Raw genomic sequence first — 72089 nt, forward strand, 5'->3', positions numbered from 1 at the left:
AGAGAGATATTGTCTCTAGAAACATCGTTGAAACCAGGAGATGTCATTGCATGTGTGGGTGGTGGAACTAATAGGTTGGATAAGGTATAGTGAGCAGGACTAGAGGCTCTACAGTGAAATAAGCCAATAAACACTAACCAGAACAGCAATGGACAAGACATATTGACATTAAGGAGAGGCATGGTTAGTCGAGTGATCAAAAGGGTCCGGTGAGTGGAGAGGTTGGTTGGTGATTTAGACAGCTAGCCAGGGCATCGGTAGCAAGCTAGCATAGGATGGAGGTCTGTTGTTAGCCACCTCTTGCGTTCCGTCAGTAGATTAGTGGGGTTCCGTGTGGTAGAGGGGATTAATCCAAATCACACAACAACAACAAAAATAAAAACAATAGATATAGTTATAGAGGCCCAAGAAGAAAACATAATAATAAAAAATAAAAAAATTGTCCGATTGTCTATTCAGATAGCAGCCGGTAAGACAGCTAACGGTTAGCAGGCCGCAGATGGGCGTTCAGGTAACGTCGCGACGGAGGAGCCAGCCGAATAACTCCTTCGGGTAGATAACGTCGGCAGTCCAGTTGTGAAGGCCCGGTGGGGCTCCGCGAAGGCAGTAAAACGGGTCCGGATAGGTGACTGCAGCCCAGGTGTGATTGATGGAACTCAGGAGTGATTGACGGAGCTTGCTAGCTCCGGAATAATTGATGTTTGCTCCGGAATCGACGAAGGCCGATAGTCACACGGATAGCAGCTAGCTACATGTCAATGCATACACACAAACTATCTTGGTCCAATAGGGGAGAGGCGTTGTGCTGTGGGTCCAATAGGGGAGAGGCGTTGTGCTGGGGGTCCAATAGGGGAGAGGCGTTGTGCTGTGGGTCCAATAGGGGAGAGGCGTTGTGCTGTGGGTCCAATAGGGGAGAGGCGTTGTGCTGGGGGTCCAATAGGGGAGAGGCGTTGTGCTGTGGGTCCAATAGGGGAGAGGCGTTGTGCTGTGGGTCCAATAGGGGAGAGGCGTTGTGCTGTGGGTCCAATAGGGGAGAGGCGTTGTGCTGTGGGTCCAATAGGGGAGAGGCGTTGTGCCGTGGGTCCAATAGGGGAGAGGCGTTGTGCTGTGGGTCCAATAGGGGAGAGGCGTTGTGCTGTGGGTCCAATAGGGGAGAGGCGTTGTGCTGTGGGTCCAATAGGGGAGAGGCGTTGTGCTGTGGGTCCAATAGGGGAGAGGCGTTGTGCTGTGGGTCCAATAGGGGAGAGGCGTTGTGCTGGGGGTCCAATAGGGGAGAGGCGTTGTGCTGGGGGTCCAATAGGGGAGAGGCGTTGTGCTGTGGGTCCAATAGGGGAGAGGCGTTGTGCTGGGGGTCCAATAGGGGAGAGGCGTTGTGCTGGGGGTCCAATAGGGGAGAGGCGTTGTGCTGGGGGTCCAATAGGGGAGAGGCGTTGTGCCACGAGGTGTTGCTTTATCTGACTGTACGTTTTCTTTAGGATGTTTTGGAATATTTTTTATTCTTCCTTCTTTTCACTCTGTCATTTAGGTTAGTATTGTTGAGTAACTACAATGCTATTGATCAGTCCTCAGTTTTCTCCTTTAACAGCGATTCAACTCTGTTTTTTTTCTGGCTGGATTGGGGACGGTGTCAGCTGGGATGCTACCTGAAGGAGTTCAGGTGAGGTACTGATAAATTGCATGGTGTGTTTATTTGTTGATCTGTTATTGCATTGTGTATGGGCGTGTACTGTATTGTGTTATAGTGTAGTGCATGGTATGTTTATGTATTGTATTGTGTGTCTGAATATTGATCTATTGCATTGTCTACTGGTCTATCTAGTAGTGTATTGTGTGTTGGTGTGTACACTGCATTGTGTGTCAGTTTATTACAGGGCTCTCCAACCCTGCTCCTTGAGAGCTACCATTCTGTAGGTTTTCATTCCAACCCTAATCCCTAACCCTAATCTAGTGCATCTATTTCTAATAATTTGTTGGTTTAAAATATGAATCAGGTTAGTTACATCTGGAGTTGGAGTGACAGGAGGGTAGCTCTCCAGGAACAGGATTGAAGAACCCTGGTCTAATGCATGTTATGTTGGTGTGTTCAACTGTGGGTGTGTTGTTGTGGCAGCATTGGGAGGTGTTCCAGAGTCACAGAGATCTTCATCCTGGTGCCAGTTGCTGTGGAATAACAGCCTCCACTCTTCTGGGAAGGCTTTCCACTAGACATTGGAACATTGCTGAAGGGACTTGCTTCCATTCAGCCACAAAAGCATTAGTGATGTCGGGCACTGATGTTGGGTGATTAGGCCTGGCTCGCAGTCAGCATTCCAATTCATCCCAAAGGTGTTTGTTTGGGTTGAGGCTGGGGCTCTGTGCAGGCCAGTCAAGTTCTTCCACACCGATCTCGACAAACCATTTCTGTATGGACCTCGCTTTGTGCACAGGGGCATTGTCATGCTGAAACAGAAACATCACCTCATTGTCTGACATAGGTTCATGCATGCCAATTCCTCCCTGCAATAAGGCCCTCTTCACTAGTATCTTAGTGTGAGACTGCAGTTGCTATAGGGAAGGTGCGTCTTTCTACATACCACGTCCTCTCTATCACGGGGGCACGTGTGTATCCATGAATCATTATTACTAATGACTATTTACCATAGTCAAAAGCTTGCATGCTCTTTCTGTCTATGGGACACAGAATATTCAGCAAAGAGACCACAGGATACAACTAAAACTGTAGGTTTCTTCCATATTAGAGACCTTTTGGTTGCTAAATAATTTGATGACTGAAATAAAACCAATGCTTAAAATCTGAGAGACCGACCAGACTCTGTAGAGCTTGTGATCAAGGACAGTCAAATCAATTATTCATGTGGTTTTATATTTTGAATGCTGGTTAGGGAAAGTTGTACAACTGATTGCCTTCAACCGAGATGTGTTTTCCACATATAACCCAAACCCTCTGAATCAGAGGGGTGGGTTAACTGCCTTGCTCAGCAGCAGAACAACAGATTTTTACCTTGTCAGCTCAGGGATTCGATCCAGCAACCTTTCAGTTACTGGCCAAATTCTCTAACCACTAGGCTACCTGCCGCCCCTAGGTTACTTCCTGATTGGTCCAGATACCAGACACATATAAACTCTATTTCAACAATTTCAACGTCACCATCTGTGTTTACAGGTTCTTAATTTTAATTTACCACTGGATATAAGGGGAAGTGAATAATGCCACTATTTCGTGCCCCAGTCTGCTGCTTCTCCCAGCTGGAACCACATTGGTCCAGATACCAGACACATATAAACTCTATTTCAACAATTTCAACGTCACCATCTGTGTTTACAGGTTCTTAATTTTAATTTACCACTGGATATAAGGGGAAGTGAATAATGCCACTGAAGGCTATTTCGTGCCTTCCCCCAGTCTGCTGCTTCTCCCAGCTGGAACCACATTGGTCCAGATACCAGACACATACAGTGCCTTGCGAAAGTATTCTGCCCCCTTGAACTTTGCGACCTTTTGCCACATTTCAGGCTTCAAACGTAAAGATATAAAACTGTATTTTTTTTGTGAAGAATCAACAACAAGTGGGACACAATCATGAAGTGGAACGACATTTATTGGATATTTCAAACTTTTTTAACAAATCAAAAACTGAAAAATTGGGCGTGCAAAATTATTCAGCCCCTTTACTTTCAGTGCAGCAAACTCTCTCCAGAAGTTCAGTGAGGATCTCTGAATGATCCAATGTTGACCTAAATGACTAATGATGATAAATACAATCCACCTGTGTGTAATCAAGTCTCCGTATAAATGCACCTGCACTGTGATAGTCTCAGAGGTCCGTTAAAAGCGCAGAGAGCATCATGAAGAACAAGGAACACACCAGGCAGGTCCGAGATACTGTTGTGAAGAAGTTTAAAGCCGGATTTGGATACAAAAAGATTTCCCAAGCTTTAAACATCCCAAGGAGCACTGCGCAAGCGATAATATTGAAATGGAAGGAGTATCAGACCACTGCAAATCTACCAAGACCTGGCCGTCCCTCTAAACTTTCAGCTCATACAAGGAGAAGACTGATCAGAGATGCAGCCAAGAGGCCCATGATCACTCTGGATGAACTGCAGAGATCTACAGCTGAGGTGGGAGACTCTGTCCATAGGACAACAATCAGTCGTATATTGCACAAATCTGGCCTTTATGGAAGAGTGGCAAGAAGAAAGCCATTTCTTAAAGATATCCATAAAAAGTGTCGTTTAAAGTTTGCCACAAGCCACCTGGGAGACACACCAAACATGTGGAAGAAGGTGCTCTGGTCAGATGAAACCAAAATTGAACTTTTTGGCAACAATGCAAAACGTTATGTTTGGCGTAAAAGCAACACAGCTCATCACCCTGAACACACCATCCCCACTGTCAAACATGGTGGTGGCAGCATCATGGTTTGGGCCTGCTTTTCTTCAGCAGGGACAGGGAAGATGGTTAAAATTGATGGGAAGATGGATGGAGCCAAATACAGGACCATTCTGGAAGAAAACCTGATGGAGTCTGCAAAAGACCTGAGACTGGGACGGAGATTTGTCTTCCAACAAGACAATGATCCAAAACATAAAGCAAAATCTACAATGGAATGGTTCAAAAATAAACATATCCAGGTGTTAGAATGGCCAAGTCAAAGTCCAGACCTGAATCCAATCGAGAATCTGTGGAAAGAACTGAAAACTGCTGTTCACAAATGCTCTCCATCCAACCTCACTGAGCTCGAGCTGTTTTGCAAGGAGGAATGGGAAAAAATGTCAGTCTCTCGATGTGCAAAACTGATAGAGACATACCCCAAGCGACTTACAGCTGTAATCGCAGCAAAAGGTGGCGCTACAAAGTATTAACTTAAGGGGGCTGAATAATTTTGCACGCCCAATTTTTCAGTTTTTGATTTGTTAAAAAAGTTTGAAATATCCAATAAATGTCGTTCCACTTCATGATTGTGTCCCACTTGTTGTTGATTCATCACAAAAAAATACAGTTTTATATCTTTATGTTTGAAGCCTGAAATGTGGCAAAAGTTCGCAAAGTTCAAGGGTGCCGAATACTTTCGCAAGGCACTGTATAAACTCTATTTCAACAATTTCAACGTCACCATCTGTGTTTACAGGTTCTTAATTTTAATTTACCACTGGATATAAGGGGAAGTGAATAATGCCACTATTTCGTCCCCCAGTCTGCTGCTTCTCCCAGCTGGAACCACATTGCTTTCATTTGTGCACCTCTTTGCTCCTCAATTCATGCACCTTGGTTGGAGAGCCATGCAACTCTGAATAGTTGACTGAACCACACTCGACTGTGTCCTCCCAGGGATGATCGTCGTGGGAGTGATCATCGGCTCCAAGAGGATAGGCATCAACCCAGACAATGTGGCCACTCCCACCGCTGCCAGCTTCGGTGACCTCATCACCCTGGCCTGCCTCCCCTTGAGAGGGGCAGTGAGAAAGAGAGAGAGTTTTAGGTCACTAGGGGGCAGTCTGGCCCATTTACTGGAGAGTCATAGCTACATTTATGGCTCTGACACTAGTCTGTCTGGCTATCAACTGTGTTTGTTTAGCAAGTATATCTGCTCCTCTCTGTCTCCACAGAGTATTATCCCTATGTGGCGTACCTGGTGTGTCTGATCTGCCTCTGCCTGACCCATCTGTGGGTGGTCGTCTCCTTCAGAAACCCAGACAGTTGCATCCTACTCTACACAGGCTGGGAACCAATCATCACTGCCATGGTCATCAGCAGGTCTGCTACCCTGTTCCGTGCCCCTGAAGTCCAGTCACAGCATTCGAATCTTGTGAACTTCATGGAAATACCATGCTTCAATATTTTTCCTATCTAATATCGGAGGATACTAGATCGGAACATCGGAGCATCCTGAACACAACTGTATAAGACCCGAGCATGGCGGGAATGATAGTCTACACGCCAGTTATGAATAGTAAGACGGGGAGCTGGGTTTTTAGGAGCACACATTCAGGATCCTTCAAGAAAATGGTACGTCATAATGCATATGATCATTGTGTCTCTCCTCCTCATCTCAATCTAGGTTGTTGGGGGGAACTTGGTTGCCAACTGGTCCAGTCGTATCACCACTGATCTGCAGGCAGGTGCCTGAGGATCGAAGGAGCTGCTACAACCCCTGCAGGACCTTTTGTGGCTCAGGTAATGACACACACATGACCAATCCCTTTAACATGCATGTGAACACAAAATGAATTAAATCTTCTGTTGTCAGTGTATTTTACCTGTCAGTTTAACTATCTATACCTCTCTGACAAGAGCCAATCATCGCTCTGCCCAGGTGCTGCTCCTGTCTAGCACCTTCTTAGCTGCAGCTTTTCTACAGGTAAACCATGAAGCAAGAGAGATCACTTAGGCCAATTCATGTGTCTCAGTAGTCATAAGTGGGTTATTTCCCCTCTGCTCCTTTATTAACACTGATACGGAGTATACCAAACATTAAGAACACCTGCTCTTTCCATGACATAGACTGACCAGGTGAAAGCTACTGTATGAGCCCTTATGGATGTCACTTGTTAAATCCACTCCAAATCAGTGTAGTTGAAGGGGCAAATTATTTTTAAGCCTTTTGAGACATGGAATGTGTATGTGTGCCGTTCAGAGGGTGAATGGGGAAGACAAAAGATTTAAGTGCCTTTGAACAGGGTATGGTAGTAGGTGCCAGGCACACCGGTTTGAGTGTGTCAAGAACTGCAAGGATGCTTGGTTTTTCACGCTCAACGGTTTCCCGTGTGTTTCAAGAATGGTCCACCAGCCAATGGACATCCAGCCAACTTGACACAACTGTGGGAATCATTGGAGTTAATATGCACCTGCATCCCTGTGGAACGCTTTTGACACCTTGTAGAGTCCATACCCCAGCGAACTGAGGCTGTTCTGAGGGCAAAAGGGGGGTGATCTTAATGTTTGGTACAGTCAGTGTATACTATAATAAAGGGCTGACTCACTCTTTTTCCCCCTTCCGTATATCTTCCTGTGTTCTCTTCTCTCAGGTCTTCACTCTGCTGTGTCTTGCTGACCGGATGGTCCATTGCCTGTGGTGGACGGGCAAGGACCCAGACAGTTACTCCATCCCCTATCTCACCGCTTTGGGGATCTATTGGGCACGTCCCCCCTCGCTCTGGCCTTCTTCCTGCTCTGGCTCATAGGGGAGCAGGTTCCCACTGGAGACTGACACCCTGGGTGCTTCATCTTATACTATTCTCCTTTGATTCTGCCTGAGTAAAAGTAGGCACGAAACGTAGAAATGCCTTCAAATTATGTAGGCAACTCCACACACAGTTGAGAAATTCTAAACATTCCCTTTACAAGTCAAATGTTTAATACATTTATTTGAATTTATTCAGACGATTGCTTTGTGGTGTTGGTCCTTCTGTTGGTTGAAATTTGAGACAATATCCACAGGAGAGTGTTATTAATCCGACTTCATAATGCGGTTCTCTGCCATTAACAATCAAGATTTGTTTGCTCGTGCACATGACAAAAGTAACCGAAGTCTGCAGGTGTTTACATGGTTTTTCGCATGTGCCAGGTTATATACATTTAAACGGCAGTACAGGCGCTCTAAAAAGTCAGATAAACAATACTTTTTTGTGGAGATTTTGTCTCTTTGTTTCGACTGGCTGAAGGACCAACTGCACAGACAACTGGTAAAGTTCAAATACTGAACAAAAATATAAACGCAACATACAATGCAAATGTAAAAGATTTTACTGAGTTAGTTCATATAAGGAAATAAGTCAATTTAAATAAATTCATTAGGTCCTAATCTATGGATTTCACGACTGGGAATACAGATGTGCTTCTGGTCACAGGTATCTGTATCTGGAGTGATCACCATTTGCCTCATGCAGTGTGACATCTCCTTTGTATAGAGTTGATCAGGCTGTTGATTGGCTCCGGCGTGGCTTCTTGCCTTCCAGGACCTCTATACCAGACGGTGTCAGAGGAAGGCCCTATAAATTGTCTAAGACTCCTGCTACCCTAGTCATAGACTGTTCTCTCTGCTACCGCACGGCAAGCAGTACTGGAGCACCAAGTCTAGATCCAAGAGGCTTCTAAACAGTTTCTACCCCCAAGCCATAAGACTCTGGAACATCTAATCAAATGGCTACCCAGGCTATTTGCATTGCCCCCCGTTCTACGCTGCTGCTACTCTCTGTTATTATCTATACATAGTCACTTTAATAACTCTACCTACATGTACATATTACATCAAATACATCAACTAACCAGTTATCCCTGTATATAGCCTCACTATTGTTATCTTAAGGAATCATTGCTTTCACCTGGTCAGTCTACTTCATGGAAAAAACAGGCATTCCTAATGTTTTGTTCAAGTGTATATTTGTATTATTTTATAAAATGGCATCTAGTGGTCTTTTTGGGTACTGCAGATTATCACAGGTCTGTAATTATTTCTGGCCCTGTGGCCTTCTCACATGTAAAATATATAAAATAATGAAAGAAGATGATTTTAAAATAAAACATTTATCCTAAATAAAAACCATCAGGGTAGCCTAGTGGTTAGAGCGTTGGACTAGTAACCGAAAGGTTGCAAGTTCATATCCCCGAGCTGACAAGGTACAAATCTGTCGTTCTGCCCCTGAACAGGCAGTTAACCCACTGTTCCTAGGCTGTCATTAATAATAAGAATTTGTTCTTAACTGACTTGCCTAGTTCAAAAAAAAACATTGGTGTTTAATATGAGGCCTCAAGTTTCAGCATGAAATATCCATCTTTTTTTCTTTTTTTACACACTTATTTATTTTACTATGTCTAAATGTCTTTGTTGTAAATGTTTTGGCACCAAACTGGTGGCAGTTGTGAAAAAAAGTGAATAGTTGGAAGAGTTGCAGATATATATATATATATATATATATGACAAAATATATATATATATAAAAAATACCATGTATGTATACATTTCTTAAAAGTGAATAAAGTCTAAATTACAGTACCCTAGTTCTGACAATGTGAGACAATACTATTGCAGTTACTTCCTTCCCTTATGAAAACAGATTGCAGTCAGAGTACAACATACAATGCGGCATAACTGTGGTTATAGTGAAGTATAACTGCTGTCATTCTACATGTACTGTGTCCAAAATATTACAGTCAATCTTTTTTTGTTAAGGGTTATATGTGTGACTTGTTTTGCATTGTTTTGTGAGTTGAGAATGAGTCCAACAAACCGTCTAGTGAATACAAATAAAATATTAAAAAACTTGTTCTGCCTCTGCATCTATATGACGAGTAGCCTAATTTCCAGGTACCAGTAGTAGAAGACAGGTCTGGCCTTAACTTCATGTTGTTTTGCAATTATAATATTGACAAAGTTCCAGTGAAACTTTCTGCTTTTCATCGGCAGGTTTTCTTGTCATGGTCCTTCATTTATAAACACAATTTTTCTCCACACAGATATTATATATGGAATAATCAGGATATATTGTATAAAAATACCTCTCTGTTATTAGAATATTGGTTCAGAAATAATATCCTATTGGTGCCAACTGGTAAATGCAGAGGGTCTTTTACTCAGTTATAAAGAATTCTTATCACTTTACAAGGTCCCTGTAACACCTAAAGATGTTGCAATTGTTTTACATGCCATTCCCTCAGGTGTTGCTTTATCCTTCAGGAACATGTCAAGACCCTCAGAGCCTACCTTCTGTTGACCCTGTGGACTCATCAGTAGGAAAGATTTGTTTCTCTTTTGGTCCATTCAACAACAGAGCGATACGATCCTTGTTTCAGCAGGATGTTGTATCTATACCTCATGCCTTATTGGAATGGATTTATTGATAATATCTGTTGGAAAAAAGTTTGGATGTTGCCACACACATACCTACTTGTTAACAAAATTAAGGACGTTTCCTTTAAAATTATTCATAAATATTATCCTGCCAAACACTATATGAAGAAGTTTAAGGAAAACATCAACTCAAATTGCTCCTTTTGTAATGACCACCCAGAAACAGTTGTGCATCTTTTTTGGCATTGTATGCATGTAAGAAAACTGTGGCAAGACATCAGTAGGTTTATAATTTAACACATTTATGAAGATTTACACTATTGTGGAGAGATGTACTGTTTGGATTCTTTACATACAATAGAAATAAGCGGAATCATTTTTATGTAATTAATTTCATTATTCTTTTGGCCAAATTTCATATACACAAATGTAAATGTATAAACAGAAAACCACATTTTCTTACCCTACAAAAAGAAATTGAACTGTATTTTAAGACGGTTAAATGCTCTACTAACAAAAAAGCTGTTAGAATTGTCAGTATATGCATGTCCCTTAAGGTCCTTGTGTAATTGCAATGTGATATTGTACCCCCTAGCCCCGCCCCCAGCTCGATTGTCTATTGTTTGTAATCTATGTATGCTTGTGGTCCCTCATGTGCTTTATGTATTGATTTGTTTTGTTTTTTTAAAGCAAAAAAGGTAGAAGACAGGTCTATTGGACAGTGAAAACATTGCTCCCCTAGCGGCAGAGTGAGATAGAGATTTTGGGACGCAGAGCTTCGCGCTGGGACTGGTTCTCTCGCAGCCATTTTCTGTCCAACCACACGGCCGTTTAGAGAAGCTAACCAACCAGGGCTGTATCGGAGGTTTGTGGCTGGCTCCGGCCAATGATTGCTATCCGATTTCGCTTTACCTCGAATCGAAATCTCCGCATTTGACTGTTTCTTTTTATTTGATGGTAGTGTGAATGGGAATTAGCAGCGGGAAAGTAGAAATTAAGACTGCGAGTTGTTAAATTACAGGACTCGCTAGTAAATGGTTTCTCACGCACAGGCCCTCCAAACAAAGACTAGCTCAGACAATTCCTAAAATCATCTGTCAAATGTAGCTATGGTAATTGGCTATGTTAGGCATGGTGGTCGAACAGGTGAAGTCGACGGGACATCTTGAATATTGTTTAAACATGAAGAATTTTTCCAAATCGTGAGTTACTAATCGATTTACCAATGGCCATTAAATGGTGCGCTTTTTGATTTAGTATGAATGTGAGTTGGCTAGTACGAGCTAACATTAACGTTAGCTCTCTTTCCCATCTAGCTAGCGCATCTTGTTATCATAGCTAGCTAACGTTAGCTAGGTATCTAATGTTATCTTAGGTCGAAATGCTAACTGTTCTGTATCCGCGTATTTACCTCGACCTCAATGCCGTCTCTGGGTTTTTGGCAAGTTCGCTTCGTCGACATAAGCCAGTTAACGTTATACTCGCTACTACTAGCCAACCAGTTAGCCATTGTATTTCCCCTCTGGCTAGTTGTCAGTCAACGCGGGAACAAAGAGAATGTTGCAGAGCTCTGGAAAAACTAGCTGGGTAGTAAAAGCGGCTTATAGATTCATGACCATCCATGCCTGAACTAGTAACAAATCGTAGTTTTATGCAACTGTATGTTAGATTCTCCATTCCATGCTAATGTGAATGTACTCTGTTTTAGCCGCGACTAGACAGCGGTGCTCACAGATGGAATGAGACCGGATATTTCACCGGATGTATAAATGTGAAGCATCTGCTTGGTGTTTCCACTCCAATAACGGGGGATATGGCCGGTGTTGTGCCGAAAATCACCACCCTACCAGAACCCCCCCCCCCTTCTAATTTTCTTAATTTTGTGGCTAGAGTCAAATACTTTATATATAGAACAAACTTCACGTTAGGAAAGGCAACCGAAATTAATAATGAATGTACGTGTGTTATATTAAACAGGGAGTGAAATGTTGGCAAGCAATAAATGGCTGAATTATTATCCTAGTCGAGTAAGGCATGGGAGAGATGACACATTTGGGCAAAGAGATTTAATGATAGACCAATCAGTAGCCGATTTAGGTTGGAGCGACATGGGCAGCTGCCGAGGGTGGCAATTTACCGGGCCCCACCCGCACATGGGCGCCCCCGGGTGTGGGTGCGCGCTGAAGGGGGTGGGGTTCGCCCAGGGCGCCATACAAGCTAGAACCACCACATAAACTTTAAACAAATAGCCAAACTAAAAACTGCATGCAAAAAATGCTTTCTGCTACTAAGATCAGTGAAATGTGGGATAAACTGACAACGGAGTGAAGAGCAGAAATCTCAACTAGCAATCAAGTCGCAGCATTGAAGAACGTGAAAGGGGAGAATTCTGGCAAGGGGGAGATTTTCGGCACAACACCGGCAGATTCTGCTAATGTTCTAATCGATTAAACATTCGATCTCAATACAGTTTCCTTAACGCAACTAAAATATGTTACTTACAGAGTGAACTACGTTTTGTAGACTTTACCCCTTTTCAAAGATTTAAAAAGTTGCGTTGTTTGAATTGCAAAGGCAAATTGAGTTATTTCACATGCATTCCCGAAGGGAAATATGCAAATGTTCGCTAGAATGCGCCAATAGGATCTCGCTAGTTCGTGCTTGACTCTGCCCACCTTGCTTGTTCTGTCCACTGACTGTCCATTTCAAACGACAGGCTGTGGTCTATCTTGGTATAATTATACCAATCTTTGGCTACAACAACCTATGCTTTCTTTGGTATCATTGCGTTCGCACATTTTGTTTGTGCATGCAGCCACCTACTGTGCTGTAGTGTATGTTCAATCACGTTACATTTGTGATATAAAAAGGAAGGGGGATTAAAAATCCAATACCCCATTCCAGCGCTATGCAAACAGCCTGGGAGGAGGAGACACCACCACTCAACGCACCCTGTAACTCTTCTGAAGTCAAATCTCATAAACAGTACCAGTCAAAAGTTTGGACACACCTACTCATTCTCAGGGTTTTTCTTTATTAAAAAAATATATTTTCAACATTGTAGAATAATAAAGACATCAAAGCTATGAAATAACACATGGAATCATGTGGTAACCAAAAAAGTGTTAAACAAATCAAAATATATTTTATATTTGAGATTCTTCAAAGTAGCCACCATTTGCCTTGATGACAGCTTTGCACACTCTTAGCATTCTCTCAACCAGCTTCATGAGGAATGCTTTTCCAACCACCTTGAAGGAGTTCCCACATATGCTGAGCACTTGTTGACTGCTTTTCCTTCACTTTGTGGTCTAACACATCCCAAACCATCTCAATTGGGTTGAGGTTGAGGGATTATGGAGGCCAAGTCATCTGATGCAGCGCTCCATCATTCCTTGGTCAAATAGCCTTTACACAGCTGGAAGGTTTGTTGGGTCATTGTCCTGTTGAAAAACAAATTATAGTCCCAGTAAGCGCAAACCAGCTGGGATGGTGTATCACTGGAGAATGCTGTGATATTCATGCTGGTTAAGTGTGCCTTGAATTCTAAATAAATGACTGAACGTGTCACCAGCAAAGCACCATCACACCACCTCCTCCATGCTTCACGGTGGGAACCACACATCTGTTCAGAGATCATCTGTTCATCTATTCTACTTCTCACAAAGACATGGCAGTTGGAACCAAAAATCTCAAATCTGGACTCATCAGACCAAAGGACAGATTTCCACCGGTCTAAGGTCCATTCATCGTGTTCCTTGGCCCAAGCAAGTGGTGTCCTTTTTAATAGTGGTATCTTTGCACCAATTTGACCATGAAGGCCTGATTCACGCAGTCTCTTCTGAACAGTTGATGTTGAGATGTGACTGTTACTTGAACACTGAAGCATTTATTTGGGCTGTGATTTCTGAGGCTGGTAACTCGAATGAACTTATCCTCTGCAGCAGAGGTAACTCTGGGTCTTCCTTTCCTGTGGCAGTACTCATGAGCCAGTTTCATCATAGCACTTGATGTTTTTTGCAACTGCACTTGAAGAAACGTTCTTGACATTTTCCGTATTGACTGAACTTCGTTTTAATGTAATGATGGACTGTCATTTTTCTTTTCTTATTTGAGCTGTTCTTGCCATAATATGTACTTGGTCTTTTACCAAATAGGGCTATGTTCTGTATACCACCCCTATCTTGTTACAACAGAACTGATTGGCTCAAACACATTAAGAAGGAAAGAAATTCCACTAACTTTTAACAAGGCACACCTGGTAATTGAAATGCATTCCAGGTGACTACCTCATGAAGCTGGTTGAGAGAATGCCACGAGGGTGCAAAGCTTTCAAGGCAAAGGGTGGCTACTTTGAAGAATCTCAAATATAAAATAATTTTTTTATTTAACACTTTTGGTTACTACATGATGTACTACTATATGTGTTATTTCATAGTTTTGATGTCTTCACTATTATTCTACAATGTAGAAAATAGTAAAAAATAAAGAACAACCCATGATGTGGTGTTTAGTTGGTGTTTCCTAACTTTTGACTGGTACTGTACCTAATACTTATCTGCAGCTGCCACCACCTCTATTTTCTGTGATATAAGTTCCATTGCTGCGGTACAATTGATAAACCATTGCTATGAACGATAAGAAGCCAATCTTACTGAAGAATAAATCACTCGTTGGCCTATCCCTTTGTGCTGGCACAAATCTACTTGCACCCTTGACCCATCCTTTAATTTCTTCACTGCCTCAGCATACGACACCTTCTACACTACTCTGACCACCTCAACCTATCTGTCTCGCACCGGACACATCCGATCCCCAGCCTCATGGGCACCCCCTACAGTTGACACACAACTTCATCCACCGAAAAGACACAATCCTCTATCCCATGCCTTCCTGCACACTCCCCACATTTTGGAAACTCCCTCCCACAAACTGCTGCTACATGACCATAAACGTTGCACCTGAAACAGCTCAGTAGATTCGGCACAAAAGCTCTAACAGGATAACAGATATCCTAACATGACTTTGTCAGGTAGAGACTCTGACACCTCATAAGGACTGCCAGTGGCTCCTCTGTTTCACCACCCTCCCCACCGGGTTTGCGTGGCACCAAACAGCGCGGGCATCGCACCAAACAGTGGGCAAATTCCAAGGATCTTGTACTTCAATTGCTCCACCTTCACACTTAACACTACCCCAGATTCAAATCCAACCTCTGCTTTCTTCATCTTTTTTATGCCTCCATTCCTCCTCAGAAATTCATGTTTCTGTTTCCATGCCCCAATATTCCTGATCTTGTTCCATGATTCCCATGTAGCACCATTTTGCTCAAGACCACTTGTTTCATGCCAGCTAGCAACCGCAAGATGTCCTCTTCGTCTGAAAAAAAATGCTTCCCAGGCGACTAACGTGCTTTCAGTTTTTGATTGGCTATTTGGATAGTTCATCCAGCCAGTGATTGGTTAATGTAGCTAAAACAGAAACCGTTTAGAATACACAGTCAACCCATATTGTTGTAGTCCCTAATCCATTCATGGGAAATATCTGCAGACTGCGTTTTCTACATGCTGCGCCCACTACGTGTCACTTACTACATGTCACGCCCACTGCTATTGAGGCTGTTATCTAGCTAGGACACTTGCACACACTGTCCTTTGCCGCAGTTATTTTAACATTACGACGAGGGTAATCACAACCCGGTAGTGCCACGCGGGAGTTGAGTTGTCAACATTAGCTAGTTACTTCCCCCATCGTAACGTTAACAGAACTGCGGGAAAGCAGTGCTTAGCAGGTGGGGGCGAAAGACACTGTACCGGTGTCCCCTAGCCTCGCTAGCTAGAAGCTTCCTTTGGTGTTAATTTTTTGGGGTGGTTGGCATTGGTGCATTACTGCAAGCTACTGTGCTGGAGTGTGGCCCAGAGACAGAGCTAGCAGCCTCAATGGCAGTGGACACGGCATGTGTCGTGGAAATATTCAGTCAATAATATTTCTCAAATACCAGAGCCAGTGAGTTCAAATGGACTTTATTACAAAGTAACACAAGCCGAGCTGGTTCATGAAGCAACTGCCTTTCCAGCCTTGGCACACACTTTTTATACAGTTTTCATCCTTACGTCACACACATAGTAACTCCTCTTCATGTTAATGATTCATCCGCTCTGGCATTTAGCCACCATTATCTTCTTGCCTTGCATTAATTTTAGCTTGGTTTCACATTAGGTCATAGATTCCATTGGTGGCGTAACCACAGCGACGGTAAACATTAGGCCATAGCAATGGTTTTAAAATAAACAGACATGCAGACTCCCAAGACAGGTGCATGTCTAATGGTGCCTAATGACCTAGACACACACACACACAGAGTGCACTTATTCTTACTACTCTAAGATGTCACACGTGTACTGAAAAGTTCCCAATACTTGTAGTTAGTGATATATATATATATATATATATATATATATATATATAGTGGGCACTACAAATAACTGAGTTATAACTTCTGTCTGTTTACAGATGGACGGCGACAGTTCAACCACCGACGCCTCTCAGTTGGGAATGTCAGGGGAGTACATGGCAGGAAGCCACTACGTTCTTCAATCACAGGACGGTAGGTGGTGGAACTCACCTCACAGACTAAGCACCCCTAATCAGCAACACCCTCTTTTCTGACATCCACAATCCCTTGGTCATAATAACTTGGGTGCCCAATGATGCTGGACACAATCAGAGCACCCCTATATAAACATAAAGATGCTGACATGGCACTACCATCTTTCACAATCCCAAAGATGCTTTACAAATAACCAGGCTTACATACTGTATTAATCATAAATTATCAGGCTTGACATGAACCAAGTCGCATGTATATTTTTATCTAGATACAAGTAGAGAAGATTTGTATAGGCACAATGTGGTGTTGAATAGGGATCTAACATGCCCCTCTCCCTGACAGATGATGGGGATGAGAGCCTGCATGACCATGAGGAAGGCAACGGCAGCAAGGAAAACTTCCGTGAGCAGGACATCTACCTCCCCATCGCTAACGTGGCTCGCATCATGAAGAACGCTGTCCCACAGACAGGAAAGGTATGGATTCAAATCAAATGTTGTTTATCACGTGGCGAATACAGCTGGTGTAGACTTTACAGTGAAATGCTTGCTTACGAACCTTTGCCAACGATGCAGAGGTTACAAAATAAAATAGTAACTAACACAAGGAATAAAATACAGAGGAATGAGGGAAGTACCAGATCAATGTGCAGAGGTACTTGAGGTAGATATGCACATGAAGGCAAGGTAGTGACTAGGTATTCAGATAGATAATAAGAGTCAAATGGAAACAGAGTAGCAGCAGCAAATTATGAGTGTAAAAGTGTGTGTGTGTGTATTTGTATGTTTGTGTTGTGTCTTAGGGTTGGGTGGTATACCGTATTTTACGATATAATGGTATTGATGCACGTCCCGGTGTGGTGGAATATTCTAATCAAGTTTGAGAGACTTTGTCATTTCTTCAAACAATCATCTTTGTCAACCTCTAGTGACTCCCCATCCCGGGTCCGGGAGCATAATAGTTAGATGGCCAATGTTCCTTTTCCCCAAAAATATAATTTTTGTAGGCGAAATAGCTCCGGTTGTTCTTCACGTTTGGCTGAGAAATCGCCCGGAAATTGCAGTCACGAAAACACCAAAAAATATTCCAAATTAGCTCCATAATATCGACAGAAACATGGCAAACATTGTTTATAATCAATCCTTAAGGTGTTTTTCAAATATCTATTCGATAATATATCCACCGGGACAATTGTTTTTTCAGTAGGACCGATTGGAATAATGGCTACCTCTGTATTTTACGCGAGAATCACTCTGGGAGCCATCAGGTGACCAGTTGCGCAATGTAGCCGCTTACGGGTATTCTTCAACATAAATGCGTAAAACTCACAATGCTGTAGACACCTTGGGAAATACGGAGAAAAAGTAATCTGGTTGATAGCCCATTCACTGCTCAATAGGGACGCATTGGAACGCAGAGCTTTCAAAAGATGAGTCACTTCCGGATTGGATTTTTCTCAGGCTTTCGCCTGCAACATCAGTTCTGTTATACTCACAGACAATATTTTTACACTTTTGTAAACTTTAGAGTGTTTTCTATCCTAAGCTGTCAATTATATGCAATTCTAGCATCTTGTCCTGACAAAATATCCCATTTACTACGGGAACGTTATTTTTCCAAAAATGAAAATACTGCCCCCTAGTCACAAGGTTAAATATCGATTAATTATTGCAATAATGAAGCTGTTTACCCCACACTAAAATGTGTTGCAGAGGCTTAACCTTTACAGAAATGCCTTTGTTCTTTATATAGTAGACCTAAAAATGCTTAGTCAAGGCTGGTTCCACACCTCCCATGCAGACCAAGGGGCATCATAAGACACTCTGAGTTCATCCTATCATTATCTGCACTGGGGGCTATTGTCTCAACCCCACCTTGGCTTAGTTTTCCAGATGCCAGGATGATTTTGAGACAAAGAAGGATTATGCTCTACTCCCTCAGGCTCAGTCAGACCCCAGGCTCAGTCAGACCCCAGGCTCAGTCAGACCCCAGGCTCAGTCAGACCCCAGGCTCAGTCAGACCCCAGGCTCAGTCAGACCCCAGGCTCAGTCAGACCCCAGGCTCAGTCAGACCCCAGGCTCAGTCAGACCCCAGGCTCAGTCAGACCCCAGGCTCAGTCAGACCCCAGGCTCAGTCAGACCCCAGGCTCAGTCAGACCCCAGGCTCAGTCAGACCCCAGGCTCAGTCAGACCCCAGGCTCAGTCAGACCCCAGGCTCAGTCAGACCCCAGGCTCAGTCAGACCCCAGGCTCAGTCAGACCCCAGGCTCAGTCAGACCCCAGGCTCAGTCAGACCCCAGGCTCAGTCAGACCCCAGGCTCAGTCAGACCCCAGGCTCAGTCAGACCCCAGGCTCAGGCAGACCCCAGGCTCAGGCAGACCCCAGGCTCAGGCAGACCCCAGGCTCAGGCAGACCCCAGGCTCAGTCAGACCCCAGGCTCAGTCAGACCCCAGGCTCAGTCAGACCCCAGGCTCAGTCAGACCCCAGGCTCAGTCAGACCCCAGGCTCAGTCAGACCCCAGGCTCAGTCAGACCCCAGGCTCAGTCAGACCCCAGGCTCAGTCAGACCCCAGGCTCAGTCAGACCCCAGGCTCAGTCAGACCCCAGGCTCAGTCAGACCCCAGGCTCAGTCAGACCCCAGGCTCAGTCAGACCCCAGGCTCAGTCAGACCCCAGGCTCAGTCAGACCCCAGGCTCAGTCAGACCCCAGGCTCAGTCAGACCCCAGGCTCAGTCAGACCCCAGGCTCAGTCAGACCCCAGGCTCAGTCAGACCCCAGGCTCAGTCAGACCCCAGGCTCAGTCAGACCCCAGGCTCAGTCAGACCCCAGGCTCAGTCAGACCCCAGGCTCAGTCAGACCCCAGGCTCAGTCAGACCCCAGGCTCAGTCAGACCCCAGGCTCAGTCAGACCCCAGGCTCAGTCAGACCCCAGGCTCAGGCTCAGTCAGACCCCAGGCTCAGGCTCAGTCAGACCACAGGCTCAGGCTCAGTCAGACCACAGGCTCAGGCTCAGTCAGACCACAGGCTCAGGCTCAGTCAGACCACAGGCTCAGGCTCAGTCAGACCACAGGCTCAGGCTCAGACAGACCACAGGCTCAGTCAGGCTCAGTCTCAGTCAGACCACACAGACACTGATGAGAAAGTTCTAAAAACCCTAAAATATTGCATAAAACAACATTGCATAAACAGTATTACTGCATAAACAGTATTATAACATTATCTTGTAATTTTTCTCACACTAGTTTGGGTTTTTACCTTCCCTTCTATAACGGTATTTGATAGCTGAACATAGGCAGAACAGATGAAACTGGAGCAGCAGCATGACCAGGTGGACTGGGGACAGCAAGGAGTGATCAGGCCAGGTAGTCCTGAGGTATGGTCCTAGGGCTCAGGTCCTCCGAGAGAAGAGAGAGAGAGAATTAGAGGGAGCATACTTAATTTCACACAGGTCACCGGATAAGACCGAAATACTCCAGATATCACAGACTGACTCTAGCTCACAGACACATAAAATTATTGCAGCATAAATACTGGAGGCTGAGACAGGAGGGGTCGGGAGACACTGTGGCCCTGTCCGACGATACCCCCGGACAGGGCCAAACAGGCAGGATTTAACCCCATCCACTTTGCCAAGAACAGCCCCCACACCATGAGAGGGATATCTTCAACCTACTACCCTGAGACAAGGCAGAGTGTAGCCCACAAAGATCTCCCCCATAGCACGAACCCGAGGGGGGCGCCAACCCAGACAGGAAAATCACATCAGTGACTCAACCCACTCAAGTGACGCACCCCTCCTAGGGACGGCATGGAAGAGCACCAGTAAGCCAGTGACCCAGCCCCCATAATAGGGTTAGAGGCAGAGCATCCCAGTGGAGAGAGGGGAACCGGCCAGGCAGAGACGGCAAGGGCGGTTCGTCGCTCCAGTGCCTTTCCGTAAACCTTCACACCCCTGGGCCAGACTATACTCAATCATCGGACCTACTGAAGAGATGAGTCTTCAATAAAGACTTAAAGGTTGAGACCGAGTCTGCATCTCTCACATGGATAGGCAGACCATTCCATAAAAATGGAGCTCTATAGGAGAAAGACCCTGCCTCCAGCTGTTTGCTTAGAAATTCTAAGGACTGTAAGGAGGCCTGCGTCTTGTGACCGTAGCGTACGTGTAGGTATGTACGGCAGGACCAAATCAGAAGAAGGGTAGGAGCAAGCCCATGTAGCCTTAACAGGAAGCCAGTGTAGAGCGGCTAGCACTGGAGTAATATGATCACATTTTTGGGTTATAATCAAGATTCTAGCTGCCGTGTTTAGCACTAACTGAAGTTTTAGTGCTTTATCCAGGTAGCAGGAAAGTAGAGCATTTGCAGTAGTCTAATCTAGAAGTGACAAAAGCATGGTAAAGTTTTTCTGCATCATTTTTGGACATAAAGTTTCTGATTTTTGCAATGTTACGAAGATGTAAACGCTGTCCTTGAAACATTCTTGATATGTTTGTCAAAAGAGAGATCAGGGTCCAGAGTAACGCTGAGGTCCTTCACAGTTCTATTTGAGATGACTGTACAACCATCAATTAATTGTCAGATCCAACAGAAGATCGCTTTGTTTCTTGGGACCAAGAACTAGCATTTCTGTTTTGTTTAAAAGTAAAACATTTGCCGCCATCCACTCCCTTATGTCTGAAACAGTCTTCCAGGGAGGGCAATTTTGGGGCTTCACCATGTTTCATTGAAATGTAAAGCTGTGTATCATGCGCATAACAGTGAATGTTGACATTATGTTTCCGAATGACATCACCAAGAGGTAAAATATATAGTGAAAACAATAGTGGTCCTAAAACGGAGCCTTGAGGAAAACCAACATTTACAGTTGATTTGTCAGAGGACAAACCATTCACAGAGACAAACTGATATCTTTCCGACAGATAAGATCTAAACCAGGCCAGAACTTGTCCGTGTGGATCAATATGTGTTTCCAATCCCTCCAAAAGAATGCTGATCGATGGCATCAAAAGCAGCACTAAAGTCTAGGAGCACTAGGACAAATGCTGAGCCTTGGTCTGACGCCATTACATGGTCATTTACCACCTTCACAAGTGCAGTCACAGTGCTATGATGGGGTCTAAAACCAGACTGAAGCATTTTGTTTCCATTGTTTGTCTTCGGTAAGGTAGTGAGTTGCTGCACAACAGCTTTTTCAAAAAAAATTGAGAGGAATGGGAGACTCGATTATAGGCCGATAGTTTTTATAAGGTTTTGCTTTTCGAGAGTCTTTATTACTGCCACTCTTAGTAAGTTTGGTACACATCCGGTGGATAGTGTTGGATTCGGGGTAAACTTTGAACATTGACATACTGGAGACATAATAGATCAGAAGCATAGTATATTAAGGAGTGTAAGACTGGTTTATACATAAGAAGTTAATGGTTCTCTGTAGAAAGACCAATGGCTTTGGAATGTGTTGGTTGGACGGGAGGAAGTCACGATTGCAATAGGGCAAGTGGTTGGACATCTGTGGATTAGGTTGAGGTCAGGAGGTCAGGTCAGATCCCCTGAAGGGAGAAATTATGGTTCATTACCCTCTTCCTGTCGAACCATAAATTGTAAGGATTGGAGAGAGGGAGGAGTTCCTAAATGGGAGTATATATATATATATATATTTGTGATGGTGGAAACATGCCTTTTGTCTGAATACAGCTGTGTCGACCATTTGGGAATTATTAAACTTGGCTTCTCTAGTGTCCGTGAGTTATTTACTCTGAAAAATGAGAAACTAACAATAGGGAGACGTTTATTATATTCAACATAGGCGGGCTAAGCACAGGAAGCAGCTCTTTCAGTAGTTTAGTTGGAATAGGGTCCAGTATGCAGCTTGAAGGTTTAGACTATTTTCATCAATGTGACAAGAGATAATAGTACTAAAACACTTGAGTGTCTCCTTTGATCCGAGGTCCTGGCAGAGTTGTGCAGACTCAGGACAACTGAGGTTTGGAGGAATACGCAGATTTAAAGAGGAGTCCGTAATTTGCTTTCTAATCATCATAATCTTTTCGTCAAAGAAGTTTATGAATTTATCACTGCTGAAGTGAAAGTCATCCTCTCTTGGGAAATGGTGCTTAATAGTTAGCTTTGCGACAGTATCAAAAATACATTTTGGTTTGTTCTTATTCCTCTCAATGAAGTTGAAAAAAAAATAGGATGATCGAAAAGCAGTGAGGGCTTTTCGATCTTTCCAAGCCAGTCGGAAGACTTCCAGTTTGGTGGAGCACCATTTCCGTTCCAATTTTCTGGAAGCTTGCTTCAGGGCTTGGGTATTTTCTGTATACCAGGGAGCTTGTTTCTTATGACAAATGTTTTTTGTTTTTAGGGGTGTGACTGCGTCTAGTGTATTATGCAAGGTTAAATTGAGTTCCTCTGTTTTTTGTACTCTGACGTCCTTGGGTAGGTGGAGGGAGTCTGGAAGGGCATCTAGGAATTTATAGCGCAGCTTTTGATGATTCTTGGTTGGGGTCTGAGCAGATTATTTGTTTCGATTGAGATCATTAAGATCCACAACATTTACAGTGCCTTGCGAAAGTATTCGGCCCCCTTGAACTTTGCGACCTTTTGCCACATTTCAGGCTTCAAACATAAAGATATAAAACTGTATTTTTTTGTGAAGAATCAACAACAAGTGGAACACAATCATGACGAGGAACGACATTTATTAGATATTTCAAACTTTTTTAACAAATCAAAAACTGAAAAATTGGGCGTGCAAAATTATTCAGCCCCCTTAAGTTAATACTTTGTAGCGCCACCTTTTGCTGCGATTACAGCTGTAAGTCGCTTGGGGTATGTCTCTATCAGTTTTGCACATCGAGAGACTGAAATTTTTTCCCATTCCTCCTTGCAAAACAGCTCGAGCACAGTGAGGTTGGATGGAGAGCATTTGTGAACAGCAGTTTTCAGTTCTTTCCACAGATTCTCGATTGGATTCAGGTCTGGACATTGACTTGGCCATTCTAACACCTGGATATGTTTATTTTTGAACCATTCCATTGTAGATTTTGCTTTATGTTTTGGATCATTGTCTTGTTGGAAGACAAATCTCCATCCCAGTCTCAGGTCTTTTGCAGACTCCATCAGGTTTTCTTCCAGAATGGTCCTGTATTTGGCTCCATCCATCTTCCCATCAATTTTAACCATCTTCCCTGTCCCTGCTGAAGAAAAGCAGGCCCAAACCATGATGCTGCCACCACCATGTTTGACAGTGGGGATGGTGTGTTCAGGGTGATGAACTGTGTTGCTTTTACGCCAAACATAACGTTTTGCATTGTTACCAAAAAGTTCAATTTTGGTTTCATCTGACCAGAGCACCTTCTTCCACATGTTTGGTGTGTCTCCCAGGTGGCTTGTGGCAAACTTTAAATGACACTTTTTATGGATATCTTTAAGAAATGGCTTTCTTCTTGCCACTCTTCCATAAAGGCCAGATTTGTGCAATATACGACTGATTGTTGTCCTATGGACAGTGTCTCCCACCTCAGCTGTAGATCTCTGCAGTTCATCCAGAGTGATCATGGGCCTCTTGGCTGCATCTCTGATCAGTCTTCTCCTTGTATGAGCTGAAAGTTTAGAGGGACGACCAGGTCTTGGTAGATTTGCAGTGGTCTGATACTCCTTCCATTTCAATATTATCGCTTGCACAGTGCTCCTTGGGATGTTTAAAGCTTGGGAAATCTTTTTGTATCCAAATCCGGCTTTAAACTTCTTCCCAACAGTATCTCGGACCTGCCTGGTGTGTTCCTTGTTCTTCATGATGCGCTTTTAACGGACCTCTGAGACTATCACAGTGCAGGTGCATTTATACGGAGACTTGATTACACACAGGTGGATTGTATTTATCATCATTAGTCATTTAGGTCAACATTGGATCATTCAGAGATCCTCACTGAACTTCTGGAGAGAGTTTGCTGCACTGAAATTAAAGGGGCTGAATAATTTTGCACGCCCAATTTTTCAGTTTTTGATTTGTAAAAAAAGTTTGAAATATCCAATAAATGTCGTTCCACTTCATGATTGTGTCCCACTTGTTGTTGATTCTTCACAAAAAAATACAGTTTTATATCTTTGTTTGAAGCCTGAAATGTGGCAAAAGGTCGCAAAGTTCAAGGGGGCCGAATACTTTCGCAAGGCACTGTATTCCACAGGACAAAACTTGGTCCAGATTATGATTGTGGCAGTGAGTAGGTCTGGAGACATGTTGGACAAAACCCACTAAGTCGATGATGGCTCTGAAAGCCTTATGGAGTGGGCCTGTGGAATTTTCCATGTGAATATTAAAGTCACCAAAAATGTGAATATTATCTGCCATGAGGGATCTAACATTAAGTAGCCCTATTTTGAGATGTGAGATATCACAATCGCTTTCAATAATGGAATGGAGGAGGTCTTTTTTCCAGTGAGATTGCTAAGGCGAACACCGCCATGTTTTGCCCAGCCTAGATTGAGGCACAGACACGGTCTCAATGGGGATAGCTGAGCTGACTACACTGACTATGCTAGTGGCAGACTCCACTAAGCTGGCAGGGTGGCTAACAGCCTGCTGCCTAAACAGCCTGCTGCCTGGCCTGCACCCCATCTCATTGTGGAGCTAGAGGAGTTCGAGCCCTGTCTATGTTCATAGATAAGATGAGAGCACCCCTCCAGGTAGGATGGAGTCCGTCACTCCTCATCAGGCCAGGCTTGGTCCTGTTTGTGGGAAAGGGCCAATTATCTCCAAGTTGTAGATAATGTCTAATGTCTACAAGTTGTGTCTGTAAATGCCGATAACGTATTGGAAGGAACAATAGTGTATGTGTGTAATAGAATGTGTGCAATAGAACCTGACCTCCGCCCACATTCCTCCTTCCTCCCTAATCCATGGCTATCCAACCTTATCAGTGACTGAAACCAGACTGTTATCCTTTGGCCCTCTCCATAGGATCCATGAGATTTAACAATTACATTATAGATTTAAAGTAGTTAAAGTAACATGAATAAGTATATATTTCAAGCTAGAAACTTTTATTATTCAAAAACATAAAATACCACCATACATTTTTTTTTGTGAAATGATATTTTTGCCATATCGCCCTATTGTGTGTGTGTGTGTGTGTGTGTGTGTGTTACAGTGCCTTCGGGAAAGTATTCATATACCCTTTGACTATTTCCACATTTTGTTACGTTACAGCTTTATTCTAAAATGGATTAAAATAATGTTTTCCTCATCAATCTATACACAATACCCCATAATGACAAAGCGAAAACAGTTATTTTTTGTGTGTTCATTTTTGTTTTGTTATTTAAAATATCGTATTTACATAAGTATTCAGACCCTTTGCTATGAGACTCGAAATTGAGATCAGGTGCAACCTGTTTCCATTGATCATCATTGAGATGTTTCTACAACTTCATTTGAGTCCACCTGTGGTAAATTCAATTGATTGGACATGATTTGGAAAAGAACACACCTGTTTATATAAGGTCCCACAGCTGAACACACCTATCTATTTGAGGTCTCACAGTTGACAGTGCATGTCAGAGCAAAAACCAAGCCATGAGGTCGAATAAATTGTCTGTAGAGCTCCAAGACAGGATTGTGTTGAAGCACAGATCTGGGGAAGGGTACCTAAACATTTCTGCAGCATTGAAAGTGTTGTGGAAATTCAGTACTGAGAGAGATTTGGTATTTTCTTCAAAAAATTTATTTATTTAATGTCGATTAATTGTTGCAATAATGAGGCTGCCCCCCCCCTTGAGTGTTAAGTAAGTAACCTAACCAAGTAACCTAACCTCAACCCTCCTTATGCAGACCAGGGAGCATCATAAACCACTCTGGCTTCATCTTGTCGTTATCTGCAAGTGGGTCTTAACCCCAACCTGGCTTAGTTTCCCAGATGAGGGTTTTGAGACGATGAGTGATTGTTCTACTCCTAAGCTATCCCTTAGTAAAACACATTGTCTCTGTAATGCTATAATAATAATAATAATAATAATCTTTAACCCATTTGTTCGCCCAATCTCCAGTGACCCTACGCCCAGATTAGCTGCAGGGAACTAGAGTGGAGCCCATGAAAACACAGACACTAATGGGACAGAAATGTCTTATTATTAGTGAAATATTAATTGTTAACCATTAATATCAAATAAACCAGGTACATATGTACTTTTTCTATCACAGATGTCCCTAAGAACACAGAGCTGACAGAGCTTGAGAAGATCTGCAGAGAAGAATGGGAGAATCTCCTCAAATATAGGTGTGTGAAGCTTATAGCATCATACCCAAGAAGACTCGAGGCTGTAATAGCTGCCAAAGTTCTTCAACAAAGTACTGAGTAAAGCGTCTAAATAGATATGTACAATTTATAAAAAGCTGTTTTTCATTATGGGGTATTGTGTGTTGATTGACGAGGGGGGAAAACTATTTAATGAGGTTTTAGAATAAGGCTTTAACGTAACAAAATGCAGAAAAAGTCCAGGGCTCTGAATACTTTCCGTGTGTGGAAGTAGTGTTTGAATGTGTGAGGGATTTGTGTAGAAGTGACTAGTGTGTGTATATAAAGTCTAGTGAGTGTGCATAGGGTCAGTGCAAGATGGTTTTGGTACCATTATTTGACTGCAGTCTGGCTATTTAGCAGTCGCATGGCTTGGGGGTAGAAGGTGTCTCGGAGCCTGTTGGTCGGAGAGCCAATGCTCCGTTACCGTTTGCCGGACGGTAGCAAAGTGAACAGTCTATGGCTTGGGTGACTGCCGTCTTTGGCAATTGTTCAGGCCTTCCTCTGACACCGCCTGATATAGAGGTTCTGATGGCAGAGAGCTCAGCCCCAGTGATGTACTGGGCTGTCCGCACCACTCTTTGTGGCGCTTGTGGTCATGCTGCCAGTCAAGATTCTCTCTTGGGGACGAGGCACTACCGTGCCCTCTTCGCGACTGACTGGGTGTGTGTGGACCATGTTAAGTCCTTAGTGATGTAAACTGCAAGGAACTGGAAACTCTCGACCCGTTTCAATACAGCCCAGTTGATGTGGATGGGGCGTGCTCTCCCCTCTTTCTCCTATAGTCCACAATCAGCTCCTTGGACTTACTGACGTTGAGGTAGTTGTCTTGGCACCACACTACTAAGTCTCTGACTTCCTTTCCTGTAGGCTGACTCGTCGCTGTCGATGATCAGGCCTACCACCCTCGTGTTGTCAGCAGACTTGATGATGGTGTATGCTTAAAGTAATTTAAAAAAAATGTGATGCACTGATTTTACATTTTTGGCCGATACCGATATCCAATATTTTTCTTGCTCCAAAAAAACGTTACAAATACAGATTAAAAAATAAATAAAATTATATTTATATATATATATATATATTTTTTTTTTACATTTTTGCTGCCATTTAAGCATTGTAGTACAGTTCTATAGTTAAAACACACATGGACGCAGCGGTCTAAGGCATTGCATCTCCGTGCAAGAGGCGTCACTACAGTCACTGGTTCGAATCCAGACTGTATCACATCCGGCCGTGATTGGGAGTCCAATAGGGCAGCACACAATTGGCCCAGGGTCGTCTGTGCCGTCATTGTAAATAAAAATTTGTTCTTAACTTACTTGCCTAGTTAAATATAGGTTACACACCATACTGACAAAAAGTTATTTTGTTGGCATTTACGTATGTCCCCATTACCAGTAAAATACAATCAAAACCTATTTCTTTCACTTACTTGCTGTTTCGTTGTTCATTTGTTCAGTCGTTTCATTCTCAACCAGGATTTCTGTGGAACGGTGTTTGCGTGTCAAAGAAGATACACATCAAATAACACAATCTGTTTCAGTAGCTATAGTTAGCTAACTAACTTTATAGCTAGGTGTCATCTAAAATAACCCTAATTTATAAGACATGTTCTTATTTGATTAATGGTGGTCAGATCCATCTATGTGAAGCTAGCCACAATAAGGATTAGGCACAATAGTGGAATTTGCGGTTAGCCTTCAAAATAAAAGTATGGCATAACTCTACTATTTGTATTAATTTGCATCACTGTCAATGACATATTTTATTTTGAAGGCAAACCGCAAATTCCACTATTGTGCCTAATCCTTATTGTGGCTAGCTTCACAACACATAACCCAGTCCGGTCGAGCCTCACTAGCCAGATGAAGCTAGCTTGCTGCTTATAACGTTAGCTTTGGGCAACAGGGTTAATTAGCTGGTTAACGGTAACTCACCCCATTCCGTACAAATGTGCGCAACTGCAACACTCAAACGAGGCTACAAAGAAAACTAATGAGACTGTTGACTTCAAAATCAGGGTGTGAACTAGGTTTCTATTTAAGCGTTGATCGACATGGTAATGGCTCTATAGTATTGAAGAAAAGTTGAAAAAACTGACCCTCCGTTACATCGTGACGTGACGTGTCATGTCGTAACGTACAGCACGCATAAAGCAACTATTTCTGTCTTACAATCTCTCTCCACCAGTGTAGCACTTCTCTCATCCTTTAAAAACAAGAAATGGACAGTGACTGGGTTAAGGGGGGGATACCTAGTCATTTTCATGCGATCATCATTCTCAAAGCCGCTGTTTAATTCTAAGATCACTTTAGCACTGGACAGATCGAGTGAAAAAAAGCAATTTTCCCACATCTCTCCTTCTCACTATCACGCATTAGTTTCGCTTCCCCACCCACCATTTTTAAAAAGTCCCGACGGGGCTCATTGCCTTCTTGAATCATGCAGAAACGGGCAGCGTCGGGGTCATGTAATTGATTCTGTTGGAAAGGGGAGAAATTGTGCTTTACAATGGTATTGACATAACACTTGATCTGGAAGTATTACATTTTTTGGGGCGCTACAATAAGGTCAATTGTACGGACCACGGCGATGTAAAAAAGTGAGTGAGTTTTAAGTTAGCTATTTATTTTCATGAACTGAAGTTTAATTTCAATAGATGAACAACAAGTGGCAACCTAGCTAATACTTACTCCACAAGTATTCCTAAATCATTGCTAAGAATAATGAAAATGACTGCAGTTTCTACTGATCGTTGTTTACCCCAGAAGTTGTGGTCGAACAAAAAATGCTTTATTACCGACGCGGTATTGTAAATACATCATTCGTGGCCGGTGTTTGCTTGTTTGCAGACTTATTTGTACAGCTTTGACAGGCTGCTGTATCTTCCTGACATGCAAAGACCCAAACAGCGTTCCATACTATGGATGTCGTGAAGCTAATATCAGTGACGCTATTACTGTGTAACTCCGGTAGGGTAACATCAGAAAAATAGCGCACTTGGTAGTGTGGTCCGGTGCTCAACCAGACGGTGAAAGCCAACATCACCCACGACAGAGAACGGTTGATTGTCAAGGGCAATGAATTCCATTTTCTTGGCTTTAATGGATTTTACTTTGAGTTGTCTCACTGAAATTTTCTTACTCTTTCAAATGATTGCTCGATCCACACAGACAGTGTTGCCAACTCCTCACTCAGTAAAGAAAGTTAAAATTCAAATTCAAATGTATTTATTTTATATAGCCCTTCGTACATCAGCTGATATCTCAAAGTGCTGTACAGAAACCCAGCCTAAAACCCCAAACAGCAAGCAATGCAGGTGTAGAAGCACGGTGGCTAGGAAAAACTCCCTAGAAAGGCCAAAACCTAGGAAGAAACCTAGAGAGGAACCAGGCTATGTGGGGTGGCCAGTCCTCTTCTGGCTGTGCCGGGTGGAGCTTTTAACAGAACATGGCCAAGATGTTCAAATGTTCATAAATGACCAGCATGGTCGAATAATAATAAGGCAGAACAGTTGAAACTGGAGCAGCAGCACAGCCAGGTGGACTGGGGACAGCAAGGAGTCATCATGTCAGGTAGTCCTGGGGCATGGTCCTACGGCTCAGGTCCTCCGAGAGAGAGAAAGAAAGAGAGAATTAGAGAACGCACACTTAGATTCACACAGGACACCGAATAGGACAGGAGAAGTACTCCAGATATAACAAACTGACCCTAGCCCCCCGACACACAAACTACTGCAGCATAAATACTGGCTGTTGTTAGAAGTCGCTAAATGATGTCATCACCTAATTTGCATAATTGGCCACATAATTGTGATGGACGCTGTAGGAGAGAGGAATAACGTCGTGGGAGAGACAAAAATGTGTAAAAAAAACCACACTAAATATGTTTAGATCTACAAATGAACTTTCTTCTTTTGATTATAGTTTTTTTTATTTCACAATTCCAACCCTCCTTTATCCTTAAAGCTTAAATAACAAAAGTGACCCAAAATAGACACTAGTTACTTTGTTTTTAATTAAATTTTTGTTTTATTTTTTATTTTTCTTAATTTGGTTTGGTTTTCAACCTTATGGTCCACTTAGGAGCCTACAACAAGTCACAGTAAAACATCAATATTTTTAACCATAACATTTTTTTCAATTTTTTTCTATACAATCTACAATAACAATCTAAATTAACCAAAAAGAGACAATAGAAAAAACTGTCAATGGGCAATGTGAGAAAATTATAGTAACTAGTTTGGCCCTAATTCATGCGCGATTCATTTGCAGTCTGACGCAGAGGGGTGAACATCTCTTGCTCTGACTGCAGCTGGGAGGGACTGCTGCATGAGGACAGGGCTGCCTGTGAGTGCTTTGGGACGGGGGTGGGGCCCACAGCAGCACCCGCTGCTCGTTAAGAAGAGTTCACGTCAGAGGCTCCAAAAGTCTCCAATAACACCAGAAAAAGTCGCTATATTTGTCGCTAGTCACTTTTTTTGAAAATGTGATGCTAGAGGGGTCTGAATACTCGCTAAATATAGCAACTGTTGGTTTTCACATACTGGAGAGGGAGTGCAAAACAACGACGCTGGACAGAGTGGAATCAAGTGTAGCAAAAGGGCAGTTTATTTAAAGTCAGAGATATCTTGTCCTGCAGTTAAGCGTGCACGGACCTAAAAATATGGCTCTGTGAGGAGTCAGCTAATTAGGCTGCTTAGACAGAATTTGCAGCAGAATGTATACACAGAATAATGTAGGTGGAGTCTCGTCGTGTTGGTCTTCTGACTGGTCCTGAAGAGTTTGAGGCGGGCCTGCTCTAGCCAGAGCAGGAGCCCCATTGGTGCACAGCAGAGTCCTCTGCTCTTGGCACCCGACCAGTAGAGGGGGGTGGAGTGTGAGTGTACGTGCGTATGAGATGTCTGTGTGTCAAGGAAGCGTGAGATAAGGGGAACTGGCAGTTTCTGCGTTAGGCTAAGGTGTTTCCTGTTTTTGCAGGAGTGCATGCAAGGATCAATGTCAGTGAAATAGTTTGGCACTCTAAGCTCGTTAGTGTTGCACGATGTTCTTTGTGGTTTGCAGGGGAGTATATTTTGAGTGATGGCAGCCATGTGTCCTTCCCTTGAGTTGTTTTGTGCAAGGATAATCATGTTATTGCACGTAGGCTCTAAACTTGACTGAGGACACTGGGCCCAGAGTTATCTGAGGACATCCGGTTTAACCAGAGCGTTGGCCAGCTAGTAATGCTTGATATTTGATTATTTATATAACACAACAAAGTCTCTAAGTTGGCAACACTGCACACAGCAAACATTGTTTGGGCTAGGTTAGGAATGCTGTGTTGCACATGTAGCGAAAATGTTTACGTGGCATTATTACGTCATGTACCTACGTTATTTAGGAATGCACGGTAGCTTTGGCATCGGTAGACATTGGCCGATACCGATGTTGGCATTTTTAGCTAATATCGGCCGATTCCTATATGTTCTCCGATATATCGTGCATTCCTACATTTTTTGCTTTGCTGTTTTTTTGCTTCTCTTTATTTGTTTTCTGTGAGGTTCATACATCTACACAAGTCAATATTGAAACAGTGGCAAAGCCAGATACATAGACCTAGACCTGGTTGATATGGCCCAAATATTATGTCATGGCATTTCTTTTTAAATAATGGTATTTTTAGTTTTTGAAAAATAGAAGTTATACATGTGCTTTATGAGTAGTGCGTGATCCTAGGGTGGCAACACATACATTCTTACTGATTTCAATGGGTCTTTCTCCATTCTGATTGTTTTATACTATTCAATTCAACTTCAACCAAAACAAATTTCAGCATTTTATAATTTCTGCTTTTCCTGCACTCAATTACAGTGGTGGAAAAAGTACCCAACGGTCATACTTGAGTGAAAGTAAAGAAAATTACTTTACATTACTTTAATTACGTAAACAGAAAATTACTCAAGTAAAAGTGAAATTCACCCAGTAAAACACTACATGAGTAAAAGTCTAAAAGGTTTATGATTTTAAATATACTTAAGTATCAAAAGCAGATATAATTGATCAAATGTACTTAACCTCTCTGGGATCGTTCAGGACGCTAGCGTCCCACCACGCCAACAGCCAGTGAAAGTGCAGGGCGCCAAAGTCAAAACAACAGAAATCTCATAATTAAAATTCCTCAACCATACAAGTATTTTACACCATTTTAAAGATACTGTGGTTGAATTAACGAGAAGTGTGAGGGCCTCCTGGGTGGTGCAGTGGTCTGGGGCACTGCATAGCAGCGCTAGCTGTGCCACCAGAGACTCTGCGTTCGCTCCCAAGCTCTGTCTCAGCCAGCCGCGACCGGGAGGTCCGTGGGATGAAGCACAAATCTTCACTTACCTTTGCTGAACTTTGTCGGAATGCACTCCCAGGACTCCCACTTCCACAATAAATTTTTGTTTTGTTCGATTATGTCCATATTTATGTCCAAATACCTCCGTTTTGTTCACGCGTTTAGTTCACTATTCCAAAGGCACAATGCGCGAGCGCAAAATCCAGACGAAATCCATTAGTTTGTAGAAACATGTCAAACGATGTTTACAATCAATCCTTAGGGTCTTTTTTATGATAAATCTTCAATAATATTCCAACCGGACAATAGCGTATTCATTACAGAGGAAAAAGAAGGAACGGCGTGACCGCGCAGTAAACAACTGATTGGCCATAGGCTGGTCCACTTGTTGAAACAGCTCTTATTTCACCCCGTTCCACAATAGAAGCCTCAAACAACTTTCTAAAGACTGTTGACATCTGCTGGAAGCCTTGGGAAGTGCAATCTGGCCCCATAGACATAGCATATCGGTAAGGCAATCACTTAAAAATGAAACTACAAACCTCAGATTTCCCACTTCCTGGTTGGATTTGTCTCAGGTTTTCTCCTGCCATATGAGTTCTGTTATACTCATCATTCAAACAGTTTTAGAAACTTCAGAGTGTTTTCTATCCAATACTATTAATAATATGCATATATTAGCATCTGGGACAGAGTAGCAGGCAGTTTACTCTGGGCACCTTATTCATCCAAGCTACTCAATACTGCCCCCCTGTCACCAAGAAGTTAAGTATCAAAAATAAAAGTATAAATAATTTCAAATTCCTTCCTAAGCAAACCAGATGGCACCATTTTCTTGTTTTTTTAAATTTACGGATAGCCAGGGGCACACTAACACTGTCAAAATTGACAAACAAAGCATTTGTGTTTAGTGAGTCCTCCAGATCATGGGCAGTAGATGACCAGGGATGTTCTCTTGACAAGTGTGTGAATTGGACCATTTTCCTGTCCTGCTATGCATTGAAAATGTAATGAGTACTTTTAGGTGTGTTAGAGTTGCGTCAATTCGAATCTGGTATCAGGATAAATATGACAATGAGTCACGATTGTATACTATGTATTTTTTATTAGCTAAGCAATAAGTGGTAAATGCAATTTTCGTATATACGGGCTCTCTGTCCCACCTCGCAGGGCAAACAGAGAACTGACTTGTTCCTGACAAAGATATTATAATATACCCTGATGACAGTAGTAGTTCCGGCTTCCGAGCCGGCCTGTCAGAGTAGAGACTGGGCGTGGTTTAAACTTGCTCAGCCTATTGCAGGCGCTCAGGCGGGTCCCCGCCTCTTGGTGCTTCTGTTGATAGATGTTGCTGTGAAGAACATCCATGCGCTCATGCTCGATACCGTTATCTCGCACCTGGCTCCTGTTATCTAACAAAAGACCGCTTGTTCTGCAACCCCACACTCTGAATGTGCCCCCCTCCCAACTCATTGAACAGTTCCTGTCTTCATGCTGCTCTGTATTTTTCCATCATGAGAAAGGCCCATGGCCCTGAGACTGTTTAACAATGTTTCAAGTCAGCTATGTTGCATAACACATACATACATCCACACAAGCCAACAGCAGATAATATTAAATCACATGTATGGTAACGGGCTATAGTGCATAACACAGAAACCTCATAGGTGTCAGGGAAAATGTTTGGAGTAAAAAGTACAGTGTTTTCTTTAGGAATGTAGTAGTGCAGTAAAGTTGTCGGGGGGAAAAAGTAAAGTACACATACCAAAAAAATGACTTAAGTAGTACTTTAAAGTATTTTTACTTTAGTACTTTACACCACTGCTCAATTGAGATCATTTCCACACTGCCACGTAGGGCTGCACGATATGGGCAAATAATCTAGGACTTATTTTTAACCAAATGTTGAAATTGTGATTTGACTCCTGAATTAGAGCAAAACTGTTGGAATCATGGAAATATAATGACTATTCTAATTCTATAGTTAGAATATAATAGTGGGCACTTTGAATTCAGTGTTGTTTGAGATGACATCAAATTAAAATTCCAGGGATGAGTTATTGTGACGGGGTAGGAACTAAAGTGTAGATAAGTGTTTCCTAGGGGACCCTATAAGCTTTGGCTACATTGCTTGTTTTCTCTTAGCTACTTCATGTAGCTAACATATTCTTGCTTTGCATATTCCTCTTTGAAGATAGATTCTGTTGCACAAACAACATGCTGATTTAGGTCTACACCATCACTGGCATTTTCAGGCTGTATTAGCTAGCTATGTTTGCTCTTACTCAGTACATTTATTAGCTAGCTAGCTATTAGCATTAGCGGCTAACAATTAGTGTCTCAAAATGTTTAGGCAACTTGCTAAGAAAATACAAACTAGCTGTTTGCTGATGTCCGAAACAAACTAGTGTCATTATAGAACGCTAGTGGATTTATATTAAGAAGCAAAGTGAAAACAGCATTGTTGTCATCAACATTGTAGCATGTGTTGCATTGACTATGCAGACTGAATGCAAGTGTCTCGTGGTTGAGGAACATCAAATGCGCTCCTTGAGTGACAGGGGGCGTGGCTAGGTCGGTGTGGAATGTGGCGCGGAGAGAGATGACTCGTGTAGGGAATAAACTATGAAAATGGACATTACACATGGCACATCACATTTAAGAAAAAAAAAAACAAACATTCAAATACCGGTATAGAAGGTAAAGTATAAACCCAAACCGGTCCCTGCATCAATACCGGTATGTCATAAAATACGGTATACCGCCCAGCCCTACATAGACCACATAATCATCATATAGGGTTTCCAACAACACCTAAATTATTGTCATAACCAATTTGAGGCCATGTATTTTAAAGAAAGCTGGACTCATGCAGTGGTAGAGGAAACACTGAGACTGAGTACCCAGAAGCGCCTTTCAGGTCACCCATTAAAAAAAAAAAAAATCATTTGGCAAGACTAAATATTTACCAGTGTTGGTGTGTTTCTCTGCCATGGCCCAAACATACAGTAGGCTACATGTCCTGTGGGGAAATGATTGTAATCAAAAGGAGGGACATTTAAGATTTCTTCAAAACAATCCAACTTTATTATTTCATTACTGCAGTAATGGAGCTGGTCGGTAATCACCACTGGAGGTAATCACTGAGAACTCAACCTGCTGGTTTGAGCCACAGCATTTTATAGCCAAGTCCATCCTCCTTCAGTCTACACGACACACAATAGATATATGGAATGGGTCACAAGGTTAAGATTGGTATGAAAGATACTTATAATTCACAGCACACAGTATCTGCTGTAAAAACATGAGAACCCATTGTGTGGATACCAGTGTCTGGCCCCCCAACTCCATACTAGAGCCATCTCTCCCTGGTACCGTATAGAACAGATACATTAACTCTTGCCCTGGAATGCAGAATCCACAAAGACATCGTAAATCTTTCAGAGGCCCATCCTCAGTTGAACACACACAGATGAGAATTCTAACAACCTTTTATTATGTTGCATAAAACAACCATCTGATGCAGTAACAGCATTATAACATAATCTTGTCATTTCCACCATAGTCCTTGAGCCTCCTGGTACTCCCTCGTTCCAGCTACAGGTGGTAAAGCTCTCGGAGGCTGCTTGTTTGCTGCCTGACTGACTTTTGTTCCTTGTTTTCCAACCCAGCATGGCTTCCATGACTGATTAACAACATATGTGACATTCCACATAAGTCGCACATGTCAGGTTGACCTGGGCGTGTTTACTTTTCACCAGATCCATTAACTTCTTCGAGACCCCCCCCCCCTTCTCTAAATTTCTGCCTGAAGACATACCCTAATTTAACTGTAGCTCATGCCGAGAAGCAAGGATATGCATATTCTTGGTATCATTTGAAAGAAAACACTCTGAAGTTTGTGGAAATGTGAATTGAATGTAGGAGAATATAAACCATAGATATGGTAGAAGAAAATACAAGGAAATAAACATACGTTTTGTGTTTTTTATTGTTGCATCTTTCAACTGAACAGGAACAGCCAAACATTCAGATATGATGCTGGTGATCATTTCAATTAAGAACATAAGAGGGCAACAGTATTTGAAAAAAGTTTCAGAAAGATATCTTCAGGAATGAGTGAGCTACATGACATTGAGCATGTAGTCACCCAGGTGTCCCACACAAGTTGCCCAAATGTACCCAAGTGGCCGAGTTGGTACAGTGATACATTTTGAAGAAAATAACTATATACAAAGTACTAAAATGCTATTCTCCCCACACAAAAATACATTTCTAAATAAATAAATAACGGGTAACTATTTACACACATTCAATGTATAATGTACAATATTGTGAAGACCCTCAGTCCTCTACACAATATTGTGCTACTGATGCCATGACCCATAGCAGTCTCTTTCTGCTGTAAAGCAGAGGATTACTGAACATGTGGTGCTGGTGATGGGGCATTTCCTGTGACAAAGCGCACAACAACGCTTCCCCACTGTGCCCCGAGGCACACTCATGCCTGCAGAGATGAATCTGGGCCGGTGAACACCACTGGTTGGAGCAGAAGGGACAGAAGCTGCTGCAGTGGACTTGCTGTAGCTAGCAAGCTCCTGGATGAGCAGCTCTCTGAAGGCTAGCTGTGAGATGGGAGGCTGTCCACAGCTCTTAGCCATTTCCTTCTGGAGGATGAAGGCATTCACCACAGCAATGTCAATGAAATTATAGAAAAATTTCTTGTACCATTTCATTGTCTTGTGGAGAACATTTTAGTAGCCTATTGGCGCATCTGACAGGTCCACACCTCCCATGCTCTTGTTGTAGTCCTTGATAGCTGCAGGAATGGGGACATTTTTGGTGGTCCATGCCCCAGTAGCGCCTGACGATATGATCGCCACTGAAGGACTTGTGGATACTGGAGCACATGACCACCTCTCTGGTATCCATCCACTTCACAAAGAGCAGGCCATCTTGGCAAATCCATCTCATGGTACCCCGCTCAGCCCGCTTAGGCATGTCATTCACCTTGGTTTTCGGAAAGCCCACTCTGTTGGTCCGAATGGTGCCACAAGCTCACACATCCAGCTTCCTCAGGTCTGCGAACAGGATAGGGGTTGTGTAGAAGTTTAGCACAAAAAGTTTAGCCCTTCCCCAGCAGTTGGAAATCGAATAACTCCGTAACGGAATCATAACTGAGGCCCTTACCGGTTGCAAAACGGCAAAAAAAATGGCATGTGTATGCACACGCAGAATCATGCAAAACAAACAGCTTGTAACCCCATTTAGTTGGTTTGTTATGCATGTATTGTTTTAGGCCAATTCAGGCCTTTTGAGGCTACCATCCTCTCATCAATGGAAAGGTTCTGGGCGTACTGAAAATAGGTCTTGCCGGCCTCAACCACACTGTGGTAGAGAGGTTTTATTTTGCAGAGCCTATCAAACTTTGCTGTGCCTCGCTTCTTCTCATTGTCCTCATCAACTTCTGGGTCACTGATATGAAGCGCCTGTGAGATTGTCAGAAACCTTTTGCATGACATGACAGTGGAAGGGAAAGGCAGTTGATAGAGGGGAGCAGTTTTCCAGTAGTCTTTCAGGGTTTTCAGCTTCACAAGACCCATGTAAATTACCATTGACAGGTAACAAAAAAGATCTGACATGGAAATGGGCTTCCATCCCTCTTTCTTGCCTGCCTGCTTCTTAGCACCATACTTATTAGTGTTCAACACAAGGGAATCAACAACTGACGAGGTGAAAAACAGCTGAAAAAGTTGCATGGGCTGTACTTTTGAGGTCATGTCCAGCTGAGGTCCTGGTGGCCTTTTCGGTCTGAATATTGGAGGTGGTGGCGCCACATCCTCCTCCAGCACAGAGTGCCTACGACCCTCCTCTCTGATTGCAGGTTTATCTCTTCCCCACCTCCACTTCTTTGTCACTGACTTCACACCTGGCCGGGCGGGGGTAGGTGTGGAGCCGGAGACAGCAGGGGTCCGGTTAGATGAACCAGCTCCTATGGGGGATGGGCACCTTGGCAGTGGGGGCTCCCAATCAGAATCGGAGGGACTGTGAAATAAAGACACAGACACACAGGTTCTTTATAGAGTAGGGAACCCAATCACTATGGTGAGGTGCTGTTCCATTCCATGTTTAGATAAAATACATGTGTAAAAATATCTAATATACACAGACATACATACCCCCTACCCACAATGTAGAGCAATGTGTATTTCACACATTTCATTACGGATCATATATTTATATATGTCAAATAAAATAAAAATATCTCAAATTAATATTTGATATTATTAATTTCAAACAACGGCATGAGGTACTTACCAGTCCAAAATTGCATCCTCTCCGTGCAAAAATATTTCCTCAAATTGTGAGTCCAAACTTCTCACAATCTCACTCATCAAGTAACTCCGTGTCACTTTCTCTATCGATTTCGTCAATAATGTCGTGTAGATCTGTATACCTGGACTTTGCCTTTGATTTTCCAGATTTACTCGCCATAATTCTTTCGATAAAATAGCGGAAAATGATCTCGACTCAATCCTGCTAAGCGCAAACAAAGCGTCTCCTTCAGGTAGACATTTCAATGGCGAATGGCTGTGTTACGCTCGACTTTCGTTCAAAAGCTGGTCTTCCCAGATATAACCATTAGATTAGCCGTTTACCTCACGTCATTGGGCCGAAATACAGTCAATTAACGAAGCACTGGTCATATCATTGGCGCGCAATGAGGTCCTTGTTTGTTGTGTTCAAATCAGTTCCTTTCGGTCAATATGTTCCGCAAAAAGAACCATCATGTATGGTTGTGTTACTAACAAAAAGAGGATTGCAATGAAAACAAACATGACTAGATCAGCGTAAATTTAGTGTGAGTAATACATACAATGGTTTGTTGAAAGTTGAAGGAGACAGAATTCATGACACAAGCCGTTTACAAAATGTGTCGTGTATGCTATAAAAATGGATTTATCAAACAAAACAACCATTTAATTGTGAAGATTGGACCTTTTGTATCGCCAAAAGAAGATCTTCAAATGTAAATGATTATTTTATTGCTATTTCTGACTTTCGTGATGCTAATATTTGGTTGGAAAATGCTAGTAATAATTGTGTGAGCGGGTGCTGTCCTCAGGTTATCGCATGGTATGCTTTCGCCGTAAAGCCTTTTTGAAATCTGACACGGTGGTTGGATTAACAAGAAATTAATCTTTTAAATGATGTAAGATGCATGTATTTACAAGAATGTTTAATATTACGAATGGTGTATTTAGACTGTTAGCGCTCTGCAATTACACCGGATGTTAGCCAGGTGGGACGCTAATGTCTAGAGAGCCTAGAGAGGATAACAACACATCAAATTTGAACACTGATGGGTGGTTTCCCGGACACACTTTCCAGAGATCCTCCAATAACCATGCATTTTTATTAAGGCTGGGAATTGCCAGGGACCTCACGATACGATATCACAATACTTGGGTGCCGATACAATATATATATTGCGATTTTCTAGATTCTAAACTCAGCAAAAAATAAGAAACATCCCTTTTTCAAGATAATTTGTAAAAATCTAAATATCTTCACTGTAAAGGGTTTAAACACTGTTTCCCATGCTTGTTCAATGAACCATAAAAAATGTAAGGTCACAGTTCTGAAAACTTAGGACACTAAAGAGACCTTTCTACTGACTCTGAAAGACACCAAAATAAAGATGCCCAGGGTCCCTGCTCATCTGCGTGAACATGCCTTAGGCATGCTGCAAGGAGGCATGAGGACTGCAGATGTGGCCAGGACAATAAATTGCAATGTCCGACCTGTGAGATGCCTAAGACAGCGCTACAGGGAGACAGGATGGACAGCTGATCGTCCTCGCAGTGGCATACCACGTGTAACAACACCTGCACAGGATCTGTACATCCGAACATCACACCTGCGAGACAGGTACAGGATGGCAACAAGAACTTCCCGAGTTACACCAGGATGCACAATCCCTCCATCAGTGTTCAGACTGTCTGCAATGGGCTGAGAGAGGCTGGACTGAGGGCTTGTAGGCCTGTTGTACGGCAGGTCCTCACCAGACATCACCGGCAATAACGTCGCCTATGGGCACAAACCCACCGTCGCTGGACCAGACGGGACCGGCAAAAAGTGCTCTTCACTGACGAGTCGCGGTTTTGTCTCACCAGGGGTGATAGTCGGATTCGCGTTACACAGAGGCCTGTACTCTGGAGCGGGATTGATTTGGAGATGGAGGGTCCGTCGTGGTCTTGGGCGGTGTGTCACAGCATCATCGGACTGAGCTTGTGGTCATTGGAGGCAATCTCAACTCTGTGTATTAGAGGGAAGACATCCTCCCCAGATGTGCTCAATGAGATTGAGATCCTCCTCCCTCACCCTTCCTGCAGGCTCATCCTGACATGACCCTCCAGCATGACAATGCCACCAGCCACGCTGCTCGTTCTGTGCGTGATTTCCTTTGATGTTACACACATATTGGTCATTATATGTCAGCTGCAGAGAGACGAGAGAGGGTGAGAAAACGAGTTTTGATAATACAAGTGCTGAAAACATGTTGGCTCAGTTAAAAAGAGAAGCTATAGGATGAAAAATATCAATGTTGGTGCTGACTAGCGCAAACTAGTGCTAGAAAATAAGAAATATATATTCAAATATCGAAATATCATCCCAAAATATCATATCACCCCCCCCCCCCCATCACTACTTGTTAATCTGTGTCGAGGAAACCGGCCCTGAATGTAGTTTCCACATAATCAACCTTTTTAGGCAGCATTTTGACACATCCATCTTTTCCTATTCATTCTGTCCAGATAGCAAAAGATGCCAAGGAGTGTGTGCAGGAGTGTGTCAGCGAGTTCATCAGCTTCATCACGTCGGAGGCCAGTGAGCGCTGCCACCAGGAGAAGAGGAAGACCATCAACGGCGAGGACATCCTGTTTGCCATGTCCACCCTGGGCTTCGACATGTACGTGGAGCCCCTGAAACTCTACCTTCAGAAGTTCAGAGAGGTGAGAGGGAGAAGGGAGAGAGAGCCTGGGTGTGCGTGCGTGCAATTTCTCGACCTAAGACATTTACCTGTGGACTGGTGCGTTCTCGAGTTCTCAGGAAGTCTCTATATATGGCCTTGACTCAAACACAAAGGGCTTGATGTTGCTGTGTCCTTCCCTTACCTGGCCATTAAAGGGGAATGGAAACACTTCAGGAATAGATCTAAGCAAAGATATATATTCAATCCACTAATACTAAACATTTAACATGAAAACATCTTTATATTTAGTGTTTTGATTGTCGAAAATGCTCTCCTGCCTGACGCAACAATGCCAATATGACGGTTTACAGCTGGCGTTGTAAATCATAGTGTTTCCCCTTTAACATATCACACGGTTGATGCTGTGGAAATACAGCTCAATGTTAAATACTAACACATTCTTAATGTGTATCTATAGGCGATGAAAGGGGAGAAGGGAATCGGAGGCGTATCTGTAACGGAGGGACTCGGAGAAGAACTCACGGACGACAGCTTCGGTAAGTGGGGCCTCAATCCTCATAGAAAGTATCAACTGTCGTTATCTTCCTCCAGCACTCTGATAAAAGCTCAAGGATTAGGCCTAGATGAAAGGATGAGAAGTGCTGTATGTATAAATGTACTCCTTTGTTATTTATGTGACAGGGTCATCAGCTAGTTTATGGTCCAGTTGAATTCATGGCCTTATTTACTGCAGTTCTTCACCCCTGGACCCAGTCATAATCCTCCCCTGAAGATCAACAGATAAGAGATAGGCCTTTCATCCTGGTCATAATCCTCCCCTGAAGATCAACAGATAAGAGATAGGCCTTTCATCCTGGTCTCCCTAGGAAAATAGATTATTAGGCAGTAACCTAGAGATTAGTGGCCCGGGGCCTAAACCCAGAAACCTATTGTGTTTTAGGTTATGGTCCTGCTGAAAGGTGAATTTGTCTCCCAGTGTCTGTTGGAAAGCAGATTAAACCAGGGTTTCCTCTTGGATTGTGCCTGTGTGTAGCTCTGTTTCTTTTTATGAAAGAATGATAAAACATAAGCGTGGTGGTGGTGGCTGCATCATGTTGAAAATATGAAGAGTGGTACTCAGTGATGTTTTGTTGGATTTGCCCCTAACATAGTGCTTTGTATTCAAGACATGAAGTTAATTTCTTTGACAGATTATTTTCAGTTTTACTTTAGTGCTTTATTGCAAGCAGGATGTATGTTTTTGTGTTCTGTACAGGCTTCCTTCTTTTCCCTCTGTCATTTAGGTTAGTATTGTGGATTAACTACAATGTTGTTGATCCATCCTTAGTTTACTGACTGTGATAAGAGAGAATTAACTGTTTTTTTAAAGTCATCATTGGCCTCATGGTGAAATCCTTGAGAGGTTTCCTTCCTCTTCAGCAACTAAGTTAGGAAGGACGCCTGTGTCTTTGTAGTGACTGGGTGTATTGATACACCATCCAAAGTGATATGCAATGTCTGCTTTTTTATTTGTACCCATCTACCAATAGGAGCCCTTCTTTGCGAGGCATTGGAAAACCTCCCTGGTCTATGTGGTTGAATCTGTGTTTGAAATTCACTGCTCGACTGAGGGACAGATACTTGTATGTGCGGGGTACAGAGATGAGGTAGTCCATGCAACTTATTATGAGACTTGTTAAGGAAATGTCTACTCCTGAACTTTTTTAGGCTTGCCATAACAAAGGGGAAGAATACTTATTGACTCAAGACATTTCAGCTTTTCAATTTTGTAAACATTTAAAAAAAACAGAATTCCACTTTGACATTATGCGGTATTGTGTGTAGGCCAATGACACAAAACTTGATTCTCCTTTATTCTATTATATGTTTAGTAAGTCCTCTAATTTACAGGGAGACTGACAGAAGGCGGGCTGTAATGGCCCGGACAGTGTGACATTAGGAACGACCCGTTGATTCAGAGAACTCAACCTGTTTAATGTTCATATGAGATAAAGATGAGATTTCCTCATAAGAGTTCAGGTTTTTTCCCCTGTTCAGAGGACAATTTCTATCTTAAAAGGAAATAGGCTATTCATAATTCTAAACATGACTTGAATAAGTTGCATACATTATATGTTTATAGTAAAATGAATATTATACTTTTAATAACATGGGAAAAATATCAATGTATAATTGGGTTCATACCAAAACGTGAGTTTTTCTGTTTAATACATTGATAAGAAACGCTTATGTTCTGGCGTTAGCACCCTTTTTTGCTCTTTGTTCACAAAGATATATTTTTGACTGCAGGTGGCACTCGGGGTCGGAAAGAAATGGGGGGAAACAGATGAGATTTGGTATTTTATTAGGATCCCTGTTATAGCTGTTGTAAAAGCAGCAGCTACTCTTCCTGGGGTCCACACAATACATGAAACATAATACAGAACATCATTAGACAAGAAAGGAACTACATACATGTTTTTTAAAGGCACACGTAGCCTACATATCAATGCATACACACAAACTATCTAGGTCCAATAGGGGAGAGGCGTTGTGCTGTGGGTCCAATAGGGGAGAGGCGTTGTGCTGTGGGTCCAATAGGGGAGAGGCGTTGTGCTGTGGGTCCAATAGGGGAGAGGCGTTGTGCTCTGGGTCCAATAGGGGAGAGGCGTTGTGCTGTGGGTCCAATAGGGGAGAGGCGTTGTGCTCTGGGTCCAATAGGGGAGAGGCGTTGTGCTGTGGGTCCAATAGGGGAGAGGCGTTGTGCTCTGGGTCCAATAGGGGAGAGGTGTTGTGCTGTGGGTCCAATAGGGGAGAGGCGTTGTGCTGTGGGTCCAATAGGGGAGAGGCGTTGTGCCGTGGGTCCAATAGGGGAGAGGCGTTGTGCTGTGGGTCCAATAGGGGAGGGGCGTTGTGCTGTGGGTCCAATAGGGGAGAGGCGTTGTGCTGTGGGTCCAATAGGGGAGAGGCGTTGTGCTGTGGGTCCAATAGGGGAGAGGCGTTGTGCTGTGGGTCCAATAGGGGAGAGGCGTTGTGCTGTGAGGTGTTGCTTTATCTGTTTTTTAAAACCAGGTTTGCTGTTTATTTGAGCAATATGAGATGGAAGGAAGTTCCATGCAATAAGGGCTCTATATTTTTTATTTATTTATTTATTTTACCTTTATTTAACCAGGTAGGCAAGTTGAGAACAAGTTCTCATTTACAATGAGACCTGGCCAAGATAAAGTAAAGCAGTTCGACAGATAAAACGACACAGAGTTACACATGGAGTAAAAACAAACATACAGTCAATAATGCAGTATAAACAAGTCTATATACAATGTGAGCAAATGAGGTGAGATAAGGGAGGTAAAGGCAAAAAAAGGCCATGATGGCAAAGTAAATACAATATAGCAAGTAAAATACTGGAATGGTAGTTTTGCAATGGAAGAATGTGCAAAGTAGAAATAAAAAAAATAATGGGGTGCAAAGGAGCAAAATAAATAAATAAATAAAAATTAAATACAGTTGGGAAAGAGGTAGTTGTTTGGGCTAAATTATAGGTGGGCTATGTACAGGTGCAGTAATCTGTGAGCTGCTCTGACAGTTGGTGCTTAAAGCTAGTGAGGGAGATAAGTGTTTCCAGTTTCAGAGATTTTTGTAGTTCGTTCCAGTCATTGGCATTATTATTGGCATATAATACTGTATGTTTTCTTGAATTTGTTCTGGATCTGGGGACTATGAAAAGACCCTTGGTGGCATGTCTGGTGGGATAAGTGTGTGTGTCAGAGCTGTGTGAAAGTTGACTATGCAAACAATTTGGGATTTCCAACACATTGACTGCATCACTTCTTTTTATAAGAAACAGTCTCCCCTCAACTCTTAGCTAAGAGAGACTGGCATGCAAAGTATTTATATCAGCCCTCTGATTACAATTAAGAGCCAAACGTGCCGCTCCATTCTAGGCCAGCTGCAGCTTAACTAGGTCGTTCTTTGCAGCATAATTAATAATTAAGATTAGGCAAAACTAGAGCCTGCAGACCTTGCTTTTTGGAGTGTGGTGTCAAAAAAGCAGAGCATCTCTTTATTACAGCTAGACCTCTCCCCATCTTTGCAACCGTTGAATCTATGTTTTGACCATGACAGTTTACAATCTAAGGTAACGCCAAGTAATTTAGTCTCCTCACCTTGTTCAACCGCCACACCATTCATTACCAGATTCAGCTAAGGTTTAGCACTTAAGGAATGGTCCCTGATGTCCTTTATGGCCCGTCATATAATGAAGCACATTCCGGTGACTCTGGTAACCCACTCAAGGGCAGGAAGGGTGACCCTGGTTCATGTGTTAATGTTTAATTGTAAATCGCCCCCGTCGCGCATATCCTCCTCGTGGGCCCTCGTCGCAACACATGAAAATCTTCTGAAGAACTGTCAAAAAAAGTACACACCATATAAAGCACTTAAATGTTGCTAAAAGTAAATTAGTTAATTGAAAATCTTCTGAAACCGACACTCTCTCTTTACTGCCCAAATACAGATAGTAAGAACATGGACCAGCAAGCTATTTGATTCTCTATTTTAGGAAACAAATGTGTACAAATGATTTAAAGGTGCGATATACAGAAATCGCTCTGCCTTTTTCCTGGTTGCATGTGGCATTGTGTTGTTGGTTCCACTTTTCTGGGCTCCGTTATTTACTTGACAAATAAGGAACACTCATTGTGCACTTAAATCAGAACAGTTTTAATCAATATACAGCTGTAGACAGAAGTCAAACATCAGACATACAACTGATGTCTCTCCTGAGTTCTGCCCCGAACAAAAGAAAGACGGGATCTTATCTACACCTTATGGTGTGATCTCCTATGTCAAACCCTGCATGCGCAGCTAACACAAGGGTTCTGATAACCTGTCTCAGCGGTATGCAAATCTGTCCTTGTTTCAGAGAAAAACAGAAGCTGTAACTGTCTCGCTATCACCCTCAGTCCCTTTTCTCATAGACACGGGGCTGCGGGATTTGGCAGAGAGCTAGACACAGACAAGAGGCCTCAAAATTCAGCTATACAGTGAGCATAAGTACAATGGCATGTAAGCAAACTAATAACAACAATCAATGGTGGGGGTCTTTAGAAGAACCCCAGAATCAACTTTAACCCTACAGTGTTGTGACAAAACTGCACATTTTTAGAAAGGCTTTTTATTGTCCCCAGCACAAGGTGTACCTGTGTAATGATCATGCTGTTTAATCAGCTTCTTGATATGCCACACCTGTCAGGTGGATGGGTTATCTTGGCAAAGAAGAAATTATCACTTAACAGGGAACTAATCAAATTTGTGCACCAAATTTGGAAAAAGTAAGCTTTTTGTGCATGTGGACAATTTCTGGGATCTTTTATTTTTCAGCTTCTGAAACATGGGACCAGCACATTGCATTTATATTTTTGTTCGGTAGACTTTATAGTGTAGTTGCTCTAACTGTCATGATGGCCTTATTTACTGCTGTTCTTCCCCCTGGGCCCCAGGCCTATTCCTCCCCTGAACATCAACAGATAAGTTATGGTCCTTTCATCCTGGTCTCCCTGGGGAAATAGATTCTTAGGACCCTAAGGAGCTAGGAACAAAATATGTTTAAAATGTATTCTGTCCTTTATTCATTTTGAACAATGAGTGACACAGACCATTGCTTCAGGGAAAACGTGAGTCTGTATAATGTTCACCCTTTACACTCGTTCCTGTATGTGGGTTGAAGATGGCAGATTTGGGGACTGATAAGGGCCTAAATTGGAACACAGTGGCTGTACAGTAACATGCTATAAATGACATCAGAGTTCAAGCACTGCGCTGTATGGGTTTTGACTGACAACTGTTCTGAACTTGAGCACTGCACGTAACAAGAAGTTGCCCCCATCCCTCCCGCTAATTGGGCAACTTTTGCAAATGTTTTGTTGTTTTCTGAGTGACAAATGCTGTAAATGAAGAGGGCTCGATGTATGTTGAAAGATAAGACATTGAGGATTCTAATAAATACCCCTTTGATGTCATAGAACCAAGCCAAACAACAGTGAGTCCAAATTTTCCCATCACATTTCCATAACATAAATCTCATGTCATATACAGTGTCAACGTTTATGATCACGATGCTTGATGTACAGTTACAAGATGACATGGTGTCATACCCTGGGTTGTTCTGAACAGAATGAGCCTATGTTTGTCTATTGTGAAGAGAATTCGCTGCAGAACACGCACCTCTATGCACTCATGACTCCTTGCTATGCGCACCAAAATTCCGATCTGTTTCTCTGAATACCCTTGTGAAAGCCTAATACTGTAAGGTCGGATTTTATAACTTAGCCTAGCCATGTTGACAATATAACAAGCTTTCAAATTATGCCCAGCTGGCGATTTATAATCGGACGTTTTTGGATTGTGTAAACAACAGTAATTGTGTGATGGCGGGGATTTAGGGTTATGTTCCAAACAAATAAACTACAAGTGAGTCATACAAGTGCGTTGAAATGACTTAGGAACGAACTGTTAATATGTTGGAGAGGTGTGTGGCCACTTGGAGACACCAGTTAGTCCTCTCACTCAAACCCTTGCTATTCTTTTGTCAAATGTTACAACTACCGCACATTTTCCAGGAATATTCTCATCATGTTACTGAATTTATCCAGAGTATTTTCTGATTTTGTTATCAATAAATGTGGCAAAGTACAGTAAATGTAACATGCATATCAAATCAACATGTTTTGGATTCCGTTGTCAGGTTAACTGTCGTCCTCATCTTTGGTCTAATAATTTTCCCCTGATCTCCAAACTCTTCCCTTTCAGTTGCTACCATACTTTTGCATATGCTATCCATATTTCAATTGATCTGTTTCCTCTTGCAGCGAACCAGTTGCCTGCTGGAATAATAACTGCTGATGGACAACAACAGAATGTCATGGTTTACACCACCTCGTACCAACAGGTAAGGTTGCTCCTGAGTCTCCATGCATGCTGCTAGTACTCATTAAAGACCAAACACGTGAGAGTGATGAGTTGCACCATCAGTCGGGCGCTGGTTGCAGTGGCACAGGCGTCCCGTCCCGCACCTCTCTGGGGACACACCCATGTGCACAGGGGCCATCTGACTCACCACCACCACAAAAGTACACACCCATGCACAATTTGTCCACCCCAGGAAAATGTTAAATCGGGATTAATGAATATGTAATAGAAAAAACATCTGGGTAACCCATGGCTTGCAGCTACCCATAAAGAAGTGAGACACACAGATCTCTACATGTGAGTTCTGCTCTCGTTCCTCCAGATTCCTGGAGTGCAGCAGATCCAGTTCTCTTGATGAGGTTCCGGAATTCCTCATTCTGAATCGGAAGACGTCGTTTGGAAGGGGGAGGAGATTACTGCAATACTGAACACTCAGGTCAAAAGATGGTGGTGGGAAGATGGGAACACCCATGGGCGAGTGAGAGGGGAGCGTATGCAGAACTTGCAGATTTGGGTTTGAATCAGATTAATGTTTTGGTCATGATAAAGAACCAGACTGGAGCTGATCTGGAGCCATTTTTTTGTGGCTGTTTTTCATTTGTTTATTGGAGATTGTTTTCAGAACACTTTATTTTTTGTTTTCCTTCATGTTGTGTATCATTTTTTTAGTTTTATCCGTGTTTGGGGGCGGGAATTCATTGGGGGTGGGGGGGACGTGAACATGAGAAGCAAAGTTGAAATGTGTGTCTAGGGATTTGGTGACCTCTTTGAAGCAATAAAAACAAAAGCTGTTGAACGTTGACTTCTGCACTCTAAACTCCATTGTGAACAATTGTGAGTGGAATTACATTATTTAAGATTAGATTCATGTAACTCTTCTATAATTTCTGTAAAGTTATTTTATGTCAGTCCTTTTAATAAAAATGTTAGCGTGATGCCAGTCTCCGTTTTTATTTATTTTTCACACGTTTTTCTCCTAATCTCTCCACTCTGTCAAGATCCTGTAAAACTACAGCACCACCTAAAGTAGTAACCTAGTCAGGTGGGGCCTATGGTTGCCTGCTGCCCAGAGAATGAGAAGAGTATGGAGAGAGCGAGCAACGTGCAGGAGCGAGTTATTTAGAGCAGGGCCGAGCCTTATATTTGGCAGAAGCAATTGGGCCGGGAGTAGGTAAGGGCCTGAATGTCTCGGTTATGGCTAGAGCTCGGACTTAAAATGAATGCCTGTGCAGGGCTCTAGTGTACAGCTTCCTGTTGAAGCGAGCTACACTGCTGCCTGAGTCTTACTCTCGATGCTGAACTTTGGTAAGAGACCGAACCAAAAGTGAACTTTTGTGTCTTGTGTCTTGTCAGTCACCGGTAGTTATCAGATCATTGCATATTTTGTCTGTTGCATGTTTGAGCTTTTGCTGATCGCTTTGGTAAGTTCATAAAAAAATACAACTTATCGCTTTGCAAACTTTTGAGCTTTAATTTTTGTGTTACTTTAACCACAGCCAATTGCTTCAGAGTAAGGAGACACGATTTGAGGGCGGTTGATAAGTAATCACACTTGAAAGCTTCCAAATTAAGCAACTTGTGCAGTTATTGCAGTAGGGGGTTTCCATAGAACACAGCTCAACTTGTGCATTTATTGCAGTAGGGGGTTTCCATAGAACACAGCTCAACTTGTGCAGTTATTGCAGTAGGGGGTTTCCATAGAACACAGCTCAACTTGTGCAGTTATTGCAGTAGGGGGTTTCCATAGAACACAGCTCAACTTGTGCAGTTATTGCAGTAGGGGGTTTCCATAGAACACAGCTCAACTTGTGCAGTTATTGCAGTAGGGGGTTTCCATAGAACACAGCTCAACTTGTGCAGTTATTGCAGTAGGGGGTTTCCATAGAACACAGCTCAACTTGTGCAGTTATTGCAGTAGGGGGTTTCCATAGAACACAGCTCAACTTGTGCATTTATTGCAGTAGGGGGTTTCCATAGAACACAGCTCAACTTGTGCAGTTATTGCAGTAGGGGGTTTCCATAGAACACAGCTCAACTTGTGCAGTTATTGCAGTAGGGGGTTTCCATAGAACACAGCTCAACTTGTGCAGTTATTGCAGTAGGGGGTTTCCATAGAACACAGCTCAACTTGTGCATTTATTGCAGTAGGGGGTTTCCATAGAACACAGCTCAACTTGTGCAGTTATTGCAGTAGGGGGTTTCCATAGAACACAGCTCAACTTGTGCAGTTATTGCAGTAGGGGGTTTCCATAGAACACAGCTCAACTTGTGCATTTATTGCAGTAGGGGGTTTCCATAGAACACAGCTCAACTTGTGCAGTTATTGCAGTAGGGGGTTTCCATAGAACACAGCTCAACTTGTGCAGTTATTGCAGTAGGGGGTTTCCATAGAACACAGCTCAACTTGTGCATTTATTGCAGTAGGGGGTTTCCATAGAACACAGCTCAACTTGTGCAGTTATTGCAGTAGGGGGTTTCCATAGAACACAGCTCAACTTGTGCAGTTATTGCAGTAGGGGGTTTCCATAGAACACAGCTCAACTTGTGCATTTATTGCAGTAGGGGGTTTCCATAGAACACAGCTCAACTTGTGCAGTTATTGCAGTAGGGGGTTTCCATAGAACACAGCTCAACTTGTGCATTTATTGCAGTAGGGGGTTTCCATAGAACACAGCTCAACTTGTGCAGTTATTGCAGTAGGGGGTTTCCATAGAACACAGCTCAACTTGTGCATTTATTGCAGTAGGGGGTTTCCATAGAACACAGCTCAACTTGTGCATTTATTGCAGTAGGGGGTTTCCATAGAACACAGCTCAACTTGTGCATTTATTGCAGTAGGGGGTTTCCATAGAACACAGCTCAACTTGTGCATTTATTGCAGTAGGGGGTTTCCATAGAACACAGCTCAACTTGTGCATTTATTGCAGTAGGGGGTTTCCATAGAACACAGCTCAACTTGTGCAGTTATTGCAGTAGGGGGTTTCCATAGAACACAGCTCAACTTGTGCATTTATTGCAGTAGGGGGTTTCCATAGAACACAGCTCAACTTGTGCAGTTATTGCAGTAGGGGGTTTCCATAGAACACAGCTCAACTTGTGCAGTTATTGCAGTAGGGGGTTTCCATAGAACACAGCTCAACTTGTGCAGTTATTGCAGTAGGGGGTTTCCATAGAACACAGCTCAACTTGTGCAGTTATTGCAGTAGGGGGTTTCCATAGAACACAGCTCAACTTGTGCAGTTATTGCAGTAGGGGGTTTCCATAGAACACAGCTCAACTTGTGCATTTATTGCAGTAGGGGGTTTCCATAGAACACAGCTCAACTTGTGCAGTTATTGCAGTAGGGGGTTTCCATAGAACACAGCTCAACTTGTGCAGTTATTGCAGTAGGGGGTTTCCATAGAACACAGCTCAACTTGTGCAGTTATTGCAGTAGGGGGTTTCCATAGAACACAGCTCAACTTGTGCAGTTATTGCAGTAGGGGGTTTCCATAGAACACAGCTCAACTTGTGCAGTTATTGCAGTAGGGGGTTTCCATAGAACACAGCTCAACTTGTGCATTTATTGCAGTAGGGGGGTTTCCATAGAACACAGCTCAACTTGTGCATTTATTGCAGTAGGGGGTTTCCATAGAACACAGCTCAACTTGTGCAGTTATTGCAGTAGGGGGTTTCCATAGAACACAGCTCAACTTGTGCAGTTATTGCAGTAGGGGGTTTCCATAGAACACAGCTCAACTTGTGCAGTTATTGCAGTAGGGGGTTTCCATAGAACACAGCTCAACTTGTGCAGTTATTGCAGTAGGGGGTTTCCATAGAACACAGCTCAACTTGTGCAGTTATTGCAGTAGGGGGTTTCCATAGAACACAGCTCAACTTGTGCAGTTATTGCAGTAGGGGGTTTCCATAGAACACAGCTCAACTTGTGCAGTTATTGCAGTAGGGGGTTTCCATAGAACACAGCTCAACTTGTGCAGTTATTGCAGTAGGGGGTTTCCATAGAACACAGCTCAACTTGTGCAGTTATTGCAGTAGGGGGTTTCCATAGAACACAGCTCAACTTGTGCATTTATTGCAGTAGGGGGTTTCCATAGAACACAGCTCAACTTGTGCAGTTATTGCAGTAGGGGGTTTCCATAGAACACAGCTCAACTTGTGCAGTTATTGCAGTAGGGGGTTTCCATAGAACACAGCTCAACTTGTGCAGTTATTGCAGTAGGGGGTTTCCATAGAACACAGCTCAACTTGTGCAGTTATTGCAGTAGGGGGTTTCCATAGAACACAGCTCAACTTGTGCAGTTATTGCAGTAGGGGGTTTCCATAGAACACAGCTCAACTTGTGCATTTATTGCAGTAGGGGGTTTCCATAGAACACAGCTCAACTTGTGCATTTATTGCAGTAGGGGGTTTCCATAGAACACAGCTCAACTTGTGCAGTTATTGCAGTAGGGGGTTTCCATAGAACACAGCTCAACTTGTGCAGTTATTGCAGTAGGGGGTTTCCATAGAACACAGCTCAACTTGTGCAGTTATTGCAGTAGGGGGTTTCCATAGAACACAGCTCAACTTGTGCAGTTATTGCAGTAGGGGGTTTCCATAGAACACAGCTCAACTTGTGCAGTTATTGCAGTAGGGGGTTTCCATAGAACACAGCTCAACTTGTGCAGTTATTGCAGTAGGGGGTTTCCATAGAACACAGCTCAACTTGTGCAGTTATTGCAGTAGGGGGTTTCCATAGAACACAGCTCAACTTGTGCAGTTATTGCAGTAGGGGGTTTCCATAGAACACAGCTCAACTTGTGCAGTTATTGCAGTAGGGGGGTTTCCATAGAACACAGCTCAACTTGTGCATTTATTGCAGTAGGGGGTTTCCATAGAACACAGCTCAACTTGTGCAGTTATTGCAGTAGGGGGTTTCCATAGAACACAGCTCAACTTGTGCATTTATTGCAGTAGGGGGTTTCCATAGAACACAGCTCAACTTGTGCATTTATTGCAGTAGGGGGTTTCCATAGAACACAGCTCAACTTGTGCAGTTATTGCAGTAGGGGGTTTCCATAGAACACAGCTCAACTTGTGCATTTATTGCAGTAGGGGGTTTCCATAGAATACAGCTCAACTTGTGCAGTTATTGCAGTAGGGGGTTTCCATAGAACACAGCTCAACTTGTGCAGTTATTGCAGTAGGGGGTTTCCATAGAACACAGCTCAACTTGTGCATTTATTGCAGTAGGGGGTTTCCATAGAACACAGCTCAACTTGTGCAGTTATTGCAGTAGGGGGTTTCCATAGAACACAGCTCAACTTGTGCAGTTATTGCAGTAGGGGGTTTCCATAGAACACAGCTCAACTTGTGCAGTTATTGCAGTAGGGGGTTTCCATAGAACACAGCTCAACTTGTGCAGTTATTGCAGTAGGGGGTTTCCATAGAACACAGCTCAACTTGTGCAGTTATTGCAGTAGGGGGTTTCCATAGAACACAGCTCAACTTGTGCATTTATTGCAGTAGGGGGTTTCCATAGAACACAGCTCAACTTGTGCAGTTATTGCAGTAGGGGGGTTTCCATAGAACACAGCTCAACTTGTGCAGTTATTGCAGTAGGGGGTTTCCATAGAACACAGCTCAACTTGTGCAGTTATTGCAGTAGGGGGTTTCCATAGAACACAGCTCAACTTGTGCAGTTATTGCAGTAGGGGGTTTCCATAGAACACAGCTCAACTTGTGCAGTTATTGCAGTAGGGGGTTTCCATAGAACACAGCTCAACTTGTGCATTTATTGCAGTAGGGGGTTTCCATAGAACACAGCTCAACTTGTGCAGTTATTGCAGTAGGGGGTTTCCATAGAACACAGCTCAACTTGTGCATTTATTGCAGTAGGGGGTTTCCATAGAACACAGCTCAACTTGTGCATTTATTGCAGTAGGGGGTTTCCATAGAACACAGCTCAACTTGTGCAGTTATTGCAGTAGGGGGTTTCCATAGAACACAGCTCAACTTGTGCATTTATTGCAGTAGGGGGTTTCCATAGAATACAGCTCAACTTGTGCAGTTATTGCAGTAGGGGGTTTCCATAGAACACAGCTCAACTTGTGCAGTTATTGCAGTAGGGGGTTTCCATAGAATACAGCTCAACTTGTGCAGTTATTGCAGTAGGGGGTTTCCATAGAACACAGCTCAACTTGTGCAGTTATTGCAGTAGGGGGTTTCCATAGAACACAGCTCAACTTGTGCAGTTATTGCAGTAGGGGGTTTCCATAGAACACAGCTCAACTTGTGCAGTTATTGCAGTAGGGGGTTTCCATAGAACACAGCTCAACTTGTGCAGTTATTGCAGTAGGGGGTTTCCATAGAACACAGCTCAACTTGTGCAGTTATTGCAGTAGGGGGTTTCCATAGAACACAGCTCAACTTGTGCAGTTATTGCAGTAGGGGGTTTCCATAGAACACAGCTCAACTTGTGCAGTTATTGCAGTAGGGGGGTTTCCATAGAACACAGCTCAACTTGTGCAGTTATTGCAGTAGGGGGTTTCCATAGAACACAGCTCAACTTGTGCAGTTATTGCAGTAGGGGGTTTCCATAGAACACAGCTCAACTTGTGCAGTTATTGCAGTAGGGGGTTTCCATAGAACACAGCTCAACTTGTGCAGTTATTGCAGTAGGGGGTTTCCATAGAACACAGCTCAACTTGTGCAGTTATTGCAGTAGGGGGTTTCCATAGAACACAGCTCAACTTGTGCATTTATTGCAGTAGGGGGTTTCCATAGAACACAGCTCAACTTGTGCAGTTATTGCAGTAGGGGGTTTCCATAGAACACAGCTCAACTTTGCATTAGGGGTGTCATAAGCCTTTATTGCAGTAGGGGGTTTCCATAGAACACAGCTCAACTTGTGCATTTATTGCAGTAGGGGGTTTCCATAGAACACAGCTCAACTTGTGCAGTTATTGCAGTAGGGGGTTTCCATAGAACACAGCTCAACTTGTGCATTTATTGCAGTAGGGGGTTTCCATAGAACACAGCTCAACTTGTGCAGTTATTGCAGTAGGGGGTTTCCATAGAACACAGCTCAACTTGTGCAGTTATTGCAGTAGGGGGTTTCCATAGAACACAGCTCAACTTGTGCAGTTATTGCAGTAGGGGGTTTCCATAGAACACAGCTCAACTTGTGCAGTTATTGCAGTAGGGGGTTTCCATAGAACACAGCTCAACTTGTGCAGTTATTGCAGTAGGGGGTTTCCATAGAACACAGCTCAACTTGTGCAGTTATTGCAGTAGGGGGTTTCCATAGAACACAGCTCAACTTGTGCATTTATTGCAGTAGGGGGTTTCCATAGAACACAGCTCAACTTGTGCATTTATTGCAGTAGGGGGTTTCCATAGAACACAGCTCAACTTGTGCATTTATTGCAGTAGGGGGTTTCCATAGAATACAGCTCAACTTGTGCAGTTATTGCAGTAGGGGGTTTCCATAGAACACAGCTCAACTTGTGCAGTTATTGCAGTAGGGGGTTTCCATAGAACACAGCTCAACTTGTGCAGTTATTGCAGTAGGGGGTTTCCATAGAACACAGCTCAACTTGTGCAGTTATTGCAGTAGGGGGTTTCCATAGAACACAGCTCAACTTGTGCAGTTATTGCAGTAGGGGGTTTCCATAGAACACAGCTCAACTTGTGCAGTTATTGCAGTAGGGGGTTTCCATAGAACACAGCTCAACTTGTGCAGTTATTGCAGTAGGGGGTTTCCATAGAACACAGCTCAACTTGTGCAGTTATTGCAGTAGGGGGTTTCCATAGAACACAGCTCAACTTGTGCAGTTATTGCAGTAGGGGGTTTCCATAGAACACAGCTCAACTTGTGCAGTTATTGCAGTAGGGGGTTTCCATAGAACACAGCTCAACTTGTGCAGTTATTGCAGTAGGGGGTTTCCATAGAACACAGCTCAACTTGTGCAGTTATTGCAGTAGGGGGTTTCCATAGAACACAGCTCAACTTGTGCAGTTATTGCAGTAGGGGGTTTCCATAGAACACAGCTCAACTTGTGCAGTTATTGCAGTAGGGGGTTTCCATAGAACACAGCTCAACTTGTGCAGTTATTGCAGTAGGGGGTTTCCATAGAACACAGCTCAACTTGTGCAGTTATTGCAGTAGGGGGTTTCCATAGAACACAGCTCAACTTGTGCAGTTATTGCAGTAGGGGGTTTCCATAGAACACAGCTCAACTTGTGCAGTTATTGCAGTAGGGGGTTTCCATAGAACACAGCTCAACTTGTGCAGTTATTGCAGTAGGGGGTTTCCATAGAACACAGCTCAACTTGTGCAGTTATTGCAGTAGGGGGTTTCCATAGAACACAGCTCAACTTGTGCAGTTATTGCAGTAGGGGGTTTCCATAGAACACAGCTCAACTTGTGCAGTTATTGCAGTAGGGGGTTTCCATAGAACACAGCTCAACTTGTGCAGTTATTGCAGTAGGGGGTTTCCATAGAACACAGCTCAACTTGTGCAGTTATTGCAGTAGGGGGTTTCCATAGAACACAGCTCAACTTGTGCAGTTATTGCAGTAGGGGGTTTCCATAGAACACAGCTCAACTTGTGCAGTTATTGCAGTAGGGGGTTTCCATAGAACACAGCTCAACTTGTGCAGTTATTGCAGTAGGGGGTTTCCATAGAACACAGCTCAACTTGTGCAGTTATTGCAGTAGGGGGTTTCCATAGAACACAGCTCAACTTGTGCAGTTATTGCAGTAGGGGGTTTCCATAGAACACAGCTCAACTTGTGCAGTTATTGCAGTAGGGGGTTTCCATAGAACACAGCTCAACTTGTGCAGTTATTGCAGTAGGGGGTTTCCATAGAACACAGCTCAACTTGTGCAGTTATTGCAGTAGGGGGTTTCCATAGAACACAGCTCAACTTGTGCAGTTATTGCAGTAGGGGGTTTCCATAGAACACAGCTCAACTTGTGCAGTTATTGCAGTAGGGGGGTTTCCATAGAACACAGCTCAACTTGTGCAGTTATTGCAGTAGGGGGTTTCCATAGAACACAGCTCAACTTGTGCATTTATTGCAGTAGGGGGTTTCCATAGAACACAGCTCAACTTGTGCATTTATTGCAGTAGGGGGTTTCCATAGAACACAGCTCAACTTGTGCAGTTATTGCAGTAGGGGGTTTCCATAGAACACAGCTCAACTTGTGCAGTTATTGCAGTAGGGGGTTTCCATAGAACACAGCTCAACTTGTGCAGTTATTGCAGTAGGGGGTTTCCATAGAACACAGCTCAACTTGTGCAGTTATTGCAGTAGGGGGTTTCCATAGAACACAGCTCAACTTGTGCATTTATTGCAGTAGGGGGTTTCCATAGAACACAGCTCAACTTGTGCATTTATTGCAGTAGGGGGTTTCCATAGAACACAGCTCAACTTGTGCATTTATTGCAGTAGGGGGTTTCCATAGAACACAGCTCAACTTGTGCATTTATTGCAGTAGGGGGTTTCCATAGAACACAGCTCAACTTGTGCATTTATTGCAGTAGGGGGTTTCCATAGAACACAGCTCAACTTGTGCATTATTGCAGTAGGGGGTTTCCATAGAACACAGCTCAACTTGTGCAGTTATTGCAGTAGGGGGTTTCCATAGAACACAGCTCAACTTGTGCATTTATTGCAGTAGGGGGTTTCCATAGAACACAGCTCAACTTGTGCAGTTATTGCAGTAGGGGGTTTCCATAGAACACAGCTCAACTTGTGCAGTTATTGCAGTAGGGGGTTTCCATAGAACACAGCTCAACTTGTGCATTTATTGCAGTAGGGGGTTTCCATAGAACACAGCTCAACTTGTGCAGTTATTGCAGTAGGGGGTTTCCATAGAACACAGCTCAACTTGTGCAGTTATTGCAGTAGGGGGTTTCCATAGAACACAGCTCAACTTGTGCAGTTATTGCAGTAGGGGGTTTCCATAGAACACAGCTCAACTTGTGCAGTTATTGCAGTAGGGGGTTTCCATAGAACACAGCTCAACTTGTGCAGTTATTGCAGTAGGGGGTTTCCATAGAACACAGCTCAACTTGTGCAGTTATTGCAGTAGGGGGTTTCCATAGAACACAGCTCAACTTGTGCAGTTATTGCAGTAGGGGGTTTCCATAGAACACAGCTCAACTTGTGCATTTATTGCAGTAGGGGGTTTCCATAGAACACAGCTCAACTTGTGCAGTTATTGCAGTAGGGGGTTTCCATAGAACACAGCTCAACTTGTGCATTTATTGCAGTAGGGGGTTTCCATAGAACACAGCTCAACTTGTGCATTTATTGCAGTAGGGGGTTTCCATAGAACACAGCTCAACTTGTGCAGTTATTGCAGTAGGGGGTTTCCATAGAACACAGCTCAACTTGTGCATTTATTGCAGTAGGGGGTTTCCATAGAATACAGCTCAACTTGTGCAGTTATTGCAGTAGGGGGTTTCCATAGAACACAGCTCAACTTGTGCAGTTATTGCAGTAGGGGGTTTCCATAGAATACAGCTCAACTTGTGCAGTTATTGCAGTAGGGGGTTTCCATAGAACACAGCTCAACTTGTGCAGTTATTGCAGTAGGGGGTTTCCATAGAACACAGCTCAACTTGTGCATTTATTGCAGTAGGGGGTTTCCATAGAACACAGCTCAACTTGTGCAGTTATTGCAGTAGGGGGTTTCCATAGAACACAGCTCAACTTGTGCAGTTATTGCAGTAGGGGGTTTCCATAGAACACAGCTCAACTTGTGCAGTTATTGCAGTAGGGGGTTTCCATAGAACACAGCTCAACTTGTGCAGTTATTGCAGTAGGGGGTTTCCATAGAACACAGCTCAACTTGTGCAGTTATTGCAGTAGGGGGTTTCCATAGAACACAGCTCAACTTGTGCAGTTATTGCAGTAGGGGGTTTCCATAGAACACAGCTCAACTTGTGCAGTTATTGCAGTAGGGGGTTTCCATAGAACACAGCACAGCTCAACTTGTGCAGTTATTGCAGTAGGGGGTTTCCATAGAACACAGCTCAACTTGTGCAGTTATTGCAGTAGGGGGTTTCCATAGAACACAGCTCAACTTGTGCATTTATTGCAGTAGGGGGTTTCCATAGAACACAGCTCAACTTGTGCAGTTATTGCAGTAGGGGGTTTCCATAGAACACAGCTCAACTTGTGCAGTTATTGCAGTAGGGGGTTTCCATAGAACACAGCTCAACTTGTGCAGTTATTGCAGTAGGGGGTTTCCATAGAACACAGCTCAACTTGTGCATTTATTGCAGTAGGGGGTTTCCATAGAACACAGCTCAACTTGTGCAGTTATTGCAGTAGGGGGTTTCCATAGAACACAGCTCAACTTGTGCATTTATTGCAGTAGGGGGTTTCCATAGAACACAGCTCAACTTGTGCAGTTATTGCAGTAGGGGGTTTCCATAGAACACAGCTCAACTTGTGCAGTTATTGCAGTAGGGGGTTTCCATAGAACACAGCTCAACTTGTGCAGTTATTGCAGTAGGGGGTTTCCATAGAACACAGCTCAACTTGTGCATTTATTGCAGTAGGGGGTTTCCATAGAACACAGCTCAACTTGTGCAGTTATTGCAGTAGGGGGTTTCCATAGAACACAGCTCAACTTGTGCATTTATTGCAGTAGGGGGTTTCCATAGAACACAGCTCAACTTGTGCAGTTATTGCAGTAGGGGGTTTCCATAGAACACAGCTCAACTTGTGCAGTTATTGCAGTAGGGGGTTTCCATAGAATACAGCTCAACTTGTGCAGTTATTGCAGTAGGGGGTTTCCATAGAACACAGCTCAACTTGTGCAGTTATTGCAGTAGGGGGTTTCCATAGAACACAGCTCAACTTGTGCAGTTATTGCAGTAGGGGGTTTCCATAGAACACAGCTCAACTTGTGCATTTATTGCAGTAGGGGGTTTCCATAGAACACAGCTCAACTTGTGCATTTATTGCAGTAGGGGGTTTCCATAGAACACAGCTCAACTTGTGCATTTATTGCAGTAGGGGGTTTCCATAGAATACAGCTCAACTTGTGCAGTTATTGCAGTAGGGGGTTTCCATAGAACACAGCTCAACTTGTGCAGTTATTGCAGTAGGGGGTTTCCATAGAACACAGCTCAACTTGTGCAGTTATTGCAGTAGGGGGTTTCCATAGAACACAGCTCAACTTGTGCAGTTATTGCAGTAGGGGGTTTCCATAGAACACAGCTCAACTTGTGCATTTATTGCAGTAGGGGGTTTCCATAGAACACAGCTCAACTTGTGCAGTTATTGCAGTAGGGGGTTTCCATAGAACACAGCTCAACTTGTGCAGTTATTGCAGTAGGGGGTTTCCATAGAACACAGCTCAACTTGTGCATTTATTGCAGTAGGGGGTTTCCATAGAACACAGCTCAACTTGTGCAGTTATTGCAGTAGGGGGTTTCCATAGAACACAGCTCAACTTGTGCATTTATTGCAGTAGGGGGTTTCCATAGAACACAGCTCAACTTGTGCAGTTATTGCAGTAGGGGGTTTCCATAGAACACAGCTCAACTTGTGCAGTTATTGCAGTAGGGGGTTTCCATAGAACACAGCTCAACTTGTGCAGTTATTGCAGTAGGGGGTTTCCATAGAACACAGCTCAACTTGTGCAGTTATTGCAGTAGGGGGTTTCCATAGAACACAGCTCAACTTGTGCAGTTATTGCAGTAGGGGGTTTCCATAGAACACAGCTCAACTTGTGCAGTTATTGCAGTAGGGGGTTTCCATAGAACACAGCTCAACTTGTGCAGTTATTGCAGTAGGGGGTTTCCATAGAACACAGCTCAACTTGTGCAGTTATTGCAGTAGGGGGTTTCCATAGAACACAGCTCAACTTGTGCAGTTATTGCAGTAGGGGGTTTCCATAGAACACAGCTCAACTTGTGCAGTTATTGCAGTAGGGGGTTTCCATAGAACACAGCTCAACTTGTGCAGTTATTGCAGTAGGGGGTTTCCATAGAACACAGCTCAACTTGTGCAGTTATTGCAGTAGGGGGTTTCCATAGAACACAGCTCAACTTGTGCATTTATTGCAGTAGGGGGTTTCCATAGAACACAGCTCAACTTGTGCAGTTATTGCAGTAGGGGGTTTCCATAGAACACAGCTCAACTTGTGCAGTTATTGCAGTAGGGGGTTTCCATAGAACACAGCTCAACTTGTGCAGTTATTGCAGTAGGGGGTTTCCATAGAACACAGCTCAACTTGTGCATTTATTGCAGTAGGGGGTTTCCATAGAACACAGCTCAACTTGTGCATTTATTGCAGTAGGGGGTTTCCATAGAACACAGCTCAACTTGTGCATTTATTGCAGTAGGGGGTTTCCATAGAACACAGCTCAACTTGTGCAGTTATTGCAGTAGGGGGTTTCCATAGAACACAGCTCAACTTGTGCAGTTATTGCAGTAGGGGGTTTCCATAGAACACAGCTCAACTTGTGCAGTTATTGCAGTAGGGGGTTTCCATAGAACACAGCTCAACTTGTGCAGTTATTGCAGTAGGGGGTTTCCATAGAACACAGCTCAACTTGTGCAGTTATTGCAGTAGGGGGTTTCCATAGAACACAGCTCAACTTGTGCAGTTATTGCAGTAGGGGGTTTCCATAGAACACAGCTCAACTTGTGCAGTTATTGCAGTAGGGGGTTTCCATAGAACACAGCTCAACTTGTGCATTTATTGCAGTAGGGGGTTTCCATAGAACACAGCTCAACTTGTGCAGTTATTGCAGTAGGGGGTTTCCATAGAACACAGCTCAACTTGTGCAGTTATTGCAGTAGGGGGTTTCCATAGAACACAGCTCAACTTGTGCAGTTATTGCAGTAGGGGGTTTCCATAGAACACAGCTCAACTTGTGCATTTATTGCAGTAGGGGGTTTCCATAGAACACAGCTCAACTTGTGCATTTATTGCAGTAGGGGGTTTCCATAGAACACAGCTCAACTTGTGCATTTATTGCAGTAGGGGGTTTCCATAGAACACAGCTCAACTTGTGCAGTTATTGCAGTAGGGGGTTTCCATAGAACACAGCTCAACTTGTGCAGTTATTGCAGTAGAGGGTTTCCATAGAACACAGCTCAACTTGTGCAGTTATTGCAGTAGGGCGTTTCCATAGAATACAGCTCAACTTGTGCAGTTATTGCAGTAGGGGGTTTCCATAGAACACAGCTCAACTTGTGCATTTATTGCAGTAGGGGGTTTCCATAGAACACAGCTCAACTTGTGCATTTATTGCAGTAGGGGGTTTCCATAGAACACAGCTCAACTTGTGCAGTTATTGCAGTAGGGGGTTTCCATAGAACACAGCTCAACTTGTGCATTTATTGCAGTAGGGGGTTTCCATAGAACACAGCTCAACTTGTGCATTTATTGCAGTAGGGGGTTTCCATAGAACACAGCTCAACTTGTGCAGTTATTGCAGTAGGGGGTTTCCATAGAACACAGCTCAACTTGTGCATTTATTGCAGTAGGGGGTTTCCATAGAACACAGCTCAACTTGTGCAGTTATTGCAGTAGGGGGTTTCCATAGAACACAGCTCAACTTGTGCAGTTATTGCAGTAGGGGGTTTCCATAGAACACAGCTCAACTTGTGCATTTATTGCAGTAGGGGGTTTCCATAGAACACAGCTCAACTTGTGCAGTTATTGCAGTAGGGGGTTTCCATAGAACACAGCTCAACTTGTGCAGTTATTGCAGTAGGGGGTTTCCATAGAACACAGCTCAACTTGTGCAGTTATTGCAGTAGGGGGTTTCCATAGAACACAGCTCAACTTGTGCAGTTATTGCAGTAGGGGGTTTCCATAGAACACAGCTCAACTTGATAATAAAAGGGAGGAGGAAAATGATAGAAAATGTGTTTAATTTGTTGTCTTTGATGCTGGAGATCTACTAGACTTGTGAGCTTTCTGAAGCAGATTTGCTTGCAAACTGGTAAACTACAGTTGAAGTCGACAGATTACATACACTTAGGTTGGCGTCATTAAAACAAATTTTTCAACCACTCCACTAATCTCTTGTTAACAAACTATAGTTTTGTCAAGTCGGTTAGGACATCTACATTGTGCATCACACAAGTAATTTTTCCAACAATTGTTTACAGATTATTTCACTTATAATTCACTGTATCACAGTTCCAGTGGCTCAGAAGTTTACATACACTAAGTTGACTGTACATTTTAAACAGCTTGGAAAATTCCAGAAAATTATGTCATGGCTTTAGAAGCTTCTGATAGGCTAATTGACATCATTTGAGTCAATTGGAGGTGTACCTGTGGATGTATTTCAAGGCCTACCTTCAAACTCAGTGCCTCTTTCCTTGACATCATGGAAAAATCAAAATAAATCAGCCAATACCTCCACAGGTCTGGTTCAAACTGGTTCAACCAGGCAGAGACAGTAAGGGCGGTTCATCGCTTCAGTGCCTTTCCGTTCACCTTCACACCCCTGGGCCAGACTACACTCAATCATTGGACCTACTGAAGAGATGAGTCTTCAATAAAGACTTAAAGGTTGAGACAGAGTCTGCGTCTCTCACATGGGTAGGCAGACCGTTCCATAAAAACTTAGCTCTATAGGAGAAAGCCCTGCCTCCAGCTGTTTGCTTAGAGATTATAGGGACTGTAAGGAGGCCTGCGTCTTGTGACCGTAGCGTACGTATAGGTATGTACGGCAGGCCCAAATCGGAAAGATAGGTAGGAGCAAGCCCATTTAATACTTTGTAGGTTTGCAGTAAAACCTTGAAATCAGTCCTAACCTTAACAGGAAGCCAGTGTAGAGAGGCTAGCACTGGAGTAATATGATCAAATTTTGGGGTTCTAGTCAAGATTCTAGCAGCCATGTTTAGCACCAACTGAAGTTTATTTAGTGCTTTATCTGGATCGCCGGGATGTAGAGCAATCTAGAAGTGACCAAAGAATGGATTAACTTTTCTGCATCATTTTTGGACAGATTTAAGATTTTTTGCAATGTTACATAGATGGAAAAAAGCTGTCCTTTTAAACATTCTTGATATGTTCATCAAAAGAGAGATCAGGGTCCAGAGTAACGCCGAGGTCCTTCACAATTTAATTTGAGACAGATCCAACAGAAGATCTCTTTGTTTCTTGGGACCTAGAACTAGCATCTCTGTTTTGTCTGAGTTTAAAAGTAAAACATTTGCCGCCATCCACTTCCTTATGTCTGAAACACAGGCTTCCAGGATGAGCAATTTTGAGGCTTCACCATGTTTCATCGAAATGTACAGCTGTATATCGTCTGCATAATAGTGAAAGTTAAAATGATGTTTCCCGAATGACATCAATAAGAGGTCAAATATATAGTGAGAACATAGTGGTCCTAAAACAGAACCTGAGGAACACCGAAATTTACAGTTGACTTGTCAGAGGACAAACCATCTACAGAGACAAACTGATATCTTTCCGACAGATAAGATCTAAACAAGGCCAGAACTGCAGACCATTTTGGGTTTCCGATCTCTCCAAAAGAATGTGGTGATCGATGGTATCAAAAGCAGCACAATGGTCTAGGAGCACTAGGACAGATGCAGAGCCTCGGTCTGATGCCATTAAAATTTTGCGGATGGACGTCAGTTCCACCTGAGGCAGGGGAAGAGGAGAGCGCAGGATTTCGCCTTGGACTTCCGGACCCTGGCTGCCAGCGCGGGATTGAACGACAAGGCCCTGATCAATCACTACAGGTGCAGTCTGCGAGAGGATGTCCGTCGGGATTTCGCCTGCTGAGACACCACCCTCACATTAGACCAGCTGGTGGACATGTCCATCTGGCTGGACAACTTGCTGACTGCCCGCGGACGTCCGGATCGGGACATGTCAGTTCCATCCCCCAGCACCACTCTTCCTTATTGATTCTCCTGCGTTTCCAGTGGTGCTGGGCTTACCCTGGTTGGCCTGTCATGACCCCACTATTTCGTGGCAACAGAGTGCTCTCAAGGGGTGGTCACGAGAGTGCTCAGGGAGGTGTGGGGTTTTCCATCGGTGCGGCTACGATGGAAAGGAGATGGAGAGTGACTGCATTTCAGCCGTGCGTAATTGGCCGACTCCCACCACGGTAAAGGAAGTGCAGCGGTTTCTGGGGTTTGCCAACTACTACCGGAGGTTTATCCGGGTTTTGGTCATGTAGCAGCTCCCATTACCTCACTGCTGAAGGAAGGACCGGTGCGACTGCAGTGGTCGGCTGAGGCGGACAGGGCTTTTGGCCTCCTGAGGGCTCTGTTTACCTCGGCTGGCTCATCCGGATCCCTCTTTGGCGTCCATAGTGGAGGTGGACACGTCCGAGGCTGGGATAGGAGCCGTGCTCTCTCAGTGCTCGGGCACGCCACCAAAGTTCCTCCCCTGTGCTTTCTTTTCGAAGAAGCTCAGCCTGGCGGAGCGAAACTATGATGTGGGGGACCGGGAGCTGTTGGCTGTTGTCAAGGCTCTGAAGGCGTGGAGGCATTGGCTTGAGGGGGCTAAACACCCTTTTCCCATCTGGACTGACCACCGCAATCTGGAGTACATCCGGGCGGGGAGGAGACTGAACTCTCGTCAGGCAAGGTGGGCCATGTTCTTTACCTGTTTTGTTTTCACCCTTTTCTACAGACCAGGTTCCCAGAACGCTAAGGCAGACGCACTGTCCCGAATGTATGACACAGAGGAGCGGTCCATGGATCACTCTCCCATACTTCCGACCTCTTGCCTGGTGACACCGGTGGTGTGGGAGCTGGACGCGGACATCAAGCAGGTGTTACGCACAGGGCACACCCCCCCTCAGTGTCCAGCTGGGTGCCTGTACGTTCCGACCGTTTGATCTATTGGGCCCACACGTCACCGTCCTCTGGTCATCCTTGTATCGGTCAGACGGTGCGTTGCCTTAGTGGGAAGTACTGGTGGTCCACCTTGGCCAAGGACATGAGTGTTTATGTTTCCTCCTGCTCGGTGTGCGCCCAGTGCAAGGCTCCCAGGCACCTGCCCAGAGGGAAGTTACAACCCCTACCCGTTCCACAACGGCCGTGGTCGCTCCTGTCGGTGGACTTCCTGATAGATTTTCCTCCCTCACAGGGCAACACCACGATCCTGGTCGTTGTGGATCAGTTTTCTGATCCACAATGATCTGCCGTCTCCTCCCTTTGCCCGGTCTCCCTACGGCTCTATAGACTGCGGAGGCCCTGTTCACTCACATCTTCCGGGCACTACGGGGTGCCTGAGGATATAGTCTCTGATCGGGGTCCCCAGTTCACGTCCAGGGTCTGGAGAGTGTTCATGGAACGTCTGGGGGTCTCGGTCAGCCTCACCTCAGGTTTTTACCCCGAGAGTAACGGGCAGGTGGAGTGAGTAAACCAGGATGTGGGTAGGTTTCTGCCGTCATATTGCCAGGACCGGCCGGGGGAGTGGGTGGAATTCATCCCCTCCGCCTCTCCTCCATTAACCTCTCTCCCTTCCAGTGCGTGTTGGGGTATCAGACGGTTCTGGCACCTTGGCATCAGAGCCAGATCGAAGCTCCTGCGGTGGAAGGTTTAAGCGCTCGAAGGAGACCTGGGACACCGCCCATGTGCACCTGCAATGGGCCGTGAGGCGGCAGAAGTCGAGCGCCGACCGTCACCGCAGTGAGGCCCCGGTGACCGGGTCTGGCTCTCGACCCGAATCCTGCCCCTCCTCCTGCTCTGCCGGAAGCTGGGTATGCAGTGGGTCAGTCATGGTGTGGGGTGGCATTTCTTTGGGGGACCGCACAGAATACAATGTATTCTACAATGTAGAAAATAGTAAAAATAAAGAAAAACCCTGGAATGAGTAGGTGTCCAAACTTTTGACTGGTAATGTATATGCTGGTCAATGGAGGGCAGATAAGAACTAAGTGTATGGAAGGTTACTGAGTGGGGGAGGGGGAGGCAGGAAGTTTACATTCTGTCAAACATGTTATTATTAAATCTCATGGATTCTATGGCGGGAGGCAAAGGGCAACAGTCTGGTTTCAGTCACTGATAAGGTAGGACAGCCTTGGAGTTGGGAGGAGTGAGGAATTCGGCCCGAGGTCAGGTCAGATGAAGTGAGAAGCAACAGTCCTATTACACACACAATGACTACACCAGCGAGAGGAACCAATTAAGTTCCTGACTAGCAACAGAGATATATTGGCTGTTGCCATGGAAATTCAGTACTGAGAGAGACTTGGTCATTTCTTCAAACAATCATCTTTATTTAATATCAATTCATTATTGCAATGATGAAACCGTCAGCCCAACAGCCTTGACTGTCGGACTGAGTACTTGAATCATACAGAGAATACCAGGTCTTTGTATACCAAACCTAAAACTGCTTCAACCATGGCTTGACTTTCACATCAATGCCGCCAAAATGTTGTTTAGAGTACAATTACCCCAACATCGATCCTTTCATATGATGCATTAACCAATAAAGCAGCTAACCCAACCCAACTATGGTGTTTAAAGTAGCTCCCAGACCCAACCCATCTGTCTATCTACAGTGAATCTTTCTCTCATTAGCTCCGCTTCCTCTGTCATGACATCTTCAAGCTAACCCATTGTGCAGCTGGACCCCACTTCACGTGAGAACTATGCACCCACCGAGGAGCGGCGTGACGATCTTTACCGCTGCAGGTGCTGTAAGGAGTACTGTGTGTGGACCAGATCAATGCTGTCCCAACACCCCGCCTGGTATCTTGATGTACACTCAATCTCCAGAATTCTGTCCGTGCCATCGGTTATCCCCTGCTCCTCCTGGGAATATACACACTGCAACGCATGAGTCATTTCCTGACAACATAGACTCTTCCATTATGGCCAGATCTCTAATTTGTGACGTGAATAACAGCCCAGGGACTCCCATCGGTCTCCCATTTACCAGCTACCAACCATGTTGCATGAGGCCTCATAAAATGATATCCCACAATGCTACTAAAGTAACCCCTGCTACTATTAACATGACCCATGACTATAGCCTCAGAATAACTATTGCATGTAATCTGTCAAGTGTTCGTTGGCTGTTAGAAATTGGGAAAGAGATGTTGGAATAATATCCAACATAAAACTTGGAGTCACAGGTTTCTTGAAAGTTGACAATAGAGTCTGAAATGCCAACACTATCTCTGCTACTTTCACCAGGGTATGTGTAATGTTCAATTAAACTTCATAATAGTTCCTATATTGTGCACAGTTAGCGTTCCTCCCTCTCCTGGAACAATATACACTGCTCAAAAAAATAAAGGGAACACTAAAATAACACATCCTAGATCTGAATGAATGAAATATTCTTATTAAATACTTTTTTCTTTACATAGTTGAATGTGCTGACAACAAAATCACACAAAAATTATCAATGGAAATCAAATTTATCAACCCATGGAGGTCTGGATTTGGAGTCACACTCAAAATTAAAGTGGAAAACCACACTACAGGCTGATCCAACTTTGATGTAATGTCCTTAAAACAAGTCAAAATGAGGCTCAGTAGTGTGTGTGGCCTCCACGTGCCTGTATGACCTCCCTTCAACGCCTAGGCATGCTCCTGATGAGGTGGCGGATGGTCTCCTGAGGGATCTCCCAGACCTGGACTAAAGCATCCGCCAACTCCTGGACAGTCTGTGGTGCAACGTGGCGTTGGTGGATGGAGCGAGACATGATGTCCCAGATGTGCTCAATTGGATTCAGGTCTGGGGAACGGGCAGGCCAGTCCATAGCATCAATGCCTTCCTCTTGCAGGAACTGCTGACACACTCCAGCCACATGAGGTCTAGCATTGTCTTGCATTAGGAGGAACCCAGGGCCAACCGCACCAGCATATGGTCTCACAAGGGTTCTGAGGATCTCATCTCGGTACCTAATGGCAGTCAGGCTACCCCTGGTGAGCACATGGAGGGCTGTGTGGCCCCCCAAAGAAATGCCACCCCACACCATGACTGACCCACCGCCAAACCGGTCATGCTGGAGGATGTTGCAGGCAACAGAACGTTCTCCACGGCGTCTCCAGACTCTGTCACGTCTGCCACGTGCTCAGTGTGAACCTGCTTTCATCTGTGAAGAGCACAGGGCGCCAGTGGCGAATTTGCCAATCTTGGTGTTCTCTGGCAAATGAAAAACGTCCTGCGCGGTGTTGGGCTGTAAGCACAACCGCCACCTGTGGACGTCGGGCCCTCATACCACCCTCATGGAGTCCGTTTCTGACCGTTTGAGCAGACACATGCACATTTGTGGCCTGCTGGAGGTCATTTTGCAGGGCTCTGGCAGTGCTCCTCCTGCTCCTCCTTGCACAAAGGCGGAGGTAGCGGTCCTGCTGCTGGGTTGTTGCCCTCCTATGGCCTCCTCCACGTCTCCTGGTGTACTGGCCTGTCTCCTGGTAGCGCCTCCATGCTCTGGACACTACGCCGACAGACACAACAAACCTTCTTGCCACAGCTCGCATTGATGTGCCATCCTGGATGAGCTGCACTACCTGAGCCTCTTGTGTGGGTTGTAGGCTCCGTCTCATGCTACCACTAGAGTGAAAGCACCGCCAGCATTCAAAAGTTACCAAAACATCAGCCAGGAAGCATAGGAACTGAGAAGTGGTCTGTGGTCACCACCTGCAGAACCGCTCCTCTATTGGGGGTGTCTTGCTAATTGCCTATAATTTCCACCTGTTGTCTATTCCATTTGCACAACAGCATGTGAAATTTATTGTCAATCAGTGTTGCTTCCTAAGTGGACAGTTTGATTTCACAGAAGGTGTAATTGACTTGGAGTTACATTGTGTTGTTTAAGTGTTCCCTTTATTTTTTTGAGCAGTGTATATAGAGTGGTATCATTCCATCTAACCCATAACACAATAGTCACTACTCCTAATGCACTTCTACAGATACATATTAAAAAACATATTCAAATCAATTAGTCAATATACATCAATCCCTCCTCTGGAACAATGATGTTCCACGAAACCTAAAAACATATTGACTTGAAAAGGAAAGAGAAAAAGTTTAATAATTTAATTAGTTTAATAATTCACACCAACCTAAGAAAAAAAAAGATATAAAAAAAAAAGGGGGAAAGTATGGAATGAATGAAATGTATGTATGAATACAGTATGTATGAATAATGTATGAAAGTAAGTAACCGTCCATCTGCTCCATTCTATGCCCATGTGATGCTCCATGCCGCCCCTTTCATTTTCTCAAGACACAGACTATGAACCTTGTATGCAATTAATTGTACCGTATTCGCGTAACAGGCAGTCTCCTTGTGGAGTGCAACGAGAGAGAGGCAGGTCGTTATTGCGTTGGACTAGTTAACTGTTAAACTGGCTAGGCCACTCCAGGACCTTGAGATGCTTCTTACAGAGCCAATCCTTAGTTGCCCTGGCTGTGTGTTTCAGGTCGTTGTCATGCTGGAAGACCCAGCCATGACCCATCTTCAATGCTCTTACTGAGGGAATGAGGTTGTTGGCCAAGATCTCGCGATACATGGCCCCATCCACCCTCCCCTCAATACGGTGCAGTCGTCCTGTCCCCTTTGCAGAAAAGCATCCCCAAAGAATGATGTTTCCACCTCCATGCTTCACGGTTGGGATGGTGTTCTTGGGGTTGTACTCATCCTTCTTCTTCCTCCAAACACGGCGAGTGGAGTTTAGACCAAAAAGCTCAATTTTTTTGTCTCATCAGACCACATGACCTTCTCCCATTCCTCCTCTGGATCATCCAGATGGTCATTGGCAAACTTCAGACGGGACTGGAGATGCGTTGGCTTGAGCAGGGGGACCTTGCATGCGCTGCAGGATTTTAATCCATGACGGCGTAGTGTGTTACTAATGGTTTTCTTTGAGACTGTGGTCCCAGCTCTCTTCAGGTCATTGACCAGGTCCTACCGTGTAGTTCTGGGCTGATCGCTCACCTTCCTCATGATCATTGATGCCCCATGAGGTGAGATCTTGCATGGAGCCCCAGAATGAGGGTGATTGACCGTCTTGAACTTCTTCCATTTTCTAATAATTGATCCAACAGTTGTTGCCTTCTCACCAAGCTGCTTGCCTATTGTCCTGTAGCCCATCCCAGCCTTGTGCAGGTCTACAATTTTATCCCTGATGTCCTTACCCAGCCCCCTGGTCTTGGCCATTGTGGA

At 43.8% G+C, this 72089-nt stretch overlaps 1 protein-coding gene, 1 non-coding gene and 1 pseudogene across 3 annotated transcripts; all 3 read left to right on the forward strand.

The window, feature by feature from the left end:
• Positions 1-5334: 5334 nt before the first annotated feature.
• Positions 5335-7211, forward strand: LOC109867627 (solute carrier family 41 member 2-like; annotated as a pseudogene).
• Positions 7212-10524: 3313 nt separating this feature from the next.
• Positions 10525-49892, forward strand: LOC109867598 (nuclear transcription factor Y subunit beta). 2 transcript variants are annotated; one of them, XM_031801354.1, is made up of 7 exons: positions 10525-10656; positions 16305-16398; positions 16744-16877; positions 41831-42028; positions 42467-42545; positions 48858-48937; positions 49280-49892. In XM_031801354.1, exons 2-7 carry the CDS (start codon positions 16305-16307, stop codon positions 49310-49312), a joined length of 618 nt encoding a protein of 205 aa, XP_031657214.1. In that variant the 5' UTR covers positions 10525-10656; the 3' UTR covers positions 49313-49892. The 2 variants fall into 2 exon arrangements, with proteins under 2 accessions (XP_031657214.1, XP_020312433.2); XM_020456844.2 differs by having other exon boundaries at positions 10630-10993.
• LOC116356436 (small nucleolar RNA SNORD67) lies at positions 48994-49106 on the forward strand. Its single transcript, XR_004204931.1, has one exon. It is a non-coding gene; the product is annotated as a small nucleolar RNA SNORD67 (small nucleolar RNA).
• Positions 49893-72089: the final 22197 nt, after the last annotated feature.

This window comes from Oncorhynchus kisutch, linkage group LG22 (genome assembly GCF_002021735.2).
Source record: "Oncorhynchus kisutch isolate 150728-3 linkage group LG22, Okis_V2, whole genome shotgun sequence".
Lineage (NCBI taxonomy): Eukaryota > Metazoa > Chordata > Actinopteri > Salmoniformes > Salmonidae > Oncorhynchus > Oncorhynchus kisutch.

Bases quoted from the DNA above. Each gene is read 5' to 3' on its own strand.
- LOC109867598 (XM_031801354.1), top strand. From the start codon at position 16,305: ATGGACGGCGACAGTTCAACCACCGACGCCTCTCAGTTGGGAATGTCA. The intron at 16,878-41,830 runs GTATGGATTCAA...CATTCTGTCCAG, and splicing joins CTGTCCCACAGACAGGAAAG to ATAGCAAAAGATGCCAAGGA. The intron at 48,938-49,279 runs GTAAGGTTGCTC...TCGTTCCTCCAG, and splicing joins ACACCACCTCGTACCAACAG to ATTCCTGGAGTGCAGCAGAT.